This window comes from Pinus tabuliformis, chromosome X (genome assembly GCF_031772625.1).
Source record: "Pinus tabuliformis cultivar Carrire ecotype Pingquan chromosome X, CPIR1, whole genome shotgun sequence".
In the NCBI taxonomy this organism is placed as follows: domain Eukaryota; kingdom Viridiplantae; phylum Streptophyta; class Pinopsida; order Pinales; family Pinaceae; genus Pinus; species Pinus tabuliformis.
In genome coordinates this window covers 1091670776-1091742864 of record NC_142308.1, presented here as the reverse complement: position 1 = coordinate 1091742864, position 72089 = coordinate 1091670776, and the positions used below count along the sequence as shown (strand labels likewise).

The 72089-nt window shown below is 38.2% G+C and overlaps 1 protein-coding gene across 1 annotated transcript; it reads right to left on the bottom strand.

The window, feature by feature from the left end:
• Positions 1-35890: 35890 nt before the first annotated feature.
• LOC149143627 (pentatricopeptide repeat-containing protein At5g27110-like) lies at positions 35891-58491 on the bottom strand. The gene is made up of 12 exons (XM_089451896.1): positions 58201-58491; positions 58036-58042; positions 57892-57954; positions 57342-57758; positions 40626-40991; positions 40337-40399; positions 39786-40103; positions 37932-37994; positions 37397-37498; positions 36813-37103; positions 36591-36723; positions 35891-35975 (listed from the first exon to the last, which is right to left on the bottom strand). Exons 1-12 carry the CDS (start codon positions 58489-58491, stop codon positions 35891-35893), a joined length of 2199 nt encoding a protein of 732 aa, XP_089308022.1.
• Between the last annotated feature and the right edge of the window lie 13598 nt (positions 58492-72089).

Here is a 72089-nt window from a genome sequence, read left to right as displayed (position 1 = left end):
ATCTTGTCCATTTTATCCATTTGAAGAATAAGGTTTAAATATTCCATCAACCCTGTTCCCAAGGCCATCTTCGATGTCATAGTTTTCGGCATATAATTCAACAAGAAGATTTTGTTTTAGTAGTATTTCCACTGGTAGTATCATTGTTTTCATAAGCCACAATTTTTTTTTAATACTTTCAACTTTGTTAAAATGCTTCAAGAACTATTAAATCTGTATTCACATGTGACAATTTTTTTCTGATTGTGTCTCTGGACATCTTTATTTCTATAAAGTAGATATGGAAATAGTGGATCAATTAGTGGTGGTCTATAACAATGATGATTGATGAATTCTATGTTAGCATTCAACCAAACATTCAATCTCATTCCATTCAAAACTTAAACGAAAGCTATATCATTTTGATGCATTGGAATATGAAAAACATAGGACTTTACTTTTTCTTGACAGAATCTATATGGCACTCTCTACTCGTTCAACATTCTATGTTCAAATATCAAAGAGTCTTTGACAAGTTGTTCTTGATATAAGTTACCACACATTATCAAATCAACATTTCCAAAGTATTTAGTAAGGGTATTTTTTATTTCATGCAATCATTTATCAATATGGTACAAAAGTGTAGAACCGATAAGAGAAATTTGAAAGATAAGCACAACACGAATATGTTCAATTTTTTTGGACAATGTATCAATCTTTTCATTGTTCAAAGGCAAGTACTCATATTTTTTAAAAGGCATGGAAAAGGTAGAATGCAATGTGGCACCACCAACATTGGAGGTTGTTTTTCCTGTATAAGCTACTATGACTCCTTTTATTGTAAGTGGATCATATTCAACCTTTCTATTGTACATGCACACAACAGTTTCGAAGATTGTGTTTGAAACATGTGTCTTTATTGTGCCTGCATCTCTAGTCAAAAAAATATATATCAGTTTCGAGGGATTTTGTTTCTTCTTAATCAAGATATATTTTAATATTTTTTCTTGTTCTTTGTTTAGTTGTCTTTTTATGCTATAGAATTATTTTTCTTCTAGCATATGTGGTTGTTTTATTATATGGTAAGGTCTATTAGCTGATGTTTAATGGGTTTCATTCTATGAAAATAGTGGAGGTCAATATCAATATTGTACTTTTCATATTCTTTACTTGTGTCCAAGAAGAGACCATTGGAAATTGAATTTACTTCTTCCATCACATCTCTATTGAAATCTCCACAATAATTTAGTGCAATAATGTTTGATGCATCATCAAGGTCACCCCATGCTTTAGGAATTGTATAAGTGAATTCTTGTTCATTTCTCCTTATTATTTCTTTTAGCATCAGATAGGCATTCATCCAACTAGAGTACATATCTTTAAAAATAGACTCATCAATCCTATATGGCACATATAACATCAACTTTTCTCAATAAAATTTGTTTGGGTCCTTATGTTCACTATATCTCACAAATATTATGACAAATGACACATCACCATGTTTTCGTTTCTTTCCCTTTTTTGTATAAATTGATACAAAATCTGCTAAACAAATGTGTTCAATAGTTGAAGGAGGTTGCAAATAAAAATTAATAATTGAAGCACATAATACATCCTCTGAATCATCTGGTTCAGTTGCTGCAATTTTTTTTTATCATTTAAGGATAGACCCCCTTTGATATTTGGGAGAAGTATTAATGAATATAAATTTTCTTGAACTTGTACACAAAGGAAGGGATAAAAAAACATACACAACTTGGTGTGCAAAATTTGTTGCAATTTTAGCAAATATTTTCCAAGTTGGACGATTGTTTCCACGACATCAATGTTTATTTTCTAACATTCTTCTCGAATATGTTTAAAAATTGTTGTCATGGTTCCATCAATTTTTTTCATGTAGGACCTACAATATTTGGCTGTTGAATAAGAATCAAGCACAAATCAAGCATTTTTGTTTGCATTACACATTTTTGGAGTATGACAACAATAATTATTTGTCCATATGTCAGCTAGTCTTCTTTTCAGTAAAATTGTTGTTTGTTTTAAGCTACATTTTATGGAGTAAATGTATTCACAATCGAACAAACCCAAATATGTCAAGAAGTTATCAAACATATATGTTTCATTTTATGTGGCATGTTCTATCATTTCAAAAATAAGTTTGGAATTTTTCTTTGCTTTTTCATCTGTGGACTTAGTTGGTTCAAGTATAGTTGTTTTCCTCATTGAAGGAATGGGAAAATTGAACCTATAATGAATGTTTTTTTTCCTACAAGACTTTGTATGGTGATGATGTTGAATTTTTTTAAGATCATTTGCAAGAACCCATGAATCACAAGACAAATATATATCTACAAACTGCTCTATCTCAACACTCATACTTCTTCCATAGGCTGGTGCATTCTTTTTCCATAATAATGCATGGTCATGTCGACTTCCTATATTTTGGAATTTTGTTACAAAAAAGTAGTCTTGCAATTCGCCAAAATTCTTCTTATCATGGGAAACAATTTTCATAGGGAACTTATCATATTGTTGTAGTAACATACACATGTTACTAGATCATTTCTTAATAAACTATGAATTTTGTTTTCTATTATCTCATCATTATGGTTTCTTTTGTCCTTGATAAATTGTACCACATTAACCAATGGTTTCCAACGACGGTCACCACAGTTGAAGGAAACAAAAAAAGTTGGTGGACCCAATTGTCGTATCATTGAATAAACATTCCTATGTAAACTAAGAAAGTAATATGGAGATGTGCAGATTGTTCTTAGATCCATGTAACCAATTTCTTATTTAAGAATACGATCTAAATTTGGCCTTGACTTAACATCCTTTGCTAGTAGCTTTCTTCCCTTTACTTGTCCCTTTCTTATTCTTACCCAAATACAGTTGAGAACTTGTCTAAATATAATACATATTATCATGTAATTTTTTTTTTTTTGATGTGGAATCCAAAGTCATGGTCCTTATGGAATATTTCCCATTGGGAAATTTTTGTTATATGTAAATTTGTTTGTAATATCATCTGCAAATTTTTCTCCATATAAAAGTGTAGGGAATCTCATTTCTTCATAATATTTGTCCCAGAAAATTCCCAATGGCATATAGCCTTCATTAGGGACAATGTTCAACTGATTATTTTGAAGATCATAAATACTATGTGATTATGTGAAACCATGCAACATTGTTTTTGTAAGTGGATATTCATTTTTGTCATTGGTATCAATGTTTACTTCAATATCTATGTCAACTGCTATTGTACTTGTGGCTTCTAGAGAAGTCTTCTTCGAATTGTCATTTCTAAAAATCCTCTCCTATCAATAAAGCATGTTTTCCCATAAGAGATACAAAGGTTTCATGACCACATGTGACCAAACATGACCATAAGCATAAGCACTTGTAGCAGATTCTACTTTTTATCACCATAGCAATTGAACCAATTTATTTTATGTCATGGAGAAGTGCACATTGAATCTGAGATGTGTCAATGGAAACATGGATTATATTTCTAGTTAGGCCCATTTGGTGACCTCTATATTTCTTACCCAATTTTACATGAATGCTAAGCACATTGATATTAGTAATTCTTCAAACTCAGTTAGTTTGCATATAATGCAGATATGTTTATTGTGTTTAATTTATTGAGGGCATGAAAATATGTGAATATCATAATGATCCAAGGATTTTTGACAATGCCTGTAAATGTATTCATGTTTCAGTTCCATGCCCCTAGCATTCAACATTTTTTTTAAATCAAATTTTTTATTTGTTACAACATCCTTTCCAAGGAAAGTCCAACAACAACATGAACAATCGTAGACATGCATGTTAGGAATTGTTTTTTTAAACATTTGTTTGGCAGGGGTGATGATGGTCTTTGATCTATACTTTCTCTTCCTATCATGAAATAAATTTTTCGTTATTTTCTATTCATGTTTTTATCGTTTGCCTCAATCTTGTTTCTAAGAAAAAAATTTATTGTTCGAAGGGAATTGTTTTTGCATTCCATAAGGTTGTAATTTTTTGAAAGCATTGACACACTATTGATAAATATATTGTATCTATGTTACAATGGTTCAAAATAACATCGTGTCAGAGATTTTTATACTGGATTACATTAAACGTGACTCATTTTGATTCGTCCAAATTGAATCGAGTCAAATTATCTCCGTTGTTTTCATTCCACATACAAATTTATAACCTCAAAACATAAGCCACCCAAGAAAAAATAAAAAGAGCATCATCTATGTCTCTTTTTAAATATGGGAGTTCCAAAAGAAAAATGTAACAATCATAATCCAAATTTCATGTTTGATTTTTTTTCTATATTAACTTTGACATAGTAATCTAGGCATTTTAATGTAAAAAATGACCTTGTCAAATTGTGCTTGAGAAAGTCTAGGCCATAATGCGACACAAGAAAGCCACATCATATTCATGTTGTGTAAGATGACAAAAGAATTGAAATGAGCTTTCACCCTAGGCACCCTTGAAATTTTTCATCCATTGAAGTGCTTGCGAAATCTTTTTGGCTTCTATTTGTTTCTGTTGTTGTTCAATCAATGCATACATCGAAGAATATAAATTGCCTCTAAGGCTATCGATATATGCATTTTATTTTTTGCATGAGAGTGGCTCAAAATGTCCAACAAGGGGATCATTATCATGAAATAATATGCCATATGTGTGTATGCCTACAAATGAATTTAAATGTAAGTATGGCCTCTTTTGCATCTTAAACCAAATTCTAATTAGTATGTTAAGCCACTTTGACAACCAATGTATGCAAAAAAAAGTCTCCCCAAAGCCCCCTCTCATTTGGTGCATGCTTAGGTCAGCAGATAGTGACATACATTGAAGATAAACCTTACAATTATTAATGATTATGAATTTCCATTAATGAATATGTATTTAACTCATTTCTATAAGACAACAATGCTTCATTGCAATTATTTTGCAAACAAAGTATGAAATGTTATATTGTTCCTTGTCTCAACTATATAGAAGTATATATATTATGCAAAAGCAATCACAGAGAATCAAACAAGCAATCTCCTATGGTAAAATTTAAGTTCTTTATACAAGTCAAATGGTGCTTTACCAAAACAACATTAATATCAATTTATTCATGCACATCAAATTTGTTTAGTTCTTCCATATTCTTATTTGCATCTTTTAGTTTCTTTTGTGCCTCAACCACAAACATTTGTTGTCTTTTTCTTTCTTCCATCTATGAACCATGGTTTTAATAAAAAGAGACACAAAAAAAACAACAACAATTTTATCTTTTTCTTTTATTCTTTTCTCTCTTTCAATATATTGGGAAAAACAATTCTATTACTTGCATTTATATGTTTCTAAAATGTGCATACCTTAAATCAAATGTAAATTGTATAGATATGAAATGGCTCCAAAAAATTTGGACAAGTTCCACCTTAGATTGACATGATTTGTTCCCTTGCAAATCAATAGAGAAACAAATCAAAAGAAGAAAATATCTCAACAAAACAACATTTGTTAATATGAATATTATTCTTCTTTGCAGTTTACAAAAAAAAATTGTTGAAAAAAAATGATACAATATAAACATACAAACCAATAGTGACACTATAAAATTGTACATTTTTTAAGGAACACTCATATTTAAACTCAGATATATTAATCCATTATAGAAAGGGGATCAATCAAACAAACTAGTACATGCATTTTTTAGAAAATTTACATTTTGTCAATTTCAACACTTAGGCATGTTTATCATAAAAAAAAAAAAAAAAAAAACAAACAAACAAACAAACAAATTTTATAATGAATACATATTTGAAAATGATTTACATTGAGCTATTCAAAATAAAATAAAAAACACCTCCTACAAATTTTCCAATGAAACAATCTATGTATTCTATTTCGAATTCCATCGAGAGAAATGTGTTCCTTGATCTCCACTTGCATTTTCTCCACACACATAGTTATTGGCAACAAAGACATAGGAAATTGCATATGGTTTTCTCCCAGAAGCCCTCAACAGATGGGAGGCGATAGGAAAAATCCTTAAGGGATAATGAAGGAATTATGAGGCATCCAATCTCAGTTTTGTTTTGTGATCTCGGCACCGGTTTAGGTGAAATCACAACATGGTGAGAGTGGAGGTGGTTTAACCTCTAGATTCCCTTGGTTGTTTGTGGATGGTTTTATCCCATGAGATCTTACATTCATTCATGGAATATGGCATGGGGGTGATTGGCTGAAAGAAAGATTTTGTTCAACCCAATCTATGGTCGAGTGGTACATGGAAGTCCTTGACTTGGTTGGATTTTGCATATGGTTAATAAGAGCAAATTTTCTCTTGTCTTTGATGAGTAGTTTTACTTGTATTATGTGGCTTTAATGGTTGTTCTATCATTTTTATCTACCTGGTTATATGCTAGTTATAAGCATGGTTATATGGCAGATCTAAGTATGTCTCTTATCACATTTTAATTAATAAATGTCTAGTTAATGAATGCATGAACTAATTGGTTTTATGAAAACTATTGTGAGAAGGAATTAGTCCTTCTTGGTAAGCCTCAGATAAGTTCCAGATCCCTTTGTTCAGATATTCATTCATGACCTATAGGTTGCATGTTTACCATGTGTTTGACAAAATGCATGTCCTGGTTGGGAGGGGTTAGGTCAAGTCCTCGCTCAAGTGCTTGGTTTAGAAGCTTTGGTTCTATGTTATTCATCATTTTTGGAAGTTTCATTGAGTTCTAGCATAGGCCTGAGTCCTAGCCTTGAAAAATTGGCTCAGAATTCAAGGTCGTTGGCACAAAACTGACTGGAAAAGTCCATAGTCACTGGCCCAGAAGTAGGCCTATGAGAGAAATTATAGGCTTACAGTCACTTTGGAGGCCTTGTCAAGGGCGCGACTGAGAGCCCAAGTCAGTGAAAAAAAGAATTAGGTCAAGGGTTGGACACCTGGAGGGGTTGGGTAGCTCTTGGAGGTCTTGTAACACCTTAGGGAGGTCAGTATGGTCTTAAGTTGTCGACCCCATTTCCTTAAGGTCATATAGGAGGTTGAGTCTTATCATAGTGTCTCTCAGCTCATGTTTACCCTAGGAAAACTGGTGAAAGTGGGTACATGTGGAAGGAGGTGGTTACAAGGCATCAATGGATATGGATTTAATATTAATATTGATACTGATATTAATAAACATATAAATGTAATAATAATAAAATAGTAATTTCTATATTATAAATAAATATTATTACCATTATATTATATATATGATAATAATTATAACAATTATAATGGAAATTTATAAAAATAATAATTATATTATAATAATATGGTAATATTCCTCATATTATCAATAATATAGTAAATATTGATATTATTAACCAAAGGGATTATTAATATTATAAACCCAAGGCATTATAAACCCCAAGAAATAATGTTAAACACAAAGGATTAATATTATAAATGTTAGAAAATTATATATTACGGAGCAATGGAACACATAAAATATTGCAGAAATATAAACACAGAAAACGCATAAAATAAGAGAGACACAGATATACGTGGTTCACCCAGTTTGGGCTACATCCATGGAGAAACAACCAGTCCTTCCTTTTATATTATCCAGCAAACTGAAGAGATATAACCTACAGCAGATCCGTTGTAACACCCTCTTCACTCTCAATCTCCTCTCTCTTTCTCACTCAAAATACAGATCTACATAGACACAATACAATTCCCTCATATATAGTGAGGGGTTGCCTTCTAGGGCAAAAAACCCTAAATTAAACATAACTTCTACCGTCAGATCTCTGCCTAATGAACGGCCCAGATTGACTAGAAATTACTATACTTTTACAAGGCAATTTTAGATCTATTCTTAGCTTCGGGGGCGCTGCCCCCAAAACCCCTCGCCGGGGGGGGCTCCCCAAAGGTCGCAGCCACCCCCCCTAGACCCCCCCTTAGCGAATATTTTTCGAGCGGCAACGAATTGGGGTCCAATATGGCAATACCTTTGAATACAGAAGATAATCAAGCTCCACACCCAACAATCTCCCACTTGGAGACTGATTATAGCAACTCCACCGCTGCTTCATTTGCTGGAAAATGACTCCTCTTTGGACCTGGCTGTTTCTCATCTTCTTCATCATACTTGAAGACCAATTGAAACTGAGTATATTCTCAGTTTCTCCCTGGTTACAACTTTTGTTAGCATATTTGCAGGATTCTGGCTAGTGTGTATCTTTCCCAGCTTTAACTCTCCATATTCCAACACTGATCATATGAAATGGTACTTGAGCTGTATGTGTTTAGTCCTAGAATGAAATGCTGAGTTCTTTGCAAGATGAATGGCACTTTGGATATCACTGTATAACGTGCCCATATCATGCTCCTTACCCAATTCACCCATAAACCTTTGTAACCAAATCATTTCTTTACTAGCCTCTGTAGTAGCAACATACTCTGCTTCTGTTGTTGAAAGTGCAACAACACTTTGGATTTTTGAAACCCAACTGACATTTGTTCCACCTACAGTAAATAGATATCCTGTAGTGCTCCTCTTGTTATCTCTATCACCTGCCATATCTGCATCAACATATCCTTGTAGAGAAATGTTTGAACCACCAAAGCATAATGTTTGATTTGTGGTACCTTTCAAATATCTGAGAATCCATTTCACTGCCATCCAATGTTCCTTTCCTAGATTGTTCATGTACCTGCTTACAACTCCCACTGCATGTGCAATATCAGGCCTTGTGCAGACCATTGCATACATTAAGCTTCCAACTGCTGATGCATATGGAACTTTAGACATATAATCCATGTCTTCTTGGGTCTTTGGGCACATTTCCTTACTAAGTTTAAAATGGCTAGCAAAAGGTGTGCTAACTGGTTTTGCATTGTGCATATTAAATCTTTTCAACACCTTTTGTATGCACTCATTCTAAGACAATGTTAGTTTGTGATTTTTCTTGTCTCTAGTTATTCTCATACCGAGGATTTGTTTTGTAGCTCCCAAATCCTTCATTGCAAATGAATTTGCAAATTTTCTTTTGAACACATTTATTTCCTGCATGTTAGACCCTGCAACAAGCATGTCATCTACATACAATAATAATATAATATAGCTACCATCATTTTTCTTTTTCAGATAAACACAATGATCAGAGTGAAATCTAGTATAACCTTGTTCAGACATAAACTTGTCAAATTTTAGATACCACTGCCTTAGAGCCCGTTTTAAGCCATACAAGCTCTTCTTCAACTTGCACACTAGTTTCTCCTTCCCTTTTACCTCATATCCTTGTGGCTGCTGCATATATATCTCTTCCTCCAAATACCCATGGAGAAAGGTTGTCTTTACATCTAACTGCTCAAGATGCAAATCTTCAGCTGCTACTAGACTTAGAATAGTTCTGACTCAAGTCATTTTAACAACAGGAGAAAATATTTCGTCAAAATCAATACCTTTCTTCTGTGCAAACCCCTTCACCACAAGTCTAACTTTGTACCTCTATTTTCCTCCATCGTCTTCCTTCAGCCTATAAACCCATTTATTCTGCAATGTAGTTTTACCTGCAGGCAACCTGACTAAGTCCCAAGTCTGGTTATGCATTAAGGAGTCCATCTCTTCTTCCATGGCTAGCTCCCACTTCTTCCTGCTTTCAACCTGCATTTCTTCTTCATAACATTCGGGTTCACCAGAATCAGCCAACAATAAATAATATAATGAAGGAGAGTATCGTTCAGGGGGTCTACTTATCCTGGTAGATCTTCTAACACCACTTTCAGGTGTTTGGGGTGCTTGTTGCTGTTGTGGTGGTTGTTGTTGTTGATTATTATTATTTTCAGGCACCTTTACTTTTTCAGTGATCTCATCAAGAACTGTGTATTCCTTGTTTTCTTTTTCCTATTTCTTTTCCTACAACTAATTCTTATACAAGACCTTTTCATTGAATATTACATCTCTGCTCCTAATGATTTTGTGATTTTCATAATCATATAAGCAATAACCAAAATCATTAACACCATATCCAATAAAGGTACATTTCTTTGATTTTACCTCAAGCTTTGTTCTATTTTCTTTATTAATATGGACAAAGGCCTCACAACCAAAACGCTTTAAAAAAGAGTAGTTTACCTTTTTACATGTCCATGCTTCCTCTGGAACACCACCATTCATGGAACTTGAAGGCCCTTTGTTTATTAGATAAACAGCAGTATCTACAACATCTGCCCAAAATTGTAAAGGCAATCCTACATGCAATCTCATGCACCTTGCACGCTCCATGATTGTTCTGTTCATCCTTTCTGACACGCCATTTTCTTGTGGTGTTCTTGGAACTGTCTTCTCTCTGTGAATTCCATGCTTTGAACAGTACCTATCAAACTCGTTGCTGCAATATTCACCTCCATTGTCTGATCTGAGACACTTCAATTTCTTTCTTGTCTCAATCTCAACCAAAGCTTTCCATTTCTTGAAAGTATCAAATACATCAGATATATTCTTAATACAATAAATCCAAGTTTTTCTAGTTGCATCATCAATAAAAGTAACATAATAACGAGGGCCACCAAGAGATGATACCTAAGTAGGTCCCCATACATCTATATGCACAAGCTCTAATTTTTTGCTCTTCTTTTCTTTCCCAACTCTGAGAAATTTGACTCTCTTATGTTTTCCATAAATGCAATTCTCACAGAAGTCCAAATCAACATTCTTCAAACCTGGCAACAAATTCCTTGAGTGAAGGATCTTCATCCCCTTCTCACTCATGTGTCTGAGCCTATGATGCCATAATGTTGCATCTGCTCCTTTGGAAGTTAAAGCATTAACAAAGTTAGAAATACCATTGCATAAATACAATGTACCAACCTTTTCACCTTTTGCTATTACCAGGGCTCCTTTGGTGACCTTCCAAGCTTTATCTGTGAAAGTTGTCACACAACCTTCACCACCTAACTGCCCTGTTGAAATCAGATTTCTCTTCAGATCTGGAACATGCCTTACCTCCTTTAGTAACCATTGGTTTCCATTCTGCTGTTTTACAAGAACCATACCCATTCCAACAATTTTACAGGGTTTATCGTCACCCAAACGGACTTGTCCAAAATCTCCTTGAACATAGTGATGAAAGTATTTCTTATCAGGTGTGGCATGGAATGAGGCCCCTGAATCTACCACCCTGGAATCATCAATATTTTCAAAAGAAATAATCAAAGCATCTTGTAACACCTCACCTGTCACATTTGCTTCATGATTGTTTTCTTGTTGTGCATCTCCTTCTTTTCCCTTCCGAGATCTACAGTCTTTCTTTAGGTGTCCTTTCTTTCCACATTTCCAGCAGACTATCCCTGATATGTACTTGGATCTGCCTTTCCTTGATTTATTGCGATATCCTAAGCTTTTTCCTCTTTCCATTTTTCTTCCCCTAGACTCTGCACTCAAAGCATTACCCGATGTCTCACCAGAGCTTTTCTGTCGCATTTCCTTGCTAAGGATAGCACCGACAACATCATCAAACTTTAAAGTACTAGATCCAAAAACAGAGTTACTAATGGCCATTACTAAACCATTCCAACTTTCTGGCAATGAGCACAAGAATAACATAGCTCTAACTTCATCATCAAAGTTTACCCCTACAGAACTTAACTGACTTGTAACAGTATTAAAATCATTTAAATGGTCTACAACAGATCCACCTTCCAACATCTTCATATTAAATAAACGCTTCATAAGAAATACCTTATTTGAGGCCGAGGGTTTTTCATATAGTTTCGCCAACGCCTTAATCAAACCCTTCGTCATTGTTTCCTTCGAAATGTTGAAGGCGACCGACGCTGTGAGGCACAACCGTACTGTTCCGAGTGCCTTTCTATCGAGAAGGTTCCATTCTTCATCTGTCATACCTGTTGGCATATTTATTTTTCCGCCCAATGGTAGGTACAGATCTTTCTGATACAGATAATCTTCCATCTGCATCTTCCACAATGAGAATTTTTGGCTGTTAAATTTCTCGACCCTAAACTTACCATCTTCCACCATTGCTCCCACTCAAACCAGGAATCCTTCTCTCCTGCGAGTTTCTCAGCCAAAAAAGACCTTCGGCTCTGATACCAGTTGTTAGAAAGTTATATATTATAGAGAAATGGAACACATAAAATATTGCAGAAATATAAACACAGAAAATGCATAAAACAAGAGAGACACAGATATACGTGGTTCACCCAATTTGAGCTACGTCCACGGAGAAACAACTAGTCCTTCCTTTTATATTATCCAGCAAACTGAAGAGATACAACCTACAACAGATCCGCTGTAACACCCTCTTCGCTCTCAATCTCCTCTCTCTTTCTCACTCAGAATATAGATCTACATAGACGTAATAAAATTCCCTCATATCTAGTGAGGGGTTTCCTTCTAGGGCAAAAAACCCTAAATTAAATATAACTTCTACTGTCAGATCTCCGCCTAATGAACGGCCCAGATTGACTAGAAATTACTATACTTTTACAAGGCAATTTTACATCTATTCTTAGCTTTGGGGACGCTGCCCCCGAAACCCCCTGCCAGGGGGGGGGCTCCCCAAAGGTTGCAGCCACCCCCCCGGACCCCCCCTGCAGCGAATATTTTTCGCGCAGCGTTGCTGCCCCATTTCGAACTGGGGTCCAATGTGGTGATACCTTTGAATACAGAAGATAATCAGGCTCCACAGCCAACAATAAACCCAAGGGATTATTATTATAAACCCAAGGGATTATTATTATAAACCCAAGGGATTATTATTATAAACCCAAGGGATTAATATTATAAACTCAAGGCATTATAAACCCCAAGAAATAATGTTAAACACAAAGGATTAATATTATAAACCCAAGGGATTATTATTATAAACCCAATGGATTAATATTAAAAACCTAAGGGATTAATATTGAGAACCGAAGATATTAATATTATAAACCCTTGGGTTTAGTATTCTAAACATAAGCGATTACTAATATTATAAACCCAAGGAATTTATATTATAAACCTAATGGATTATAAACCCAAGGGATTTATATTAAACCTTAGGATTAATATTATAAACCCTATCAACAATATTATACCCTATGCATATGAGCTCTTAGATTAATAAACCCAAGGGATTGATATTATAAACCCATGACACTAATAGACCCAAGGGATTAATATTGTAGACCTAAGGTATATAAACACTCAGATAAATATTATAAACCCTAAAATAAAAAAGGTTGACCATGGTTGAGCAACGTTGATTTTCATATTGAGACAATCTTTGTCACAATGTGATGTTGGACCATGGTCGACCATGATTGATTTTCATAATAAGATAATATTTGTCACAATGCAATGTTGGACCATGGTTGACCATGGTTTATTTTAATATTGAGACAATCTTTGTCACGATATGGCATTGGACCATGGTTGACCATGGATGAACATGGTTGTCACAATGCGACATTAGACCATGAGACAATCTTTGTAACAATGTGACCATGGTTATTGACCATGGTTGATTTTTCATATTGAGACAATCTTTGTCACAATGTGACGTTGGACCATGGCTGACGATGTTTGAATGTGGTTGACCATGATTGACCATGGTTGACGATGGTTGACCACAATTGGTTTTCATATTGAAATAATCTTAATGACTATGGCTAAGCATGATTAACCATGGTTGATTTTCATATTCACCATGATTGACCATGGTTGACCATGATTTATTTTCATATTGAGAAAATCTTTGTCACAATGCGATGTTGGAACATGGTTGACCAATATTGAACATGGTTGACCATGGTTGATCATGGTTTATTTTCATATAGATACAATATTTACCACAATGTGACGTTGGACCATGGTTGACCATGATTGATTTTCATATTGAGAAAATCCTATGATAAACCCTAAGATAAATATTATAAACCAAGGTATATAAACCCTCTCATAAATATTATAAATAGTAAAATAAACATCGTTGACAATGGTTTATTTTCATATTGAGGCAATATTTGTCACAATGCAATGTTAGACCATGGTTGAACATGATTGATTTTCATATTGAGACAATCTTTGTCACAATGCGACATTGGACCATGGTTGACCATGGTTAATTTTCATATTGAGACAATATATGTCACAATGTGACATTGGGCCATGGTTGACCATGATTGACCATGGTTGACGATGGTTGACAATGGTAGAGCATAGTTTATTTTCATATTGAGACAGTCTTTGTCACAACATGATGTTGGACCATGGTTGACCATGATTATATACCCGAGGGATTTACATTAAACCCTAGGATTAATATCATAAACCCTATGAATAATATTATACCCTAGGAATATGACCCATTAGATTAATTAACCTAAGGGATTGATATTATAAAACCAAGGGAATAATAAACCCAACGGATTAATACTAAAACCCCAAGGGAATAATATTAAACCCAAGGTATATAAAACCTAAGATAAATATAATAAACCCTAAAATAAAGATGGCTGACCATGGCTTAAGCTTCAGCGAATTATGATCCTGACACCTTTGCAGAAGCTTCAGGCCATCCAGATTGGGACGCAACTATGAATGAAGAATATAACTCATTATTGGAAAATGATACATCAGACCTTCTTCCTCTTCCAAAGGGACGAAAACTTGTTAGATGCAAATGGGTTTATAGAACCAAGTTTGGACTAGATGGAAAAGCTGATAAAAATAAAGCTCGGCTTATTGCTAAGGGTTTTTCACAAGTTGAAGGCATTGACAATATTGAAACCTTCTCCCCTGTTGCCAAAATGAACTCTATCCACCTTGTTCTTTCCCTTGTTACCTCTTTCAAATGGGAAGTCCATCAGATGGATGTTAAATCCACCTTCTTGCATGGGGACTTGAATGAAGAAATCTATATGGAACAACCTCCTGGATTTATACAAACAGACTCCAACCTTGTATGTTAGCTTAAGAAATCCCTTTATGGTCTCAAGCAAGCCCCTCCGGCTTGGTATGCCAAAATGGATAGCTTTCTCTTAGATATTGGCTTTTTTAGGTGTCATTATGAAAATACTGTCTACACCAAGAAAGTGGGTAAGTCTCTTATCATTATTGTTCTTTATGTTGATGATATTATCCTTACTGGTAGTGATCCAAATCTTATAAAACATGTGAAGTCCAACCATAAAAAGCAGTTTGAAATTATAGACTTAGGACACTTGCATTATTTTCTTGGTCTTCAATTCTTGCAATCCAAAGAAGATATTTCCCTTTCCCAGTCCAAGTATGTCTGTGATCTTCTATGCCACTTTCACATGGAAGACTATAAGCCAACCCCTTCTCCCTTTTAGTTTGGAGCCAAACTTTCAGTAACTTGTACTTCCCCTAAAGTTCATGCTACCTTATACAGTCATCTTGTTGGAAAAATTTTGTATTTGACCCATACCCACCCTGACCTTTCCTTTTTTGTTGGCCTTGTTGCTTAGTTTATGAAAAACCCACATGAAAGTCATTGGAAAGTAACTAAAAAGAATACTTTGTTATGTTCGAGGTATAGTTCAGTTTGGGATTCATTACAGTGAAGAAGCATCTCCTTTATTGGTTGGTTTCACTGATTCTGATTGGGTTGGTGACCCTTATGATCGGAAGTCTACTGCAAGTTATGCCTTCACTCCTGTTTCTGGACCTATTACATGGGCTTTCAAGAAACAAAGTGTCATTTCTCTTTCTTCTGCAGAAGTAGAGTATCGTGGCGTCGTTGAAGCTAGTAAGGAATCCCTATGGCTTCGTTAGATCCTGTCAGAGTTTGGTTTTCAGCAACAGCATCTGAGTACACTTTGGTGTGATAATCAAAGTGCCATTCAACTATGCAAAGATCCAGTCCAACATCAATGCAAAAAAACACATTGAACTACACATGCACTTCATCAGAAAGCTCATTCATGATCATGTTCTTGAAGTGAAATATTGTTCAAGGATGATCAATTTGCAAACATATTTACAAAGGCTCTCACAGAGGCGAAGTTTACTAAATTTCAATTTATGGTTGGATCTTAGGAAGTTGTCACTAAGGGGGGATATGCTTTAATGCCTCCTTCCTTATCCTATTGTGTCATCTTTGTACATCCTTCAATCCTATCCCAAGTTGTTATTAAGGGGGGATGTTAGGATATTCCTACACATAGGAAATAATTAAGTATAACTTAGTCTAGTGTATAGTTAGGTAAAGTGTGTTTCTTTAGTATGTATTTTTTGTAACTTATAATCTAACGGTCATGATATGTTCTAGACATGAAGTGATCTGACTGTTCATTCTCTCCTTGATATTATTGACACTTGATCCATGGCTTAACACCCGATTGGTCCATGATATCTATTTAAAGATCATGGAGGGTCATTTTTTAGGTGACCGTTCAAGAGGGAATCTTATGTAAATGTTCTTACTTTTACATTAAAAAATTTCCTGAAGTGGCCACATTAGCTCAGGTTGTGGATTGTTTCCCTCTTTGATGGTTTTAACCATGTCAAGAATATTGGTGTACTGATCTGTGATCTGTTTGTGAACGATGTCCTTTGGTGTTCTATTTAAGGAACTTACCCTATAAATTCCTACAAAATATTGAAGAAGGCTCAGGTTGAGCTTTCTCTTGGAAACACCAAGAACCCATGGGCATTGAGTCATGGTGTTTGTTGAGAGTCTTGTGCTTTTGGTACCTTGTCATTTTCTTGCGCTTGATTTGCAGTTTTTTAATGTCTAGTGCATGATCATGCCACTTTGTTTGTGGTGTTGTATTGTTATTAGTTTTCATGATTTTCTTCTTGTTTGTTTTTTGTTCTTGCCTCTTTTGTTTTAGGGGTCTTGGGAATTGGTTGGGAAAGAAGAAAGTTGATGGATCTTTGGGAGATCTATGTGGTACCAACTAGGGAATGAAAGACTTGGATGAAGCTGGTGAATGTATAAGGGCAACTGAAGGCAAGAGTATGACAGTCAATTGGACTGGTTGGGTCCATTGTGATAAATTGACAGTGGTAGTACATACATGAGAAAGATAACCGGAAAGGCAAAGTAAATGGATTTGAAGTGTCAGATGCCTTGGCTAGTTGGGATCTATTGTTATCAATGTTGTGCATGTTGTGCATGGATAAAGGAAGTTCTCTTAACCTTGACCTTATGATATATAGTAATTATGTTGTGATCATGATTATTTTATGCTAATGTTTATATGCATATATGTATGTATATTGTACATTGTTATCTGATGGGGTCATCAGGGATCATGACTTTTTTATGTTGATGTTTATATGTATACATGTATTGTATGTATGTTGTTGTCTAACAGGGTGACCAGGAATCATTCTTGTGGAGGAATGATTGTTTATGCAGATGAATGGCATGAAGAGGTTCATGGTTTATGAGGAGTCAAGTGGGAAGAGTAGCCTCACAAATCCCTTAGGTCAGTATCATGTGGATATGAATTGATATTATGTGATTAGACTACGTCTATTTTTATGTTATGGACATTCTATTGTTGAGAGATACATCAATGGAATGAAAACATCGTGATTTACAACATGCAAGGATAAGAATGGATAACGAAGAGACACTGGAAGCAAGGTTTCTTGGTAGAGGTAGTATGGGTTTGGATGTGTAGTGTTATTGTTATATATATGTTGTGCATGTTGTATATTCAGTGATTGTACCTATGGTGATGTGTAATGTTTGATATGTAGTATTGTGTGCATATGATGTTGTGTGTTTGTGGTATATATGGTGTTGTGTGTATATTGCATATGCAATGCTAGGTATAGATGATGCTATGTACATGTTGGATATGTGGTGTCATGTATATATCGTACTGTGCGCATGATGGATATGCGATGTTGTGTGTATATGGCATTATGTGCATGTTGGATATGTAGTGTTGTGTACATATGATGTTATGTACATGTTGTATATGCAGTGATATGCACATATGGTGTTGTGTGCATGTTGTACAAGTGGTACTATGTACATATGGTGTTGTGTGCATGATTGTACATGTGGTGTTGTGTACATGTTGTACATGTGGTGCTATGTGTGGGGGGTGTTGTGTACATGTCGTTAATGTGATGTTGTGTACATGTGGTGTCGTGTACATGTCATGCATGTGGTACTATGTACATGTGCTATTGTATACACATTGTACAAGTGGTGCAGTGTAAATGTGGCATTGTGTACGCATTGTGTAGGTGGTTCCATGTACATGTGATGTTGTGCACATGTTGTGTAGGTGGTGATGTGTACAAGTGGTATTGTGTACATGTTTTACATATGGTATTGTTGTACATGTGGTATTGTGTGCATGTCGTACATGTTATTTTGTGGGCATCCGATACTATGTATGTGCATTGTGTAGTCGTCGTATCGTGACATATGTATTCATTGTGTTGTACTTTGTGTACGTATTTGTGTTGTGTTGTACACCGGGTGTAGATATGTGTATTTTGTTATGGTGTACATCGGATGTAGGAGTATGTATTGTGTTGTGTTTTACACTAGTTGTCACTGTATGTGTGGTATGTTATGTGTAGGTTCATGTATTGCATAGTGTTGTATGTCGCGTGTGGTTTTATGTGTGTGATGCACACTATGTGTATGTGCACGTGGTTGAGGAGAAGGCATTGGGTGTTTGTCGGGTGTGGAAACCAATCCGGTGTGTGTACAGAATAAGACAAAGGTATAAGCTAAGGATTGATTAAAGGATAAGTATCAGTATTTTATTTTAGTTGTATTATGCACGTGATTTATGATTCTGGTTTATGATGGTTACATGTGAGTTATGATTTTGATCTATGATGGTTGTGTTTTGAGTTAACCTGATGTGATATGTTTATACATGATGATTTGGTCAAATATGCTAGTTTGACTTCATGTGATAGGGTGCAAACAAAATTGTGAGTATACCTTATTGACGAGCCACCAATGAGGTATGATTTGAAGTTATTTCAATTTATTTTGAATCTAATGGAAATTATGTGCTTGGTATAGGAAATCGTGAACTTCTTGGTTGGATGGTCGAAACTAACGACAAGCATTAGCAGAACAACAAAAGGAATTAGAACATGCAACAATATGCTGGTAAAGAATTCAGGAGCAGGGCCATTGTGGAACACTATTATCCAATAATGTCCATTGATTTCCATGAGCGTGCTATAACCGGTATAATTGTTTTAAGGCAGGGATATGCCTTGGTTTTTGGACCTTCTGATGCAAGGAAACCTTGCTGAGGGATGGACTACCCGGGATGGGGGTGCCATTGGAAATTGGAAGGTGTGTGACTACTCGGAAGGGGGTGACCAGATTGCCCGAGGGACTGTGTAATAGAGAAGGGAAGGTTGGCGATATATCTGTTTTTGTCATTAGCATTTCCAGATGGAATCAAATGCACATTGGGAGTGTGCCTTGGAAAAATGAGCCGGTAATTGTTCACTGAGAGGAATAGTGGTGCAGGATTATAGTGTTGGATATTGGATGAAAATTTGACCTTGTAGTGGATTTTGAACTTCCTAGGAAGGAGGTGAATCCTGGTATTATTTTGAGGGTGGAGGTGTGAGCCTCTGGATTCCCTTGTTGCAGATCCAGGCATTATATCCTTTTATTTGATGGTTGAGAAAATGTGCATAAGTGTATATGTTTGTATTATTGTAAATATTGTATCGAGCCGGATTTATAAATCTCCATACATAGTATGATTAATTGTTTGGTGAAGAAAGTTTGTATGTGTGTATATTTGGTTGTTATTGTAAATATCGTAATGAGTTGTGTTATAAAGCTCCAGTAAATGGTATGTTTTTCATGCTTTCAGCAGGTGGTCATTGTAAATACTGCAACAAACTATGTTATAAAGCTCCATAGGCAGTATGTTTTGTTTTCAATATTTTCTTGGTTATAGGTGTCATTGAACACTGAGGATGGTGTTCCCCCAAGGGGGAGGGTTTTGTAATAGCCATGGTTAAAATAATCCATGTAAATATAAAAATATAAGACCATGGTCATGGGACACGTATTCCAAGCTAAATGGTGGGCAAAAACATCCTAGTGGGGTGTCACTTCAGTTTATTATGGCTAAGGAAATTGTTAAAGGAAATGGAAAATGCTTTGGAAAGGCATGAGACATTTATTGGCATTTTATTTATGAAAATAAAGGAAATTAGGAGAAAAGGAAGGTGAAAGGTCACAGGTTGCATGTGAAGAGGAAATTGAAGGAAAATAATGGAAAATGAAGAAAATAGAGGCCTCATTGATAAAAAGGCTTATGAGGATCAGTTATCAAGCTTTTGGCTCAGGTTTGGTCAGTGTAATCTTTTTCTCAAGCTTTTGCTCAGGACTTGGTCAGTGTAATCTTTTTGGTCAGTTCAGTTTTGGAGTTGTCATTCTATTATCTTTCTCTCTCCTACTCTTGGACACTTAGATTTTTCTTGGAGGACTCTTGGAGAGTGTGGCACACTTAGATGCTTGGAGGAAGAAGGAAAAGGAATGGCAGGAAAGCACAAGAAGAAATCAGGATTAGCAGCTACAACGGGATTTTCTTGCAGGTACTGAGTTGCATGTATGTTTTCCTCACTAGTTTTGGCATGCATGGCATATGCATGTGGTTTATTCATCATGATTTGTCATTGCCATGGAGGATTGCCTAGATTGACAGTGGATTTGCCTAGCCTTGCAATTTCCTGGATAGCCATGGTGTTGTGGGTTCATTTCCTTTTGTTTTCTGGTTGGTTCTCATGCTCCTTTAACTATGGGTTGAGTTACTAGTCCCTGTAGCCTTGGTTGGACAAGTGTTATGGAGCCCTATAACAACTTAGGTTGAGTTACTAGTCGTGGAGCCTTGGTTGGAAAAACGCTCTGGAGCCCTTCGTGGGTTCAGTTACTAGTCCTGGAGCCTTGGTTAGACAAACACTCTGGAGCCCTTGGTGTGTTCAATTATTGGTCCTAGAGCCTTGGTCAGAGAAACACTCTAGAGCTCGACAACAGTTGTGGGTTGAGTTACTAGTCCTGGAAGCCTTTGTTGGAGAAAATGCTTTGGAGCCCTAGAAGGCTTGGGCAAAGAACAATCTTGTGATGGTTTGTGATGTATTGTTCTATGAGATCCCACATTCATGCTTGGAATATGGCATGGGGGTGCTGACTGAAGTGAGATTTTGCTCAGTCATGTCTATGGTTGGGTGGTTCGTGGAAGGCCCAAACCTAGTTTTCCTTTGCATCATCAATATGAGGTTATTTCTTCTTGTTACTTCATGAGTATTATACTGGTTTTTATGTGGATTATATGGTTGTTGTTTCCTTATTATTTTCATTGTTATTATGTTGGTTATGAACATGTATTATGGCAGTGGCTATGTATGGCTCTCATCATGTTTCTACTTGTAAATGAATGAACAATGTATCTATGGCCTAATAGTTGAAATTGTTGCTAATGTGATAAGGAAACAATGCCTCATAGAGAATCTCAGATAAGTATGAGACCCCTATGCTCAGCTCTACTGTTAAGACCTATAGATTTCATATTTGTGACACGTTTGACGAAATTCCTTTCATCGCTAATGGGGTCCAGTCTAGTCCTTGTCAGTTTTTTTGCAAATGTATCATTTTTCTGTTGTGTAAATTCATTTATGAAGGTATCATTGATTTTTGGGTAGTGACCTAAGCTAAGGGCCTGAAAAAGCGGCACAAATCCCAGAGTCCCAGGCACAACAATGGGGAAAAAAGCCCCCGAAAACTCCCTTTGCCTTGTCGTGGGAGCTTTTGGAGCCTTGTAAACACATCCTTGTCCATATCAAGGGAGCGTCTAGGGGTTTGATGCACTAAAACTTCTATTGGTCTCAGGGACTAGTTACATGAGTGGTTGGAATGGCTCTTAGGAGTTCTGTTGTTGATGTGGAAGGTTTGTGTGGTGTGTTTCCATTGATTCCACTTCTTTAAGGTGACTTAGGAGGTTGAATCCCATCATAGTGGCCTCCCATCACATGTTTACCCCAGTTGGCAGTTTACTTGGGTAGATGTGTTGAAAAGTGTGCAACAAGAAATGTAAATTTAGAAATTGCTAAAAATAGAACTACTAAAAATAGCACTTCCAAAAATAGCAGTTTGGCCAATGAGCATTTTGGCCACCTTGGGTGAGGGGTGAAACTGCTAAAAATAGCATCTTCTAAAAATAGCATTTCTGGGTCCCTTCCTATTTATAGCAGTCCCTGGTCTATCTATAGGAAGTAAATTCGAATTTGGTCTTACTAGCAGTTTGAATATTAATTAATTAATTTTCCATGAGTTAATTAAGGAAAATTAAACTTGAAGTCTTTGTGAGAACATGCAATAATTTCTCCACTGTTTAGGGAATGTGTCCTTGATTTGCTCCACTGATTGAGGAATTAAGGACGAGTTCTATATTGAGAGGATTAGTTGACTTAGTTTAACTTAGTCAAGTTCAGTTAAATTAATTTAACAAGTTGTTAAATTAATGAGATATAGTTTGTTGATGCTTGCATGCATGTGACAACTATTATTTTCAGATAACTGAGTATTCCCTCATGGATAACTGATGCATGTCAGTTTAGACAGAGACCCAGTTGAGATCAGAGAAGGGACAATGTACTATCAGTTGGATGAATATCTTTTCCTATAAAGGAAGCTCATCCATGATGAGGATTTATCTCCTTCAAGTTTGTGCAGTTATTTCAGAGGTCAGTGTTGTGTGTGAGGTGAGAATCACATAGGTTGCAGCTGGAGGACCCAGGAAAAAATTTGCATAGAAATAGGAGGCTTGGAGGGCAGAGGAGAAGGTTTGTGAGAAGCCTTTGACTGTCTATGAGCAGCAAAGGGATTGTACTAAGATCTGGATAGCTTCCGAGCTAAGGCTTTGTGTAATCCGGACTATATTTCCACTTGTATGATAATACAGAGATGGGGTTTTAGGCAGGTGCTTTCCCTGGGTAAATTCTTCTGTGTTATGTGTGATTGATTCCTTCTTATCAGTTATATGTGTTCTTATTGATGTTGCTCATAGTTGATTAAGCTTCCGCTAAATTGTTTGTAGAAGTAGATAAAGTGTTTTTCTTTAGTACATTGCATTACCAGGTTGATCTACAGGTGGGAAATTTCTACATGGTATTAGAGCTAACTGATTTGTAGAAAAAGTTCTACATGGTATCAGAGCTAGCTGATTTGTAGAAAAATTCTACAAGATGTAGGAGGAGGGTGTTACAACATCATTGCGAAATAGGTGTTGAAAGACATTGTGAAGGGTGACACAAATGTTAAACTTACACTTCTATCTGTTAAAGGCATCATTAAACTTACACTTGTAACTAATGTTGGCCTCATATTCTTTGCATCCGCTACATTTGTAGGTCATAAGGCCCTGCAACCGCAACAACTCATGGGATGACATGATTTGAAATGTACCACATATGTTGAGAATGTTAACAGGAACACGTTGAATATTGTAATGCACAAATGTTAACATGCAACCATGTTTCAATGTAGTTTTCATAATATTTATTTTTAATTCCATTTTCTCTAGTCTTCATATGTGGTGATAAATAATAGGTACAATAAATCCTTAACCGTTATTTGGTAAAAAAATATTTTAAACAAGGTTTAAAAAAGGATTTAGATATAAGGAAGATATCATTGAGAACTCCATTCGTTGATTGGGAAGTGATGACGAGAATATCAGTTAGCATCTTTCATTCTCAACCCTAGGATTGGAATTTGTAATTAGGAAAATGAGTAATTTGCCAAATTCCAATAGGGGGACACCCATCGACATAAATATAAATACCGTTTATCATCTAGTTGGTCTTACATGAATAATGGTAAACTTTCTAGAATTTTGACATTTTTCAGTTTGTCAATATTGTAATCAAAGTAGTCTAATCTTCATTGAAATTGTCATTTTAGATTGTCTAATCATTTCTTTGGATAAAAAATACTATTCAACACTTTCAAATATCACTAATACAACCTAAATTTTATAATGTTAATAATTAGTTTATATAATTCCTTAAAGATTAGATGAAAAAACACCAATTTCACTTTTAATTATTTTTAAATACCCAATTTTTTTATTTATTAAATTTAATCAGGACATGCCCTCTAAAAGAAAGTGTGCATAGTAGATTTAACTAATATTAATAATTAATTTATATAATTCCTTTCTTAAAAATAACATGAAAAAACACTAATTTTATTTTTAGTTATCTTAAAATACCAAAAAAAAAATATTTCTTAAAATTTTGATAAGAGCACACCGTCTACTCAACTAAACTATTGGAACCTAACATTGATGTGGACGCAAAGAGAATTAAAACTACACAAGACCCAAAGCTTTGGCAAAATTGAAGAAGAATTAAAACCACAAAGAACCAAAGATTTCGCAAGAAGGGCTACCCATGAGGCTCTATCCATTCAATCTTTTCCATATTTCATAAATTTTCCAAAACAAAAATTGTACGGACGAGACTCTGTCCCTCAACAAAAAGATGTCTTTAAACACAAGAGTTCGTCTATATTACTCCATAGAGAATCTCAGTGGCAAAATGGATACTTTGGATGGTATTTAATATACCTAGTAAGTGTTTGAGTAAAAGCTTATGTTTCTTAACCTTATATAAATTATAAGTCTCCGTGTTTTTAATAATTTATTAAAATTTTAATATAAAAATAATTATTTGTGTTGCCGGGCTTCTAACCCAACAAGATTTGGAAACGAGATTTTCTGAACTATTTTAGCCATTCTCTGTATTGAAATTAAGCGAAGTTAAGCAAGTAAAAGGATGAGCAGCTGAATTGGTGAATTTTTATTTTTTTTAAATGTAATATTTTTTTTCTTGATCCAGTTAAAATGGATGGAATTTGTTCATAGTATTTATTGTGGTATTTTTTCATGGTATTTATTTTTGGTTTTTTAGAGAAAATAATAAAATGGGGTTTTTAGAGAGTCTATCAAGGAATAGAAGCTAAGTATTTAGATCATTGGGGTTTATCTATCTGGTTATGTTTTTCTTGAGAATTTAACATGGCCATTTCTATTTTTTTGTCCAATAAATCCATCCCGGGTCCACGATTATGTTTCAATACGTTTATTTTCTCTTTTGATATACAACAATGTATTCCATTGCCGAGACTTCAAATTTATTGTTATCACTATAAATAAAAGTTATATTTCCGGATCCCATTATATTCAGAGTTTTGATTGTAATTATTTTTAACTAAAACACCTAGATGTACTAGATCAGTTAATTATTTCACTGTTCGGAATATTATATTGAATACCTTTTAGGATATTTTCTCGAAATCCTCTGGCAAGAAATACTGTATTTCCACTTAGATTTAGGAGAAATATATTAAAGAAAGTTCATCTTAAACGATTTCGTTGCAATGTTTTCAACGCTGAGTTCCTGCTATTCTCATCACCCTGCGATCCACGGTCGACTTTGTTGCACTTTCTTTACTCTAAGAGCCTCACCTCTTTTCTCTCCTAGCAAACTACGGGCGAAAATAGTGGCCGCTAGAATGACAAAGATGCTATTGGAGTTGAAATACCAATTCCACCAATATATATATATCATTTTCCCTGTTAGCGTTTCTTCGCTTTTTATTTATATCCAAAGAATCTGCGCAGTTTCAACCAGGAATAAGCGATAAATGCTAATATGCTTTCCCATGCTTTGATTTGAAAAGCCGAAGAAACTTGGGATTCTGCAAAATTGTTTATTTTAAACTATTTTTAAATCTTAAATTTATTTATAAATTAAAAATATATCTTAAACAATTACTCAAAATTGTTTTACATGATTTAAAAAAATTATATTAAAAACATTAAAAAAAAGGTTAGATTATTCTATCTTACAAGTCTAGCCTAGTCAACAGTTTTAATATAACTTTTACGGAGGCCATGGCTGCTTTAACAGATATTTAGTAAAATTATAAACTAGCATTTACACCAGATGTTGCAAAGGAAACGCCGTAAGGCATAAATTCGAGAAGAATAGTGAGATATAGAAGATCATTGAATATAAAAATTAGTAAACAAAATGTCGTTCAAAGCTAGCAGATAAAGAGAAATCACTTCCATTATTCCAAATTTACAAATTCTATAATCTTTCCAACATAGATTTCCTCTCAATCTTAAAAGATTCTCTTTCAAGTTCCAATAACAAATATTTGATAAAAAAGGTGCTCTTTTTCAATATTGAACTATGTCACTTGATCAAAAGCTCATTGTTACCTTTATATACTATGACTAAGAGAAGATTTGAAAATATATTTTAGTAACTTAGGTGAATTACAAGTTCATATGATTGACCAAGCTTAATGTCAATAGGTTGGGTTTTGATTAAAAGAAATGAAATGAAAATAAAATAAAGTACTCTTTCTTAGACACAAGACTGAAAGAAAAAATTTAAAGATATTTTGAATCATCATTATGAATTTGTGGGATAATTTCCAGAAAATATTGGCGACATAATTTAATACTTGTCGAGTATAAATTGTGCATCGATCCATATTGTAATAGTATAGGGCTAAAATTTTGCATATCGATGCCTAAAAAAATAAATTTCACCACACTATGAACAAACCATGTCTACTGAGAAGTTCCAATTAAATGTGATTAATTATCTAACAAATCCTGTTAAACTGCAAAAAAATTATCTGACCATTCCTATACACTGCAAAAAATTCCCAAAAATGGAAACACTTTTCAACAAAAATGGAGAAGTGGATCCACTGAAAAGATAAAAGCTCTCTCATGGTCTTGTTGTTCATCCCTCATGCCAATTAGTATGCTTGACGCTGTTTAGACTGATCTTGAGAAAGAATAACTGAAATTATAACATTTTGTTAAGAGTTTCTAATGAATCCATCAAAATACACACCACCAAAAAAAATGAATTTTGAATGACCTAAAAGGGAAATGTTCATTTTATTTCAATTATTCATTACATATTTTAATGTTGTTAGCTTACTTGTGGAAAATTCCTTCACAGAAGGGAAAAATGTTGGCAAAATTCTGTTTCACACCAATGTTGATATTGGGTAATATTAAAGAGTGTTGCAGCTTCACCTTTAACACTGCTAATTGAAAAAGTAATTGTTGCCCACTCTTCCTACCCTCTTCACATTTTACTTTAAGATCTCCCTTCCCCAGATGGCCTGAATTTCAGTGTTGCCCAAGAAGATTACTGTGTAACATATCTCAGGATACCCTAAAACTAGATTCCTCATAACTGAAAGCACTGCAATAATGACAATCACGTCTGTAATTTCTATAAAAAAGGAAACTTGTAATATGCAATGTTGTTTTCCCTAACAAATTCGTTATTATATTACAGTAGAGCATGAATCCCTAAAATCCTTTCAACCATTTTTATTGCCACCACAATTATTAACACGATATCAAGATTTCCATAGATTAGAGATAAAATGTAAATAGAATTGATGTGTCTTAAGTATTGAATGGATCCATCAAAGGCCATTGTTGAATGGCCCACACCTCGTAATGTGTCCAAAGTTTAGAGTTTTACAGGGGTTGTTGGCATCACAGGTATTCTCTCAGGCAATAAGACTAACCTATGTATTGAGAATATACAATATTGCATTGATACGCCAAAAAAGAAATAATCAGAAATAGTCCCCAGCGCGTTGAAATTGAAAATGTTTTGAATTGATAACAAACCCGCTATAGTAGAGAGAATGAGATTTAGTCTTTGATGAAATGAATTAGGTAGATTCTTTATCAACTAAATTGTATTCATTTAATAATAGTTAAACTCCCCTTTTAAATTGATAGCTTTAGAAAGACTTCCTTTTTAAAAAAATGTGAATTTTGGAAGATTGATCTTGATTGGGCTAAACACAAAGGTTCCCTAAATTCTCTTGCTATGGAGATTTGGAAATCTCGAATCAGAGATCTTACAGTGGGTTTTTTTCATCTCCCCATTTTTCACATCTACCGATCTCAAAATAGTGAAGTAGATAGTTGTTGCTCTGTTTTGGATTGCATCATCTTCCAGCTGTTCTGCTCTAGCTCAATGACAAGGGAAGGTTCCATCCCATTATAACATGGGTCTTTGACTGTAGGGTTCTCTGTCAGGGCTCTTTGTCTAGAGCGAAATCTATTTTTAGACTGTGTTGGACTTAAGGCAGTTTTTCTGACTGTGTCCTCTGATTCACAAATGTTATGGTCCAACTAAATGTATTTTCTCTGTTTTTTCTATGTAGCTATTTATGTTAGAAGATACATGATATCTGGTCTTAACACATCTATGGCTATTGAAATTTATTCTCACTGAAATCTGTACTTTATTTTCCATAATAGAAAAAAGTTTTTTTCTAGATAACTTTGTGGGAGAGTTAGAAACTCCGGTGAGGTTAAAGAAAGAAAAAAATATAGACTACTCGGACCTTAGATTTGAAGGAATCAAAAGAATTTGTTTTTTATTGCCTATTCTATTCCAGTTTTTTTTTGTGGATTAATTTGCAATAGGGAGATAATGCTTCCTTGATTAGCAAAAGTGAGTGTTGGCTTTGAAATGAGATTGACTGTGTCTAAATTTGTCTCTGTGATCCCGATTCCTATTCGGACTAATTTTTCCTCAAGGAAAGGGCACATCGAGTTAGCTAAATTTCTCCGACTTCAAAATAATAGTCAAATTATGCTATGCCCTTTTTCCACTACGACTGAAATCTTCTGGAAAGAAATTATTGGGAAAAAATTTAGGGCATTGCACACACAAGATTGGATTTCCTAAAGAACAGGTCTTATATATAGTGCTACGAAGTTCACATCCCTCGCGCAGCTGCATTATGTCCCGCCCATACAAAGTCCAAATATCTTAAAATCTTCTTAAACACAACAATAATATGATTAAAAAAATATGAAAATAGATAAGTTTGATCTTCTGGATATATGCTATATTTGAATATTCAATACAAGCCCCATATTTGAGAGACTCGATATGGTTATTTAATACAATTGGTTTAGTTGAAGCTTTCTCTTGTTAGCGAGCTTTAGGTTTTTCATTTATCGGTAAATAACACACTCTAATTTGTTATTTTTATATAATGTTGAACTCTTTGGGTCTCCGAGTTACTTGTTGGTTGCTAGGCATCAAAGGAGGCCGACCTCTGACCGACAAGTTGGGCTGACCCCCGACCTGCATGGTTATGCGATTGGTTGAAAAGAGTGTAGGTGATACTTGTCGAGTAAACTCGATCATGTGAGCCAAAAATAATTAGAATTTGGGTTGACGGTATGGTATTCAATTTTGACAACAAAAAAATAAATCAAGAAAAGTCTTTAAGTGGAAATTACATAAGAGAAATTTTTGGCCAATCAATTTCAAACCAACCGTTGTGATTCATCACTACCAAACCAGATGAAGAGGCAGACCATAGCAAAAGCTAAATAGAAAGCAATGTAGAGACCATAATTTCAAGTAATGGTTATTTTTGAAATTATGGTCTCTATATTGCTCTTTATTTATGTCTTTGCCATGGTCTTCCTCTTCATCTGGCCTTGATGATGAACCAAACTTGTTGAAATTTCTCTTATGTGATTTCTACCGAAAGACTTTTCTTAATTTATTGTGAATAATAGAAACTTGAATTCAAAAAATACATCGTCAATCTTAACCTCTGACGAAAGACTACTAATAAATGTGGTTTGCTATTGTCATTTCAATACAAATTTGTTTTGTTACTTACATAAAATGTAGTGATTGTTTCTACAGAGTACCCAGGCACCAACTTTATGTTCATGTTGATGTTGCCAAACAAATAATTGTGTTTCAACCCAAATCCAGAACCTGAAAAATCCCCAAAACAGTCATTACAATAACTTGTTCTCATAAAATACTAGAGGGAGTAGTGGGGGCATTCTTAAGTCAAATTGAGCCCTCTTCCTTCGAACACAAACATAGGTGGGGTAGTCTAGTTGGATTTATTGTCAATTTTCAAACGGACTACTGAAGCCCAACCTCCGACTCCAAGTCCCCATGGTAAAACAAACGAGGTTTAGATGTCTCAAAACACACATATGGTTAAGCTTTTTGGAATCCTCCACCCAAAATACGAAACAAGCAGATCCAAGCAATTTTGTCATTTTAGGCTTAAGCTCTTTATCAACTTAGAGCATGTCAGGTTATTTCTCCATCCAACTATGTCTCTGACTGAAGTTCCGGCTACAGATAATATTTATGAGGCAGCAGTTCAATGGGTCCCACACCCACTGAGTATTCCTGGCTTAAGCCCACCATCTTCTAGGGTGAGAAGGTAATAAGTATGAGGTATGATACACGTTACTGAACAAGCTGCTATAAATCTTGGTGGTTGGGTAAACAAGCTACTCTAAATCTAATTGATCCCTCAAATTTTTACCAAAGACCTACCCACCCCTTACAGTCTAAGCTATATCTTGTTTGCAAACACCAACCATTCCTGTATAAATTCCTAAAGGAGCTCCTCCCTCTCACCACGAAGCGGGTTGTTAGTAAGGTGACGCAGTAGGGTAGACACATGACCTATCTAAATCTCATGGGTGGTGGTAGGAAAATGTACAATGAAATATCATAAGGATCCGAGTTCACTGCTATAGGATCTGAGTTCACTGCTGCTCCTACGGGCTAATCTAGTATTGGTTAATTCCCTTGTATACATATGGTGGTGCGTAAAAAGTGAGATCCTACCTGATCATGGTCATCTGTTGGGCCAAGTGGATTGGTCCCGCATAACATGATGGATGGAGAGGTCGAAGTCGTAACATGTAATTTCCACCACTACTGAGTTAATAATCTGATTTAACTTACAAAGGAAAATTTTGTTTATTGAAAAGTTGACACTGGATTTATGACAGTGAAATTGTTTGAAGTATGGAAGTGTGAATTCGGCTAAACCATGAATAGATATATATATATGTTATGTCCGTTGAAATGGTTATTATACAACAAATAAAAAGAGACTGTTTATATTGCATTGAAAACTCACGGCATAATCCAAACAATTCGGTATGTCAACCATAGTAAGGGAAACCGAAAAGAGTAATAATACATTGCAGTAAACAGTAAGCAGGAATGAGTACATGCCGTTTTTTGACGGGTTTGTACTATGGTGAACCTGTAACCCTTGACTGGTTCGAAGGTGACCTTAGAACAAGGAGCAGAAACAACAATGCATGCATACCATGTTCTTATGAAATCACCATTCCAAAACAAGAACTTACATTTAATAACAGGGCCTGTTGTGCTATATAAACAACCGTTGGAAAAGTAATATTTGGGGAACACCTAAATATAAAAAAGATAGCTTAAAACAATTACAGTGTGTTCAAACAACTAAAAATCCAGGGATTACATTACATTCCTGTAATACTGATATGGGCATTTTGCCGAATTAAAACGATACTACTAATGACGATTACTCTCAATAGTTTGTAACTCGAGGTTGAGAAATTCTGCAACCAACAAAAAAGGAACAACTCCAACACTCTGTGAACAAACTGCATGAGGAGACACTGTAAAAATTTAAGTTGGCACCTCGAGCATAGAGAGCAGAGAGAAACACCGCATTAGAGGTACCCTTGACTTAACTGAAACTTTTGGAGCACAGATGGAGTTGGAAGCAGAAAACTCATCTGTATTACCCAACAAACGAAACGTTGTTAGAGGAATCTTTCTAGAGGAGAAGCAATCCCAGAATTTGCCACACAAGAGGAAAATTAATCTGTGAACCAAACCCTAGGGTAAAAAAAGAGAAGATATCTGGCTAATTGTAACTTACAATACATGTCCTCTTTAATCCAATGGAAAATGTTAATATCAAAAAGATATCTTAAAACAATTACAGTTTGTTCGAAGAGCTAAAAATCCGGAGATTACATTACATTCTTGTAATGCTGATATGGGCATTTTTCCAAATTAAAGCAATACTACTAATAACGATTACTCTCAAGGGTTTAAAACCCAAGGTTGATAAATTGTGCAATGAGCAGAAAAGGAACAACCCTAACACTTTGTGAACAAACTACAAGAGGAGACGAGGTAAAAATTTAAGCTGGCACCTAGAGCATAGAGAGCAGAGAGAAACACCGCATTAGAGGTACCCTTGACTTAACCGGAACTTTTGGAGCACGTGGTGGTAGGAAAATGTACAATGAAATATCATTAGTATATGAGTTCACTGTTATAGGATCTGAGTTCACCGTTGCTCCTACGGGCTAATCTAGTATTGGTTAATTCCCTTGCATACATATGGTGGTGCATAAGAAGTGAGATCCTGCCTGATCATGGACATTCATTGGGCCGAGTGGATTGGTCCCCTGTAACATGATGGATGGAGAGGTATTACTCTCAAGGGTTTAAAACCCAAGGTTGAGAAATTGTGCAATGAGCAGAAAAGGAACAACCCTAACACTCTGTGAACAAACTGCAAGAGGAGACGGGGTAAAAATTTAAGATGGCACCTAGAGCGTAAAGAGCAGAGAGAAACACCGCATTAGAGGTACCCTTGACTTAACCGGAACTTTTGGAGCACGTGGTGGTAGGAAAATGTACAATGAAATATCATTAGTATCTGAGTTCACTGCTATAGGATCTGAGTTCACCGCTGCTCCTACGGGCTAATCTAGTATTGGTTAATTCCCTTGCATACATATGGTGGTGCGTAAGAAGTGAGATCCTGCCTGATCATGGGCATTTGTTGGGCCGAGTGGATTGGTCCCGCGTAACATGATGCATGGAGAGGTCGAAGTCGTAACATGTAATTTCCACCTCTACTGAGTTAATAATCTGGTTTAACTTAGAGAGGAAAAATTTGTTTATTGAAAAGTTGATACTGGATATTGAAGTATGGAAGTGTGAATAGAAAATTTAATTTAGTCATTTCTGAAACTCATGACAAGGACACCTTAAAACATTTGAACGTTGATTTCGGCAAATGACTATGTTTGAATCCGTAGTAGGATGGCCAATTAGGACGTAGTATCCAATCAGAATAGCAAACAAATTAAAAATAAAGGGGTTACTGAAACACTGTAGAAGCTAGATATATATATATATATATATATATATATATATATATATATATATATATATTGTTAAAAAGGTTATTATACAACAAATAAAAAGAGACTGTTTATATTGCATTGAAAACTCATGACATAATCCAAACAATTCGATATGTTAACCATAGTAACTGAAACCCAAAATATTAATAATACATTGCAGTAAACAATAAGCAAGAACGAGTACGTGCTGTTTTTGGACGGGTTTGTACTATGGTGAACCTGTAACTCTTGACTGGTTCGAAGGTGACCTTAGAACAAGGATCAGAAACAACAATGCATGCATACCATGTTCTTATGAAGTCACCATTCCAAAACAAGAACTTACATTCAATAACAGGGCCTGCTGTGCTATATAAAAAACTGTTGGAAAAGTAATATTTGGGGAAAACCAAATATAAAAAAGATAGCTTAAAACAATTACAATTTGTTCGAACAACTAAAAATCTAGAGATTACATTACATTCCTGTAATATTAATATGGGCATTTTGCTGAATTAAAACAATACTACTAAGGATGATTACTCTCAATGGTTTGTAACCCGAGGTTGAGAAATTTTGCAACCAGCAAAAAAGGAACAACTCTAACACTCTGTGAACAAACTGCATGAGGAGACACGCTAAAAATTTAAGTTGGCATTTCGAGCATAGAGAGCAGAGAGAAACACCACATTAGAGGTATGCTTGACTTAATTGAAACTTTTGGAGCATAGCTGAAGTTGGAAGCAGAAAACTCATCTGTATTACCCAACAAAAGAAATGTTGTTAGAGGAAATTTTTTGTTGCCATAAGTTTTTTTTTTTTTTAAGACTCTGCGTTAGTAAAAGAAAAAGAAAGGAACACCATTTCGTGTACAATCTTTCTAGAGGAGAAGCAATCCCAGAATTTGTCTCACAAGAGGAAAATTAATCCGTAAACCAAACCCTAGGGTAAAAAAAGAGAAGATATATGCCTAATTGCAACTGACAATACCTGTCCCCTTCAATCCGATGGAAAAGGTTAATATCAAAAAGGTATCTTAAAACAATTACAATTTATTCAAAGAGCTAAAAATCTAGCAATTGCATTACATTCCTGTAATACTGATATGGGCATTTTTCGGAATTAAAACAATACTACTAAAAACAATTACTCTCCAGGGTTTAAAACCCAAGGTTGAGAAATTGTGCAACGAGCAGAAAAAGAACAACCCTAACACTCTGTGAACAAAGTGCATGAGGAGACAGGGTAAAAATTTAAGCTGGCATCTAGAGCGTAGAGAGTAGAGAGAAACACCGCATTAGATGTATCCTTGACTTAACCAAAACTTTTGGAGCACGACTGGAGTTGGAAGCAGAAAACTCGTTTGTATTAGCCAACAAACGAAAAATGTTGTTTGAGGAATTTTTCTGTTGCCATAAGTTTTTTTTTTTTTTTAAATACGGTGCGGCAGTAAAAGAAAAAGAAAGGAACACCATTACCTGTAGAATTTTTCCAGAGGAGAAGCAATCCCAGAATTTGTCTCATAGGAGGAAAATTAATCTGTGAACCAAACCTTAGGGTAAAGAAAGGAGAACATACCTGCCTAATTGTGACCAACAATAACTGCCTTATTCAATCCGATGGTAGAGGTTATTTTAATCGTCTAACAAGTAAATCAACGTCTCACAACAACACAGGCGTCATGTGAGGGCCTTCTTCTCAGAGGGAGCACCACATGTTGCAAAGGAAACACCGCAAGGCAATGGGATAAGAAACATTAGCAATTTTGTTTCTTTATTGGTGTTTCTTTTTTATCATATGTTATTCTTTAAGAAAGGTATACAATAAAATTCTCATATTGTTCCATTCTGTCACAGATATAGACATTAATTAGAGGAAATCAACTATCTATTTCAAATTATTTTCTTAGCACTAGATTCTTCCTTCCCCCTCCATTCTTGATTCTAAAGGAACCAGAAATACAAATGATCAATTTTACGGGAAAAAGGTTGGACTGACTAGATTTCCATCCTTTACAGCAGCAGTGGATGGCAACGCTGGCTTTTGCAATTTTCCCTTTCCTTATTCTTTCGAGAAGCACCAAGTTTTCCATCTACAGCCTTTAGAGCACAGAAGTGAAAGGATGCATTTTCCCTGAAACCAACGTCTTTGTTGAGTTTACTATTAGTCAAAGCAATCAGACAATTAACACAATCTGTAAATGTCGTTTTCTTTTCTCAGTTATGTCAGAAAAATAATCCCACACCTTTTTTAATGATTTTAAATGATAAAAGTTCAGAGTATTCTTGTGATCATCAAAGGTTGTTGTCCTGAACTCCATTAACATGATTCTCCAACCTGAGTTGACATTATTTACATGAGCACCCAACTCATGTCATTCCCACAAGTTTAGCATTCCCAATTGGTAATGTGGACTCATATACAGTTACAAACATCCCATCTAATGAAGTTTCAAATCCAAATGAATGGGAGGTGAGGCACCTACAGACCTTGAGAGAGCATAAAATGCACCAATGTGTTCAGCAAGTGACATTAAGGTTGCGACTATTAGTGAAACAGTTTGTGCTGCATCAAAAACTAGTCAAAAGTAAGCTTCTTATCAGACATGATATGTGAAGCATACTGCAAAAGGAAACCAGATCAATAGGTTTTGGGAGTACTACTTTTGCGCATTTACCCACCTGCTTTCTTCACAGACTTCCCTGGCCAAAAGAACTATTGCAACTGAGGTTCAAGGGAGAATTAGAATCTATTCTTGTTTTATATTCAAGACTTTGTCAAGAGCACCCCACATATGAACGGCCAAAGCATTTATGACTCTTGACTAGATATAACGATAACATCCACTGCAATGCTTTGCACATCCTTTAGCAAATACAGCTCAACATCTCTTAAACTGTCTCATTACAAATTCCCAAACTTCAGAAACTCCAAGTGAACAATATCCCATAATGAAATGCGACACCCAATCATGTGCTACTAAGGCAAAGCTCTAGAATGTGAAAGGAGTTTTTCCAAACTATTATGTTAAGATCATTTCAATCTGATTACCAATAATCCCCACAAGAAAAGATCCCAGCATTAAAATGGTGGAAACGGTTTGCATCCCTGACAATTATTTTCGCCCAACAATCTTGGAGATAAACTTTGTGGCATTATGGCAGTCACCACAAACACGAAGGTTTTTGGTGATCCAGATAGGTGTCCGAGGGCAGGTACTAATAATTCCAAAAGCAACGGCCAACTTTTCACTGTGGCCACACAGGATGTATTCCTTTTCCACCTCCTCTACAACATGCATTACAAAGCTTGTGCCTCACATATACCCTGCCTCTTCCATATGCAAACGCAAACTCATCAATGTGGCATAAATTTTTTGAGATTGTGTATCTGATTTGTCTCCAGCAAGAAATGCATGAACCTTGTTGTTTAGTTTGATCCAACTGCATCCTGGCATCACTTTCAAGCTAATGTCTTTCATTGTTATTCTCATCTTTACTGTGTCACCCACCTGCCATCTGTAGCATAGACATTTGACAATAGAACATAATTTATAGCATCTCTGGGCTCTACCTCAAGGAGTCGTGCTGCCACATACTCTCCTAGCTCCAAGTTGTCATGGATTAAACATGCATTAAGCAAGGCTGCCCATATACCAGCACCAGGTTTTAAATGCATTTTTTTAATGAAATTTTGCACTTCATACCTACCTCTTCCATATGCAGACACAAACTCGTCAATGTGGCATAAATTTTTTGAGATTGTGTATCTGATCTGTCTCCAGCAAGAAATGCATGAACCTTGTTGTTGAGTTCGATCCAACTGCATCCTGGCATCCTTTTCAAGCCAATGTCTTTCATCCTCATTCTCATCTTTACTGCATCATCCCACCTGCCAGCTACAGCATAGACATTTGACAATAGAACATAATTTCCAGCATCTCTGGACTCTACTTCAAGGAGTCGCATTGCCACATACTCTCCTAGCTCCAAGTTGTCATGGATTAAACATGCATTAAGCAACGCTGCCCATATACAAGCATCAGGTTCTAAATGCACTTTTTAATGACATTTTGCACTTCAATATATAATTTCCCGATGCATCAAAGAATGTAAAACATGCATCCGTAGTGTTCCATCTGAGGTGTGATATGGTAAACTTGTTTCATGTATTCAAAGTATTGTAAGCCTTCATCCACTAAGCATGCATGACTCCAAGAAAATAGTACTGCAACATAAGTGGCATGGTCTGGCTTCATGCCTTCCTCTTGCATTTGGTTAAAAAGTTGGAGTGCATCCTCACCATACCCATGCATACCGTAGCCTGCAGTCATTGCAGTCCATGAGACCACATTAGCTTGAGACATCTTATCAAAGACTTGACATGCTAACACTTTGCATACATGTCTATGACAGCAGTCTGAACAGAAATGTCGGAATCAAATCCATTTCTAAGTAAGTAATTTTGGATCTCTTTACCCTTTTGTAGAGCTGCCAAGTAGAAAATGTGGGGAGAATGCTCAAGATGGTAGTTGAGTTGGGTTTTACACCTACCAATTGCATCTTATGGAAATGTTTCAGGGCATCATTAGTGTACCCATTATGAAAACATGTTCTGATCATTGCATTCCACACATCCACATTTCTCTCAGGCATTTGCTCAAATATCCGGTATGCAATCTCTGTTTTTCCACAGTTGGAATACAAATTTACTAGAGCACTCCTTACATAAACATCCCACTAGAAGGCATGCCTTATTAAATAACCATGGGCTTCCTTACCCATTTGCAGAGCTCCTAAGTGGGAACATACGAGAAGAATGGTTACCACCATGTATAAGACAATTTTCAAACCTTGTTGTTGCGATTTCCGAAACAGCTCCAAGGCCTCATTGGCTTGTCCATTCTGCTCATAACCTGAAACCATGGATGTATATAATACAAAGTTTCATTCATACATTCTGTCAAACACATGCTGGGCATATTCTATGTTCCCACATTTTGAATACATGTCTATGAGAGCACTACCCAAAAAAACATCCACCTCGTAACCCTTTCTAATAATGTAATTATGGATCTCCTTGCTGGTGCCATCAATAAATTTCAATTTTCAAAATAGGGTTTCCTTGTTTTGATAAAACAATGTCTTAGATGTAATACCTGTCTATTGGATTTCTCTAGCTTTTATTCCCAAGAAATTCTATTAAAGGTTCAAAATCATTTTTTAAATTTCTATGGCACAAGAATAAATGTTTGAGCTAAAAAAAATATCGCACTGAGCACAGAGCTCTTCTTTTTGTAAAAATGATAAACCCACAAAGTAAATAGATCATCCCATGTCATCAAACAATTGGCAAATTCTCTAAATGTTGTTTTCTTTTATGTCAAAAAAATAATCTCACACCTTTTTTAATGATTTTAAATTATAAAAGTTCAGAGTATTCTTGTGATCATCAAAGGTTGTTGTCCTGAACTCCATTAACATGATTCTCCAACCTGAGTTGACATTATTTACATGAGCATCCAACTCATGTCACTCCCATAAGTTTAGCATTCCCAACTGGTAATGTGGACTCATATACAGTTACAAACAACCCATCCAATAAAGTTTCAAATTCAAATGTATGGGAGGTGAGGCACCTACATACCTTGAGAGAGCATAAAATGCTCAAATGTGTTCAGCAAGTGACATTAAGGTTGCAGCTATCAGTGAAAAATTTTGTGTAGCATCCAAAACCAGTCAAACATAAGCTTCCTATCAGACATGATATGTGAAGCATACTGCAAAAAGAAAACAAGATCAATAGGTTTTGGAAGTACTACTTCTACACATTTACCCACCTGATTTCTTCATAGACTTTGCTGGCCAAAAGAACTATTGCAACTGAGGTTCAAGAGAGAATGAGAGTCTATTCTTGTTTTATATTCAAGACTTTGTCAAGAGCACCCCACATATGAACAGCCAAAGCATTTATGATTCTTGACTAGATATAACGATAACATCCACTGCAATGCTTTGCACATCCTTTAGCAAATACAACTCAACATCTCTTAAACTGTCCCCACAAGAACAGATCCCAGCATTAAAATGGTGGAAACGGTTTGCATCCCTGACAATTATTTTCGCCCAACAATCTTGGAGATAAACTTTGTGGCATTATGGCAGTCACCACAAACACGAAGGTTTTTGGTGATCCAGATAGGTGTCCGAGGGCAGGTACTAATAATTCCAAAAGCAACGGCCAACTTTTCACTGTGGCCACACAGGATGTATTCCTTTTCCTCCTCCTCTACAACATGCATTACAAAGCTTGTGCCTCGTATATACCCTGCCTCTTCCATATGCAAACGCAAACTCATCAATGTGGCATAAATTTTTTGAGATTGTGTATCTGATCTGTCTCTGGCAAGAAATGCATGAACCTTGTTGTTGAGTTCGATCCAACTGCATCCTGGCATCGTTTTCAAGCTAATGTCTTTCATTGTTATTCTCATCCTTACTGCGTCATCCACCTACCAGCTGTAGCATAAACCTTTGACAATAGAACATAATTTCTAGCATCTCTGGGCTCTACTTCAAGGAGTCGTGCTGCCACATACTCTCCTAGCTCCATGTTGTCATGGATTAAACATGCATTAAGCAAGGTTGCCCATATACCAGCACCAGGTTTTAAATGCATTTTTTTAATGAAATTTTGCGCTTCATACCTGCCTCTTCCATATGCAGACGCAAACTCATCAATGTGACATAAAATTTTTGAGATTGTGTATCTGATCTGTCTCCAGCAAGAAATGCATGAACCTTGTTGTTGAGTTCGATCCAACTACATCCTGGCATCCTTTTCAAGCCAATGTCTTTCATCATCATTCTCATCTTTACTGCATCATCCCACCTTCCAGCTGCAGCATAGACATTTGACAATAGAACATAATTTCCAGCATCTCTGGGCTCTACTTCAAGGAGTTGCACTGCCACATACTCTCTTAGCTCCAAGTTGTCATGGATTAAACGTGCATTAAGCAAGGCTGCTCATATACCAACATCAGGTTCTAAATGCACTTTTTAATGAAATTTTGCACTTCATATAATTTCCCGGTGCCTCAAAGAATGAAAACCATGCATCCGTAGTGTTCCATCTGAGGTGTGATATGGTAAACTTGTTTCATGTATTCAAAGTATTGCAAGCCTTCATCCACTAAGCATGCATGACTACAAGAAAATAGTACTACAACATAAGTGGCATGGTCTGGCTTCATGCCTTCCTCTTGCATTCGGTTAAAAAGTTGGAGAGCATCCTCACCATACCCATGCATACCATAGCCTGCAATCATTACAGTCCATGAGACCACATTAGCTTGAGACATCTTATCAAAGATTTGACATGGTAACACTTTGCATACATGTCTATGACAGCAGTCTGAATAGAAATGTCGGAATCAAATCCATTTCTAAGTATGTAATTTTGGATCTCTTTACCCTTTTGTAGAGCTGCCAAGTAGCAAATGCGGGGAGAACGCTCAAGATGGTAGTTGAGTTGGGTTTTACACCTGCCAATTGCATCTTATGGAGATGTTTCAGGGCATCATTAGTGTACCCATTATGAAAACATGCTCTGATCATTGCATTCCACAAATCCACATTTCTCTCAGGCATTTGCTCAAATATCCGGTATGCAATCTCTGTTTTTCCACAGTTGGAATACATATTTACTAGAGCACTCCCTGCATAAACATCCCACTGGAAGGCGTGCCTTATTAAATAACCATGGGCTTCCTTACCCATTTGCAGAGCTGCTAAGATGGAGCATACGAGAAGAATGGTTACCACCATGTATAACACAATTTTCAAACCTCGTTGTTGCGGTTTCCGAAACAGCTCCAAGGCCTCATTGGCTTGTCCATTTTGCTCATAACCTGAAACCATGGATGTATATAATACAGAGTTTCCTTCATACATTCTGTCAACACATGTTGGGCATATTATATGTTCCCACATTTTGAATACATGTCTATGAGAGCACTACCCAAAAAAAACATCCACCTCATAACCCTTTCTAATAATGTAATTATGGATTTCCTTGCTGGTGCCATCAATAAATTTCAATTTTCAAAATAGGGTTTCCTTGTTTTGATAAAACAATGTCTTAGATGTAATACCTATCTATTGGATTTCTCTAGCTTTTATTCTCAAGAAATTCTATTAAAGGTTCAAAATCATTTTTTAATTTCTATGGTACAAAAATAAATGTTTGAACTAAAAAAAAATATCGCACTCAGTGATGAGCCCCAATTTTGGTACAATTTGGGTTCATTTTGGCCTATTCTACTTGCTCAAACCATTCATTTTTTACTGCTTATGCAAGCATTTCTTAGTTTATTCATGTTGTTTGTAGGAAGAAGGGTAGGCACTCTATCTACGTGACTAATGCATTGTGATTCCAGGTTTTGGCATTAAAAGGGAGCAAAAGACAACGAAAAGGAGACAAGGAGACAATGAGGTGGCACTGCTGACTTTTAGGAGAGGATGTCCACGGTCTTGGGGACATTCCTCGTGATTCCCACCAAGAACCCCGAGCTCCAATCCATCTCCCCTCCGAGCTTAGAAGCAGCCAGCTGTTCTACAGGAACAGCAGTTATAAACTGCTCTACAGGAACAGCAGTTATGACCGTCCTACAGGATCAGCAGTTAAACTCTAGTTGGACAGCCGAGCTCCTAAAATCAAGGACACTTGTTGGATCATCGTTTTTGTATAAGTGTAGGGGCCTTAGCCTTGGATAGGTTGTTGAAACTCTCGTCTTGCTATTGTAATTTTGGAGCACAACTCAGTTTTTGTTCCTTTTTGTAAGCCAATTTGGCATGATATCAGATTATGAATAAAGAAGGCAGATTCTGATCTAGTTCTGAGTTTTCTTAAGGAGACTATAGCTCTCAGGTTAGGGCCCAACCTGAGAGCCATAGATCCCCTCTGCTGTAGTGTTGTTTCCATTTCATTTCAGCACTTTGAGCTTTTCATTTGCACATGCAATTCGAATTACAGGTTGTTAAGTTGGTCTTTTTCATGAGTTAGATAGGAGTTGCTTATGATGACTTTGTTTCCACTTGCTTAGTGTAGCAGAGGATAGATATAATCGATTGGAGCTCCAACAAAAAGGTTGTTAAGGCTCACTGCCGTCTCATCTGGGATTGGAGTGCAGTCCATGACTAGCCACCAAAAATACGCATTTCTTTGTTCCATGATTGCTGCAAACACAGTCACGTTATGTTAGATGCTTCCACATGATTCACACCTGCACCACACTCCTTTACCACAGCTTCATGCACATTCTCCTTCGCGTTTAGATTGCTGTTCATTGAATTTATAAGCACAGGTAGTCTAAGTTAATGCATTTTTGGTTTGGTGATAGTCACAAGCATTTGTTCCATTTACATTGCTTTCTCTCATTCCATTACTTCGTCCTCCATCTTGATCACACATGCAAACACATCTTTGACCTCTGCTCCGCTCTGTCATCTCCCAAAGTCTTTCACTCCTCACGTACTTCCATTCTCTAGCCCTTTCATTGACCTAGCCCTCTATCTTCCAACCTACTCCCTACATTCACTCCCTATCCTATTCCTCCACTTCTACAGCCATCACCAGCCTCATTCCTACCTTACACATCTCCCCCTACCATTTCATCACTCCTCCATCACGCCAAACACTCACGGTAGGTCATCCTGTAGCCGTTTGTAGACATCCTGTAGAAACCAGAGTATCCTGTAGGATCCCCTGCAGACTTCCTATAGGAGGCCACTCACTCGGTTGCCGAGCTTCTGAATGCGAGGAACCTCTGTGGATGGATGCTAAGGATCCCTAGGGACCTCTCCTAGCCTCCCCAACCTGTCCCACGCTTTCCTTCCTTCTCCATCCCATCTGCACAATCAAACCCTAGTTAGCACAAAATCACAATCATTCCACACACTTAAGGGAAAAATACAAAAACATATCTTTCATGATGCAAGTAGTTTAGATCCATGCATTTGCACTTATTAGAGGTAACAGCAGCATTGGTAGAAGTTTCATTCACATTTCTTGCATTGTAGAGGTTAGACCAGTTAAATTAGGGTTTCCTAGGTTTACATGCTTTGATTTGCTTTCAGTCCATTTTGTCAAGTAGAGTAGTTTTCCTTTGAGAATAGCTTTCGTCCATCAATTAGCAAGCTTCTTCTGAGAGCCTATAGAAGTTGGCTTGAGCCCTAGCGGACTTGTGCCAGCTGACCAAGTGACAGCTGCGACAAGAGCTAGTACTTGTGCATATAGCACCGTCGCTTCCAAGTTTGTACGAACTACCGGGTTGATAAAATGAGAGACAGGAAGCCCCAGGAGTTGTAGCATTATTGCTACAATACTGGAGCTCACCATCTTTTTGGCGCCGTTGCCGGGGAAGCGTCAGAGTATTAGTAATTGTTGCTTTTCTTCTACTTTCGTACTCTTACTTCTACTCAGTAGTTTATTTCATTTCCATTCTGCAAAAGTAGCTTAGCATTTCCTGCTTTCCTAGAATAGCATTTCCTGCTTTCCTAGAATAGCATTTCCTGCTTTCCTAGATTAGCATTTCCTGCTTTCCTAGATTAATATTTCTTGCTTTCCTAGACTAATATTTCTTGCTTTCCTAGATTAGCTTTCCAATTCTGCAATTTCATTTGAGCAATATAGTTAGTTGTAGATCACTTTGTTTCAGTTTTGAAGGTACCAAAGAAAAAGCAAAAGCACTCAAAAAAAGAAAAGTCCTTTCCATTTCATGCCTCGTAGGAACCGAGATAGATCAGGCAAATTCCTATCGAACACCCCCACCACATCACTGAGTCACCCTTCTCTCTTCTTTGGTGACAGTGACCCAGAGGAACCTATAGGTGAACGTCCTGAGATATACCAAGACCCTATAGAAGAAGAAGAGTTAGAGACCACTCCATCTGAAGCCATGGCTGATAATAGGAGAGAAGATGAGAGAATAGAAGGAGCTTTCCCCATCCGAGAGACCAATGGAGATATGAAAATGAAAAACATTAGCCCCTCCGCCTTGCCTCACTTCCATGGACTGACCACTGAGGATCCTGATACCTTCTTGTTTGAGTTTGTTGTCCTTTGTAGAACCTATGACTATACTGAAGATGAGCAAAAGCTGAAGCTTTTCCCTTCCACTCTTAAGGATGCAGCACTACGCTGGTTCATGGGATTACCTGGGAATAGCATCGCTACTTGGGCTCAGATGCAGCAAGCCTTCAATACCAAGTATATGGATTATTGTAGGTCCAAGGAAACCAAGGGAGAGATCTTTCGAATGACCATGGGGAATGATGAGTCTTTAGAGGATTATGAGGAGAGGTTCCAACTTAGCTATAAACGGGCCAGGTGCACACTTGACCCTGAATCCCTCAAGTTGGTTCTACTCCGAGGAGTCCCTGAAGATCTCTTAGACACCCTTCACATGTTAGCTGGGGGGGACATTTACCAACTGCCTTATGAGGACATCAAGACTGTGTTTCGAAATCATTCCAGGGCAGCTAGAAAACGAGGTAGAGGAAATTTCCTCTCCACCGGTGTCCCTTTCTCCAAACATGAGTTTACAAACCAATTAGAAGATCTTAAGAGTGAGGTGAGACAGACCATTGTCATGCAGCTGGACACATTCAGGATCCAGCAGAAGAAAGAAGAAGCTGAGAGAGCCTTGGCTGTCTTCTGTCCTAGGTGCACCAGAAGACACCCTAAGAACGAATGTCCATTGCATTCGGTTGAAGTGTGTTTCGTTTGTGAGGAGGACCACCCAACAAATCAGTGTCCAACCTTACCTGGGTTTAAAGCCATGTACCAAGGAACCGAAGCCCCCACTGAACCTCTCTACTTCATCAACCAAAGGAGGCCTCAAGGATCTAGACCTTATCAACAGGGGATGCAAGGGGCATCTCAAGCTTATTACAACCCCAACCACTCGACTCCCATGCCTTCCTGGGGTCCCCCTGCTCATCCTTCTTGGTCCATGCCTCCTCCATGGTCTTATCCACCTCAGTACCCTACTCAACCTACTTCTCATCCATATCACTCACATACCCAGTCGCAGCCTCAATGGAGTGCTCCTCAGTCGGGGTGGAGGCCCCAATACAACACTCCTCCTGCCATTTTGCCTCCACCACCAGTTCAACCTCAGCCTTTACCTCCTGCTCCTCCAAGGCAACCTCAGATGCCTGCTCAACCGAACCCGAACCCCAACAATAGACAGGCTCAGCAGGTATATACTGGGGAGACCTCATGCCCTACCTATGCTGTGGAGATCCAGGAGATCAATCTTAGATCTGGAAAGACTCTTCCAGATCGCCAACCTCCTCCCCCAGAGGATGAGGAAAACCATCAGGAGAGTGAACCAAAGCCTATTCCACCCTTTCCTGAGAGACTAACAGCCACCACACAACCTAACCCAGAAGAAGATGAGCTTTTGGGTGAGCTCAAGCAGTTGTGTGTAAAAATCCCACTTCTCCAAGCCATCAAGGATGTGCCAATATATAACAAGCTGGTTAAGGAGAAGTGTTTCAAACACCCAAGCAGACGGAAGAAAGATGCCTCAACTATCAATGTCATAGGACAGCTGTCTGACCTTATGCTAGGACAAGTCATCTACCCAAAGTACCTAGATCCTGGAAGTCCTGTAGTAGATGTTCACATCAATGGCACCATTATCCCCCACACCTTGATTGATCTAGGGGCGGCCATCAATGTGATGACCAGGGATACCATGCTTAAACTCAATCTTCAGGATTCCTTGAGGAAGACCTCGACAGTACTGCAATTAGCAGATCGCTCCACCGTGACTCCCGAAGGGATTGTGGAGGATGTCTTGGTCTCTATCGATTCTTGGGAATACCCTGCAGACTTCCTGGTTCTGCAACCAAAGGCCAAGCTTACTGGATATCCTCTCATCTTGGGAAGGCCTTGGTTAGCTACTGCAGCTGCTTACATAAGTTGTCGGGCAGGAAACATGACCATCAAAAATGGTCCCATGTCCAAGCAACTAGTCCTATACCCTCCTGCCCAACCTTCTTTAGAGCATGATTTACCACTCTGGTTGGAGGAAGGAGAAGAAGACGAGGTGTATTCAGCACCTCTGTGTACCCTAGATACCACTAGAAGAAATCCCCCAACCGAGGATGATTTGATTGAGACCCTGATCCAGAATCCACCTTCCAGTGCACTATCTTTAGAGAAGTTGGTGGAGGATGCCCAAGCTAGCACCTTAGTGGACCTTTGTACAACCAGCCCTGTCACTCCCAGAGTCAAAAGTGTGGAGTTCGGCCCTGAGAGAGCATTAAAGATCAGCTCCTCCCTATCTCCTTCCCAGGAGAAGGAGTTGGGTAGCCTATTGGCCAGCCACTTAGATGCTTTTGCTTGGAGCTATAAGGAGATGAAAGGAGTCCATCCCTCGGTCTGTACCCATCATATATACATCAAAGAGGATTGTAAACCAGTTAGGCAACCCCAGAGGAGAATGAATCCAGCCCTTAAGGACATTGTCAAGGAAGAATTGCAGAAACTGTTGGATGCCGGATTCATCTACCCCATCTCAGATAGTGAATGGGTGTCCCCTCTAGTGTTGGTTCCCAAGAAGAATGGGAAGTGGAGGATCTGTGTAGATTACCATGAGCTGAACAAAGCTACCAAAAAAGACCATTTCCCTCTACCTTTCATAGATCAAGTGTTGGATGGACTGGCAGGAAAGAAGTTCTTCTCTTTCCTGGATGGGTTTAGCGGGTACAATCAAATCCAAATCAGCCCGGAAGACCAAGATAAGACCACCTTCACTTGTCCTTGGGGTACCTTTGCCTACCGAGTCCTTCCCTTTGGGCTATGCAATGCTCCTGCTACTTTTCAGAGAGCTGTCTTGAGCATCTTCTCGGAGTTGGTCCATGATGCAGTGGAAATATACATGGATGACTTTACTCCTTATGGGGCCAACTTCCAGGAAGCATTGTCCAACCTGGGGAAAGTCCTAACCAAATGCACCGAGATGAACTTGTCCCTCAGCCCTGAAAAATGTGAATTCCTAATGACTGAAGGGACCGTGCTAGGCCATACCATTTCTTCCCAAGGATTGCAGGTGGATCCTAACAAAATTGCTCTCATCAAGAGGGTTCCACCTCCTCAAAAAGTAAGGGATGTCCGAAGTTTCTTGGGATTAGCAGGATACTACCGGAGATTCATTAAGGACTTCAGCAAGTTAGCCTCACCATTGTTTGGTCTGTTGGCAAAAGATGTGGAGTTTAAGTGGACTGACGATTGTCAGAGGAGTTTGAATGAGTTAAAGGACAAGTTGGTGTCAGCACCAATCTTGAGAGGTCCAAACTGGGCCCTACCTTTCCACATCCACACTGATGCCTCAAACAAAGCCATAAGTGCAGCCTTAGGACAAGTTGAGAAAAAACTTCCATATGCCATTTACTTCGTTAGCAAAAACTTGTCCAAAGCAGAGCTGAATTACACTGTAACCGAGAAGGAATTCTTAGCTGTGGTCCATGCACTGAACAAGTTCCGACATTATATTACTGGTTACCAGACTTTTGTACATACTGACCATGCTGCTATTAGATATTTGATGAATAAACCCGATGTGAATGCTCGTATTATTAGATGGTTACTTTTATTGCAGCAGTTTGATCTAACCATTGTTGATAAACCAGGAAGAGAAAATGTTGTTGCTGACTTCTTGTCTAGATTGGATTTGTCTGCAGATGAAGATGGGACGGTGGATGACCAGATGCCTGATGAGCATCTGTTTGCTATCTCAGTACTCTCTCCATGGTTTGTTGATATAGCAAACTACCTTGTTTCAGCTCAGTTCCCTCCGCACCTCTCTTCAAAAGAGAAGAGCAAAATCATCAGAAAGAGTGCCTCATTTACTTGGATCGGGGGCAACCTGTTCAAGCTTGGCCCCGATCAGATATTAAGGCATTGTGTAAGGGAGGAGGAAGTCTTCGACATCCTCCTCACCTGTCATGACGGGCCTTGTGGAGGACATTTTGCAGCAAAGAGAACTGCCTTCAAGATCCTGCAGGCAGGCTACTATTGGCCCACACTTCATCAAGATGTCAGAAGATATGTCAGCCAGTGTGACCAATGCCAAAGAATGGGGAAACCGACCCAAAGGGATGAGATGCCTCTCCAACCTCAAGTGACTCTTGAGCCATTTGAGAAGTGGGGCATGGACTTTGTGGGTCCAATCAATCCCTCTTCGAGGCAGAGATCCTACATCATTGTGTGTACTGACTACTTGACAAAGTGGGCAGAGACTAAAGCAATCAAAGCAGCAACAGAAGAGAAGGTGGTCGAGTTCTTAAGAGAGAACATCTTCTACAAGTTTGGCTACCCAAGAGAGCTGGTGACCGATCAAGGGAGCCAGTTCACATCCAACTTGGTTGAAGATCTACTAGCTCATCACAAGATCAAGCATAGGACTTCCACCCCCTATCATCCTCAAGCAAATGGGCAGGTGGAAGTCACCAATAGAGCATTAGAAGGGATCTTGACTAAAGTGGTGAGCAGCAGCAGAAAGGACTGGGCAGATCGCTTGGTTGAAGCCACATGGGCTTACAACACCACTTGGAAGACCACCACCGGCTTCACACCTTATGAGCTGGTCTATGGGAAGAAAGCTTTGCTGTCCATTGAGTTTGAGTATAACACTTTGAGGATGGCAGCTCAGCTGGACCTAGATCTCAGCCATGCACAGCAAGAAAGGTTATTGCAGCTGAATGGACTGGATGAGCACCGCATGCAGGCCCTCCTTCACTCAGAAGTGGTTCAACTTCAGAGGAAGGTGTGGCATGACCAACATCTCCATGACAAGCAATTTCAGCTGGGAGATTGGGCTTTGTTGTATGATTCCAGATACAAAGATTTCAAGGGGAAGTTGAGAACCAGATGGCTAGGACCATATTCAGTAGAAAAGTGTCATGACAATGGATCTGTCCTCATTCGAACCATTGATGAGGAAGCCATTCCCATGCTTGTCAATGGGCATCGATTGAAGATCTACAGGAAGCCTCCCTCAAGACAAGAGTTCATCAAAACTATGGAGAAAGCAGTATTGGTCATAGAGAAGGGTCCTGCCCCTGCTTTGGGCACACCCCGAAGAATCTAAAAAAAAAAAAAATAATAAAGATCCTTGGGTGAAAATCTTCCTGAGGCGCCCAAGGCAGGTGGTAGGGGTGAAAACCTCATCTGAGGCGCCCCTGCTATCTTTCAAAAAAGAAGAAGAAAAGAAATAAAGATCCTTGAGTGAAAACCTCTCTGAGGCGCTTAAGGCAGGTGGTAAGGGTGAAAACCTCATTGAGGCGCCCCTGCTATCTTTCAAAAAAAAAGAAGAAAAAAAAACAAAAAGAAAAAAACAAGATCAATAAGTCATTATGTGAAATTTGCATGCAGATTGCAGGTGTTCTATGGAGGAGAGGAAGCCTCTCAAGTCAAAGTCAAAGGTCCTTCTCATGCAGCCAGGACACCTCACAAGCTCCTCCTCCAAGAACGCTTATGTTTTTCAAGGAATGTGCAATTTTATCATGGTTTGAATCTTCTACAGGAAACTGCTGTCTTTCTACAGGAAGGCACAGTTTTTCTACAGGAAGGTGCAAATTTCTACAGGAAGAGCTGCCTGTCTACAGGAAGCTCTGTACCTCTACAGGAAACTTCCTGTAGAAGCTCAGAACGAGCCAGAATGCGTTTCATGAGCAGATCTGATGACTACGGGTTGGTGTGGACGCATGCAAGCCTCTTTTGGGCCCATGCACGACGCTGATACCTTGCTCCACCATCCTCGTCACCATGCAACTAAGATCCCTGCACCAGCAAACCAGATCAATGAGTTCTCGTGGAAAAATCAGTTGTCAGAGAAAAATGAACACCGAGAGCTCATACCACGTCCATGTCGAGCATTAGAAGCTTCGGGAGCACGATTAGCAGGTCATCTCCATTGTCAAGTAGCATGCACCCAAGGAGGTGAGACTGTTACAAGGCACCCCGCGGGAATCCTGTAGCAGTCAAACCTGCAGGAGTGGATACCATTCATCGCCCAGCCATCTGCAACCAACACACGGGCGCATGCAACCAGAGCGTCCACTACAGCGCCAGCATCCTGTAACCACGAGCCTCCGGGACTGTGTAAGCCACAGGCAGCAGGTAGATCCGTCGTCCAAAAACTGGAAATCATGTGCAGACGCGCGCAGGTAAGTGTTCTAATCCTTCCTTCCATCAAATCACATGGGTATTACTTTGATTTGTTTGCATGGCGTAGAAATGAATGGTTGAGCGGCCGTAAGGCCAGTTGACTGGCCACGTTGGCTAGTGAAGGGATAGTCAGATGATGGGTGGCAGCCACGACAAAGGGAACACACAGCACGCACATGAAGATCAGTCCCGTCAACCGAGAAACGAGTTTAACCGAAAAGGGCGGTGGCAGATCTATGGGAATGAATGCAGCAACAAGTGAATGTGCAGGCGGATGATGGGTGACGTCACCCAACGGTCCGGCGGGGACAGCTCACCCTCCGCGCCACGAGCTGTGCCGATTCAAAATCTAGTCGGCTAGATCGTGCACGTATATCCATCCACCTCCACTTCAAAACTTGAGTAACTCTTCTGAATACCTCTGCATGTTGATACGCCAAGCTTTCGGCCGACTGAACACCAGTGAAGCGCACCTCAACCGCAGTCCAATTGCAGTCCTCCCCGAGGTTTGCACACTGCTCCTACAGGAACAGTTTCTACAGGAACGCAGTCCTACAGGAAGCAGTTTCTACAGGAACGCAGCTCTACAGGAAGGTGAAGTCTTCACGTAAGAAAAGGTGGCAGAAAAGAGGTAACCCTGAAACTCCTTCCGCAATTGGCTTTCAAAGGTGGCAAGGTCATTATTCACAGTCTGGTCATAAAAAAATATTGGATTGCCGTGCCTATACTATCGCTTCTACAGGATAGCAGTATAATTAGACTGTGGTCTGTGAATTCATTGCATGCTCTGTCTATAAGACCGAATTTCGTTTGTATCTACCGCCTTTGGTCAAAACCACTGTGTTCATCATGCCTGGTGGGTTTATCAGGCGAGAGCCCACTGATTCAAATACATTAAGGAGAAACTCGGCAGTGGTTGAGCTCTTCACTAGAGCACAATGGATGCCTTTTTGTGATAAGCTACAGGGCTACGATGATGAAGTAGCTGAGGAATTCTTGCAGGCTCTGCAGCCTAAGTCCCAGACACTGGCCACAGTAACCTTCAGAGGTCTAAGCCTCAAACTCACCCCAGAGCATATAAGTCGAATCACAGAACTGCCCATGGGTCTGCCGTGGGATAAAGAAGAGCGGAAGCAGAGCCACCAAGCAAAGAAGGAGTTCTTCCCACCTGAAGAATCATTCACAGAGGATAAAAACGGGGTGAGGAGGACCAGCCTGTCACCACCATGGAACGAAGTCAGTTTGTACATTATGAAATATATTACTTGTGAAGGCCGGTTCAGTATCGTGTATGCATATCACTTCCGGCTCCTCACTGAGTTAAGACACGGAATTGACCTTCCTGTAGAGCAAAAACTAAGCATCCCTTATTATCTCCTGCAGTCCCTAATGGAGTGTGCTACAAAGCTAAGACAGGGCATCCCTGATCAGATAGCCCATCATGGGTTAATAAAATTGCTTGTGGAGGATGCACTGCACTCATATAAAGTTCCCCTCTCCTGGGAGTCGTTTAGGAATCTAACACGAGATGGGGACATTAAAATGTTGATCGAAGATAGTGGCTCCTCCGGCACTGAAGACGAGGAAGCGGTGGCTGAGGAAAAGAAGGCTAAAGAAAAAGCTGACTCCCCCATCCTGTCAGCACGAGAAAGAAGGTCAAAAAGCAGAAGAGACAAAGTTGGGGCAGGCCATGTCAGCCCAATTACCTCTTCAGCACTCACAAGCAAACAAAAGGATCAAACCCCTGCAGCAAAGCAAGTAAAAGTAAAGACACCTACCACTGCAGGAAAGGAGAAGCGAGCTTCTACAGGAGGCACGAAGATCAGTGAGAAGCAGGCTTCTACAGGAAGCCCAAAAGCAAAAACCAAGGCTTCTACAGGAAGCCCGATAACAGCTTCTACAGGAAGCACAAAAGTGCAAAAACAGGCTTCTACAGGAAGCCATGCAAAACCAAAATCTGAGAAGCAGAAGGTGGATGTTTTAGCCAGAGAGGCAGCGGCTGTATTAGCTGGCCTCAGTACACCACCTAAGCCAAAAGGAAAGAGGAAGAGGGACCCTCCTCTCTACTTCAAAGCACGGAGAAGTGTTCGGATAAAAACAGGGAAGCCACAGCAGCAGTCCAGCAGCCCAATTGTCATTGAGGACACCCCTGCTTCGCCCAAAGAAAAATCCCCCTCAAAGGTCACAGTTACCTACGAAAAGGGAAGCCCGAAGAAGAGCACATGGCAAGACTGAGTGGACCTGTTGGACGAGAAAACCAGGCTACAGGAAGCTGAAAATGTCCTACAGGATACCTTGGCTCGACTACAGGAAACCGAACAAAGAGAAGAAGGAGGACCCTCATCACCAAGGGCGGAGGAGGCAGAACTACCTGAAGAAACAGCAAGAGAACATATACCCGAACCTAGCCCTTCGCCCAATCTGAATTCATATTATACCTTCTTGGAGGCGGGCAAGGTCATCCCACAAAAATTTACTGTACCCCTATTCTTTGAATTAGAGAAAGAAAGAGTCCGCTCCCATACATGGATGCAAATTGCCAAATCAAAGGGGGTGGGGGACATAGGCCCTCTACAAGATCAGCTCAGGGAGGTCAGGAGCGAGTTCACCATGGCCAAACATGTGGCTAGTTGCCAGCAGGCACTTCTACAGGAAGAAAACCAGAAGTTAAGGTTGCAGCTACAAGAACTCAAGGCAGGGGCAGAAACATCCTCCAAGGGCATCACAAGTGAACAAGAAGGCAAGAAGGAGCTGACCACCAATCTTGAAGGGCCAAAGACACTTCTACAGGAAGAAGAACAGCAGATAAGAATTGAAGTGCAAGCCTTAAAGGAACAGCTGCAACAAAAGGAAACACAATTGGCTTGCATGGCCAGTTGGGCCATGGAGGCCCTGTAGTGCAGACATCCTGCAAAGTCTTATGGGTTGTACTTAAAGGATCAGTGGCTACAGTTCCAGATAAATACACTAGCACAAAGAGGTATTGAGCAAATCCATAACCCACAGCAATTTGCTGAAATATGCAATACTAGCTCAGCAGAGGACAAAGCCAAGCTAGCAGAATTCTACATCCACAATCTAGTTTTGCCCAATGAAGTCTCTTGGGATCCCAATATCGCCTTGGGCGATCTGCAGTTGATGGCTTTTGCTTCGTGGCTGAATCATGAGGATCAGAGAGCCACTGAAGAAAAATCGGTCATGAGCCGAGAAGTGAGTGAGCCACTGTACATTCGGGCAGAACCAGAGGATCCGGTTGCCCTCATCTCAGCCCGCCAATAGTTATCCAATGATCCCACAACTTCCTTGAAATTTATGGACCAGCAAGCCCAAGCAATAGCCCACTTTGAAGACATGGACAGATTATTGGGAGAAACTGCTGCCCAGGCTTGTGCACGTAGGTGGCATGCCTTGGCACATAGTTTGAAGATCCGGGAATACCATACCCCGACCAGAATGAGGGAAGCATTGGCAAGAGTGGACCTTTACAATAAATCCGTGCAAAGACTTCAGGCCAGCTAGATTGGCCTTAAACTCAGCCCTCCATTGCTGCTAGGATTGGTTGAAGGAAGTACAGGAAAGGATGACCAGGCACAATGGGAAAAAGTGGAAAACACAGCAGGGTTTCATATCGACCAAGAAGACATCACCACAGAAGCTTGGGATGTAAGGGGAGCAGTGAAAGCCATGAAGGATGAGGATCTTGACTAAGTTGCTCAAGGATGAGCAAATGGTTCAGCTGGGGGGTGATGATGAGCCCCAATTTTGGTACAATTTGGGCTCATTTTGGCCTATTCTACTTGCTCAAACCATTCATTTTTTACTGCTTATGCATGCATTTCTTAGTTTATTCATGTTGTTTGTAGGAAGAAGGGTAGGCACTCTATCTACGTGACTAATGCATTGTGATTCCAGGTTTTGGCATTAAAAGGGAGCAAAAGACAACGAAAAGGAGACAAGGAGACAATGAGGTGGCACTGCTGACTTTTAGGAGAGGATGTCCACGGTCTTGGGGACATTCCTCGTGATTCCCACCAAGAACTCCGAGCTCCAATCCATCTCCCCTCCGAGCTTAGAAGCAGCCAGCTGTTCTACAGGAACAGCAGTTATAAACTGCTCTACAGGAACAGCAGTTATGACCGTCCTACAGGATCAGCAGTTAAACTCTAGTTGGACAGCCGAGCTCCTAAAATCAAGGACACTTGTTGGATCATCGTTTTTGTATAAGTGTAGGGGCCTTAGCCTTGGATAGGTTGTTGAAACTCTCGTCTTGCTATTGTAATTTTGGAGCACAGCTCAGTTTTTGTTCCTTTTTGTAAGCCAATTTGGCATGATATCAGATTATGAATAAAGAAGGCAGATTCTGATCTAGTTCTGAGTTTTCTTAAGGAGACTATAGCTCTCAGGTTAGGGCCCAACCTGAGAGCCATAGATCCCCTCTGCTGTAGTGTTGTTTCCATTTCATTTCAGCACTTTGAGCTTTTCATTTGCACATGCAATTCGAATTACAGGTTGTTAAGTTGGTCTTTTTCATGAGTTAGATAGGAGTTGCTTATGATGACTTTGTTTCCACTTGCTTAGTGTAGCAGAAGATAGATATAATCGATTGGAGCTCCAACAAAAAGGTTGTTAAGGCTCACTACCGTCTCATCTGGGATTGGAGTGCAGTCCATGACTAGCCACCAAAAATACGCATTTCTTTGTTCCATGATTGCTGCAAACACAGTCACGTTATGTTAGATGCTTCCACATGATTCACACCTACACCACACTCCTTTACCACAGCTTCATGCACATTCTCCTTCGCGTTTAGATTGTTGTTCATTGAATTTATAAGCACAGGTAGTCTAAGTTAATGCATTTTTGGTTTGGTGATAGTCACAAGCATTTGTTCCATTTACACTGCTTTCTCTCATTCCATTACTTCGTCCTCCATCTTGATCACACATGCAAACACATCTTTGACCTTTGCTCCGCTCTGTCATCTCCCAAAGTCTTTCACTCCTCACGTACTTCCATTCTCTAGCCCTTTCATTGACCTAGCCCTCTATCTTCCAACCTACTCCCTACATTCACTCCCTATCCTATTCCTCCACTTCTACAGCCATCACCAGCCTCATTCCTACCTTACACATCTCCCCCTACCATTTCATCACTCCTCCATCGCGCCAAACACTCACGGTAGGTCATCCTGTAGCCGTTTGTAGACATCCTGTAGAAACCAGAGTATCCTGTAGGATCCCCTGCAGACTTCCTGTAGGAGGCCACTCACTCGGTTGCCGAGCTTCTGAATGCGAGGAACCTCTGTGGATGGATGCTAAGGATCCCTAGGGACCTCTCCTAGCCTCCCCAACCTGTCCCACGCTTTCCTTCCTTCTCCATCCCATCTGCACAATCAAACCCTAGTTAGCACAAAATCACAATCATTCCACACACTTAAGGGAAAAATACAAAAACATATCTTTCATGATGCAAGTAGTTTAGATCCATGCATTTGCACTTATTAGAGGTAACAGCAGCATTGGTAGAAGTTTCATTCACATTTCTTGCATTGTAGAGGTTAGACCAGTTAAATTAGGGTTTCCTAAGTTTACATGCTTTGATTTGCTTTCAGTCCATTTTGTCAAGTAGAGTAGTTTTCCTTTGAGAATAGCTTTCGTCCATCAATTAGAAAGCTTCTTCTGAGAGCCTATAGAAGTTGGCTTGAGCCCTAGCGGACTTGTGCCAGCTGACCAAGTGACAGTTGCGACAAGAGCTAGTACTTGTGCATATAGCACCGTCGCTTCCAAGTTTGTACGAACTACCGGGTTGATAAAATGAGAGACAGGAAGCCCCAGGAGTTGTAGCATTATTGCTACAATACTGGAGCTCACCACTCAGCACAGAGCTCTTCTTTTTGTAAACATGATAAACCCACAAAGTAAATAGATCATCCCATGTCATGAAACAATTAGCAAAATCTGTAAATGCAGTTTTCTTTTCTCAGTTATGTCAAAAAAATAATCTCACACCTTTTTTAATGATTTTAAATGATAAAAATTCAGAGTATTCTTGTGATCATCAAAGGTTGTTGTCCTGAACTCCATTAACATGATTCTCCAACCTGAGTTGACATTATTTACATGAGCATCCAACTCATGTCACTCCCATAAGTTTAGCATTCTCAACTGATAATGTGGACTCGTATACAGTTACAAACAACCCATCCAATAAAGTTTCAAATCCAAATGTATGGGAGGTGAGGCACCTACATACCTTGAGAGAGCATAAAATGCTCCAATGTGTACAACAAGTGACATTAAGGTTGCAGCTATCAGTGAAAAAGTTTGTGTTGCATCCAAAACCAGTCAAACGTAATCTTCTTATCAGACATGATATGTGAAGCATACTGCAAAAAGAAAACAAGATCAATAGGTTTTGGAAGTACTACTTCTGCGCATTTACCCACTTGCTTTCTTCACAGACTTTGCTGGCCAAAAGAACTATTGCAACTGAGGTTCAAGAGAGAATGAGAATCTATTCTTGTTTTATATTCAAGACTTTTAAATTCAAGACTTTGTCAAGAGCACCCCACATATGAACAACCAAAGCATTTATGATTCTTGACTAGATATAACGAGAACATCCACTGCAATGCTTTGCACATCCTTTAGCAAATACAGCTCAACATCTCTTAAACTGTCTCATTACAAATTCCCAAACTTTAGAAACTCCAAGTGAACACTACCCCATAATGAAATGTGACACCAAGTCATGTGCTACTAAGGAAAAGCTCTAGAATGTGAAAGGAGTTTTTCCAAACTAGTGTGTTAACATCATTTCAATCCGATTACCAATAATCCCCACAAGAACAGATCCCAACATTAAAATGGTGGAAACGGTTTGCATCCCTATTTCTCACCCAATAATCTTGGAGATAAACTTTGTGGCATTATGGTAGTCACGACAAACAAAAAGGTTTTTGGTGATCCGGATAGGTGTCCCAGTGCAGGTACTAATAATTCCAAAATCAACAGCCAACAGTGAACAACAACCAACTTTTCACTGTGGCCGCACAGGATGTAATCCTTTTCCTCCTCCTCTACATCATGCATTACAAAGCTTGTGCCTGGTATATACCCTGCCTCTTCCATATGCACACACAGACTCATCAATGTGGCATAAATTTTTTGAGATTGTGTATCTGATTTGTCTCCAGCAAGAAATGCATGAACCTTGTTGTTGAGTTCGATCCAGCTGCATCCTGGCATCCTTTTCAAGCCAATGTCTTTCATCATCATTATCATCTTTACTGCATCATCCCACCTGCCAGCTGCAGCATAGACATTTGACAATAGAACATAATTTCCAGCATCTCTGGGCTCTACTTCAAGGAGTCGCACTGCCACATACTCTCCTAGCTCCAAGTTGTCATGGATAAAACGTGCATTAAGCAAGGCTGCCCATATACCAGCATCAGGTTCTAAATGCACTTATTAAATAACCATGGGCTTCCTTACCCATTTGCAGAGTTGCTAAGTGGGAGCATACGAGAAGAATGGTTACCACCATGTATAAGACAATTTTCAAACCTCGTTGTTGCGATTTCCGAAACAGCTCCAAGGCCTCATTGGCTTGTCCATTCTGCTCATAACCTGAAATGATGGATGTATATAATACAGAGTTTCATTCATACATTCTGTCAAACAAATGTTGGGCATATTCTATCATCCCACCTCCCAGCTACAGCATAGACATTGACAATAGAACATAATTTCCAGCATCTCTTGGCTCTACTTCACGGAGTTGCGCTGCCACATACTCTCCTAGCTCCAAGCTGTCATGGATTAAACATGCATTAAGCAAATACAACTCAACAATCTCTTAAATTGCCTCATTACAAATTCCCAAACTTCACAAACTCCATCCTGAGCTTCACATCGCAGCCCTCGCCCTGAAAGAGGGATTCTAGCCTCGAAGCGTTGTACTTCCAGCAGAAGGGAGCAGAATGGCACCACCTCCACAGGCATTGTCAGGCCGCTGCCACCGAGGCCACTGATGAGCTTCAATGAATCAACGATGACCACGACCTTAGCGGAGGCATCCTCCACCACTCCACCATTTCTCGCGGAGCAACGCGCCACCGCGGCGCTGGGCGATATTGAGCTCTGGGTTGACTTCGTCAGGGCCATCGATGGCAAGATCAATGTGGGGGTGATCATCAAACTCCTAGATTGGGATGCCCAGAGACTCGACCTGCTCAGCAAGACTTGAAACAACACGAAAAACGGTGGGGGAAGAACCCAAGAAACTAACCTAAACTAATTACGCCGTAAGGCGTTCCCCTCTGAAATCAACTCCCCTAATTGCCACCGTGTACTTCTGTTAGACGATTGAAAAGTTCTGGACCGTTAGATGATGAATAACTTCAGAAACTCCATCCTGAGCTTCACATCGCAGCCCTCGGCCTGAAAGAGGGATTCTAGCCTCGAAGCGTTGTACTTCCAGCAGAAGGGAGCAGAATGGCACCACCTCCACAGGCATTGCCAGGCCGCTGCCACCGAGGCCACTGATGAGCTTCAATGAATCAACGATGACCACGACCTTAGCGGAGGCATCCTCCACCATTTCTCGCGGAGCAACGCGCCACCGCGGCCCTGGGCGATATTGAGCTCTGGGTCGACTTCGTCAGGGCCATCGATGGCAAGATCAATGTGGGGGTGATCATCAAACTCCTAGATTGGGATGCCCAGAGACTCGACCTGCTCAGCAAGACTTGAAGCAGCAGGAAAAACGGTGGGGGAAGAACCCAAGAAACTAACCTAAACTAATTATTCATCATCCAACGGTCCAGAACTTTTCAATCGTCTAACAGAAGTACATGGTGGTAATTAGGGGGTGGTAATTAGGGGAGTTGATTTCAGAGAGGAACGCTTTACGATGTAGTGATAAATCATACTCATTAGTTTGAAAAGTGTTGATAAAAATTTTTCTTAAATTTTTACTTAAATTTAAAATAATTAGCTGAAAAACTGTCAAAACTTAGTTCTCTATGCTTTGAATCTGTTTAACTGTGAAAATGGCAAGAATGAAAAGATGAAAATGTCGATTTTACACGCGTAGAGTTTAGAAACAATTTAATAAAAATCAAATTGCAAATCTAGATGAAGATAATTAAATTTTAAAATGAATATAATAAAAGCCAAAATTAAATACAGTTCGAGCAAAGTTAATCATTCATGACTATACAATCCACGATAACGTGCTTAATAAATATAAAAATATGAAAACCTTATTGTTATAGTTCCCATTTAGATCGAAAAGATATAAATATTATCATTAAAGTTCCCCGTCAGATCGAACTCAATTGGGATAAATGCAAACATGTTTTTTAACTTGAGTGGTAAACAAGAAACTTCCCTACAGCACTTGAAGTTATTAAAAGTCCCAATTAGATCTAACTCCAGCGAGAATAGCATTGAGCCAGAATGAAGAAGCGAAAATGTAGAGTCCACAAAGACGATACCACCAGTCCCTTAGTCCACGTTTCGGTACATAATCAATTTGATAATGGACGAGGAACCCAATGCTGACCTTGATCCAAACTAGGCATTGTAACATACTATATACCCATCCCCCAAACGCCTTTATACCCATAACTCCACCTATTGCGCTACATGCTACAAGGTAAAGTATTTCTAAACCCATGGTTACACAAATCAGACCAGTAATTACCGCGTCATTGTTTAGCGTAAAACGGGGCATTCTTCTAATTTGTGAATACAATTTCAAATCAAAGGCATCCATGACCAGAGCAACACAAACACCTAAGAAAATCACTACAATCCTAGGTTTAGAGGGCGGCATAGAGTGAATTTGATACCATTTCTGAGGGCCTCCGTCCGATGCAACACGCAGGATCCAAATAATAGAGCAAATGGAGGTTACAAAAACCTCTAATATGAGGAAGAGTGCCAGTCTTTGAAGATCACCTCTGAAGAACAACACTTGGCATGCATTGGTGTTATCGCCATTAGATTTGACGTGGGCCTTGGTTAGAAATCGATGGGGATGAATCCGATCGCCTGGAAGATAAATCTGCAGTGTTCTTTCTGCGAGCACAAAGCTGGAGAACCCGTCTACTTTGAAACAGAAAGTTAATACAATCTGGATTAATACGACTGTCAACCTTGGCAGTATGAATAAGGAAGCAAGCTTGTATTCTTCGACTGCATCGCATTCTCCGCTCCCATTCTTGTAGCGTTCCAGGGCAAACGAAGCGCAGGTACTTTGCCCTTTCCTGATTATGCCTCCTCTGAACTCTTTACGGTCAGGCTTGAAAAGTGCGATCAGCTGATTTGTCCACTCATCATCTTCGGCTGAGCGCAATGGAATGCAGATGCAAGCACGCTCTTCATGGATGGATTTAAGATCAAGATCAAGTATTTCACAGACTGCAGCAGGAGATTCTACCTGGGCGTCACCCTCTCGCAATCTCTCTCTTCCATGTTCGTCAATGTCCTCCACATGCAAAAGGCCCTCGTTGCAGCCATGGCAGCCATTTCTCAAGCAGTGCAGAGACGGGAGTAAGTACAGGGAATCAGACAGTCTTTTCACTGTTCCAGGAATCCGACGAGAAATCATTCTTGCCATTTCTTCCACCATCTTGAATACAATGCATCCACAGTGATTCCCTGGGCAGGGATCTACACTGACTTCTTCCATAGATTGTAGAGGGTGGTATTGGAGAAAGGTGGAGTGCACCTGAAAAACATGAGAGCTGTACTTCATTAAACTCTGCATTGTATAACTGGGCGTCTGCTTTGACAACATCACGACATGACATGCCCGTAGTTCTTCACTCTGAGTGGTTTGTCCTTCCACCCCTATAACTATGTTCTTCAATTTCTCATTTCCTCGACCCTCCATATCAAAACGGGGACGACAGATTATCCAAATCTCGCCTCGTAAAAGAACTCTCACAAAAGCTGCTAAGTTGCCTATACATGTGATTCCGATGTCCGGGAAATTAACAGAACTTGTAAAAGCTTCATCCAACTGTGCAAATGCGAGACCACACAGCCATCCGAAGCAGCAAACTAATATTACAAGGAACAAGTGCATAACATACCGGCTTTTCCTGAATAAATCCATGATTAAATGAGATTCAAATCACGGGAAAGTGGTCTGCCTAAACTAAATAAAGTCTTAGTACTCAACTCTAACTTGTCACTGTTCCTGCAGATTCCCTTGGATACAGAGTCCAGACTACCAATACATTTCCCTAGCAGTCGGGGGGAATGGTCGAACCTGTATATAGAACATCATCCAAATGGTATAAATAAAGTGGGAGCGGTGTAGCAAAGTCATATAGCGAGTTTTGAATTGCAGTAAACCCTAACGCGTGTTGAACTACAAGTTGTGGAGGTCTTCTAAGAAAGGAATGGTTTGGGAAACCCGTTTCCTTTTCACCTGCACCAGTTCACTTCAAGACAGGGGGGTGGAGGTGCTTTCCGGGAATCCCGTTGGCCCAAGATTTTCATACAGACGACGGGTATGGCTATTCGTCACGTTGTTCTTTGACAGTGCGTTCCCCTTCAAAATTCCACTACATTTTTATTTCATTCTCGTTTTGGAAGCATTCAAGTTTTCCACTTTGCTTTATTATGAAATATTAAAATAAGGGCACTCCATTTTACTGTTTCATTATATTTTGATTTTGTTGTAAACATAATCCATTGTAAAGTGTCTTATTCTTATTGATTCGAATAGAAAAAGGTTACAAGTAGATTTGAATAGTCATCTAGACTCTAAAAGTCTTCCTAGAAAATGATATTAAATTGTCTTTTTCAAATGCATGAGAAGAGGAAAAGTTAAAAGTGGATTCCAATAGCCATCTATAATCTAAAACTCTTATTGGAAAATGTAATTAAAATTCATACTATCATATTTATGTGTATTTTAGCGATGAAATGCAACACAAACCTATCATCAAATTTCATGTTTTCTAACAATAGTATGAGAGTCTTGCTATGTGACCTTCCTCGATCACAAGTTTTGTGGTTCCCTTCTCTATATTAGTATTAGAAAAACTATTGTAAGCTCTCTTTGTGAACGTTATTGTTTGGCGTAACTCTCTTCTCCCTCATACCTAAAACTCCATGAACTCTCTCTATTATGCTTGCCACTCTCACCATTATCGTGTCCTATATGTAGAAATCCAAGTAATGGTACCAACACCATCATTGTTCTACTACATCACAACATTTTCATGCACACTGAGTTTCAAATTGAACACATTGTAAGTTTATAATGCTCGAAGCACATATTGTTGCATTCCTCTTATAACAATTCCACTCATGGCACATCACATGGTTGTGAGGTGTAGAGAGAAGGGGAAGAAAGAGAGTTTGAGGGAATGAGGGGGAGATAAGGAGAAAGGAAAGGAGATAGAGACGAGATGGAGGTGGGAGAGAGAGGGAGAGAGATAAAGACAAAAGCTAAATAAGAGAAAGGTTATATGTGGCATGGAGGAAAGGGATGTTGCATCAAAGATTAAAGGTGGACTGTGGGCCCATAACCCACAATTCTAGGATTGAAACCAAAACAAGATTGAAAGTGACAAACCCCCAAAATATTTTTCATCAAGAAGTATCAGAGCATAGAAGATTCCAGCATGTAATTTGGAGGAGAAGCGGCAGAAGAAGGTACACGTGATTGAAGATTTAAGTAGAGATTTGTTTTCTCTGTGCAGGTGACCATAGAGGAAGCTGTGAAGATTTGCAACAACCTAGAGTAAGGGGTGCTTGTAGGGTTCTAGAGAAGAGAACCAGGAAAATGCCAAAAGGCCAAACTCAAGAGATTCAAGTTTGGTGAGGTATCGTGTAGCAAGAAGAGATACTTGTGACTACAAAGGCTTGTTAACACTCATGAGTTAAAGTTGTTACGAGAATACTAGAAAGCATATGACCAGGTGGTCATATGCTTTTGTACCTTGGGAGTCTGATGCAGGAGCATCGACCCACCTTCAGAAAATCAATAAAAAAGACAAACTTCTAGAAAGCAAATGTGGCCATGAGGATAAAGTTTCCTTAAGTGCATTGATTTTCCCAATTTCTAGGGATCATGAATGCTTTTAGAGATTAGATGGGATCCTTTCAATGATCTGATCATCATTGTTGTTATTGTTATAAATGTAACGTTCGAGGATTGAAAGAGGTACCATTAGAATTGAGATCAAGCCCACTAGGCCAAAGCGGCTGTGGAATGTAATTGAGTTTTTTTCAATAAAATTATCCATGATAGTTTTGATCCTGAGTTATGTAATTCCATGTGATTGGGTTTTAATTTCATATATTATTGTGTGAAGAAACCGTGAGCATGAGAAAATTGTTATGCATGGCAAAGTGAGAGAGACCTACATGACCTCTGTAACAATGTGGATAATCGTAGCAATAATTGTAAGGTTGTAGCATCATAGTTTTGAGTGTGGAGACGGTGAGTAATTGAAGATGAAAGCAAATAGGTGTGATCCCAATGTGATTATTTAACATTGCATGCAGAGGGCATGAGGAATTAATGTTGCATGCACCCATGGGACAGAGTGCATAGTAGGAGGAGAGTGCTATGGTCTTTCAGCCTATAAATTTGTAAAAACATGCAACAATTTGTGGGATGTTCGAATCCCATAACCTCCATTTAGCCTTTTTTTTTGGTTATCCATGGCATGGAGGAAAGGGATGTTGTGTCAAAGACTAAAGGTGGATTATGGGCCCATAAACCACGAGTCTAGGATCGAAACCAAAAAAATATTGAAAACAATAGACCCCCAAAATAGTTTTCATCACAACTTGTCATTAATCCGTGGTTCGATGCGAGTGGTCTACGATCATAAGAAATTCATTTGATTTGAAGCTATTATTGTTTGATATGGTTTAGTTCCTCCAACTTGGTTTGTATGTGGGACACATTCGTTTTAATTCTGGTGAATGGTGGCCAAGTCATAAACATTTTACTTACATAAGATTACAAATATTTTAAATTATTAAGTCTGGTGAATGGTGGCCAAGTCATAAACATTTTACTTACATAAGATTACAAATATTTTAAATTATTTTAAGGCATTGTTTATTTCATGATAATGGGATGTTTTTTTATTTTATTTTACAAAACTTTGATTTAGAAGTGTTCTAATCTCAATTTTGAAGGTAGAAATAGATTCAATGCCATAAAAACCTCAAAGCAGCAAAATTTTTTATAGTTTGATCGTTGTAATTTAAATTTCCAAAAATTGCATAGAAATAGATTCAATGCCCTAAAAACCCCAAAGATCCAAAAATTATGTAGATTGGTCGCTGCAACTGAAATTTCCAAAAATTCCAACGAGATTTTTCCAAAGACATACTATAAAAATCTATATTTTCAAAGCCTATTCAATAACCATAATAATTTATCTCATGACATTTTGTCATGATTTTAGAGGTTTCTTTCATTTTATCATAAACATTTCCTGTATATAGCTATGAGTTATTGATTCATAGTGACTTAATGGAAAGGAAAAACATCACTATTGATTTTAAAGTAAGCTCGAATTTCTTGTTAGGTATGGCTCGCTAACTGTTACACGTAATCTAGAATTATAGCAGTGATAACAATATAATAGGATTGTAAACAAATTATATTAAGAGTAAGATGGTAAACCAGTATACCAATATAGTAAGACTGCAAATGGTAACTCTTGATAATACCATACCTACATTCCAAAATTATATGCCATACTCAAACATAGTGAAAACTAAATGTAATATTTAAACCATAATAATAATTACATTGTATTTATTTTATTTAATACACTCAACTCTCCACTCGCACAACACCCATATATCTTCACTCTGCAACCAACAACTGTAGAAGATGTTGAATATTTGTGTAATCACCCTCATCATCACCATATGTGAATGTGTTCATTTCTCTTCAAACTTCCAAGTCGAAAGTAGAAAAAAGAAGGGAACCTTAATCCCCCAGGATGCATTTTTCTTCCTTAATACTTGAAATCAAAGAAGAAAATAAGTAATCTCAAATTAAATAAACTTGTTAAATATTGTTTTAATGTATAGAATCGTTCTCTAGAATCGAACCCGAGCTCTTTCCATCTCTCTACAACAGGTTCATACTTGCTATGCAAGATCTTGGTCGAGGATTTAGATTTGGCATACAAAATCTTCTCAAATTCCTTAATATTTTCCACTGCCTAGACTTGTCGAACTTGGGTCATGATGGGCCTGACAACTTCCAGTCTCTTTTTTCTTGCCCCATAAATTTCACAAGTTCATAATTTAAGTGCTTGTAGCACATAACCATTAAGCTATTGATAGTATTACCTACTTTTTAAAAACCAAACACAATAAACAAAAAACCAAAAAAACAAACAAAACAAAACAAACAAACAAAAAACATTATAGGGAGACCTGATTGAACAACAGAACACAAATGAAACTATACCATCATCCTTTTAGACTAATGTAATGCAATGAACCTAAGCAAAACCCTCGACTTTTTTTATGGAAATAAAAACCTAGATATATATTTTTTTGGTAATTTAATGACCAAAAAAAACCCAAATATCACCGGAGGTATTTGTTCCCCTGGTTTAAAATTGTTTTCAAAGTGAATTTCATAAGTTGAAGTACATTCAAAAGAAAATCAATTGGGATTTGATAGTTGAAAGGAAAAGGCCACAACATACCTTTTTATCTGCAAATTGCAAAATCTCGAAAGACTTTCTCTCAAATTTTGTGTAGACTAGCACCAAAAAAAAAGAACATAACGACTTTCTCCATGGTATAAACACCTTGTTTTAGTGGCCCCGACTCCTCTCCGGCATACTAGTAGAAGCTAGAAAGATGAGTCATGGCCTTTTGAGCGACATCATGGAAAAACCTAGGTATCAAAGTCCCTCCTCCCTGTCATTTTTCACCAGAAAAAAATTCGTCGGCCATCACAATGAATGATACATGTATGCAATCGTATTTGATTGAAAAATTGCATGCAAAATATGTGCAAAAGGAAATTACAAAATCACAAAACCTGCCAGAATCTCGAAACAACAGAACTTAATATTTCTTGTAGTTTAAAATACCATTAACTAGAATCTTTGTTGTTTGAGTGTGATGTTATGAAAAGATGGAAGTGATGAATGTATGGAATGAATGCACAAGAAGGGCTTAAATAGCGGGGATGGCGTACACTAAAAAAATAAGAAAACCAAAAAATTATCCAAAATTCTTCAATGTTCTAAGCTAGAATGTCCTCAAATTTATTTGATCCATTGCTCAGGAGTCATGAGAGAATGCCAAAAAAAAGTGTTGAAATGGTATAATTTATAGAGAATTAAATCTGGTAGTCGTTGGGGAAATCAGGGAAGAAATGAGCTCGATTCATCAAGAAATGAAGTATTGAAACAACTCCTCTAAGGATTTTAGCCATTGTACAGTTGTGTTGGAAACGAGGCCTGGCTGAGGGGTTGAGCTAGTCCATGGCTGACGGGAATTGCAAAACGTTTCTCGTTTCACAACAACAAAGTACTTCTTGTATTGAAGCTTTATTCGTAATCATCTGCACTCCATTAAACATAATTTCAGGCCGGAGTACATGAGTATAGTGTGTTCGATTAATTTTCGCTTCTCATCGGCAATATTTGTCAGGTTTCAACTGAATTTTTATAGATCACAGTGTCATATATTTTTCAGCATTAACTATTGCATAGCAACACTATGCATTAAGCAATGGAGCCTTAGTGGTGGCGTTGGCCGACATCATCACCTTGGAAACTCCAAATCCAAAATTAAACTATGGAGTAGAGAAATATTTTTGAAAAAATTATTTAGTACGAAGAAATTAATACTTTGACTTGGTCCCCACATATCACTTCCTAACCACAATGACATAAATTTTGTTTGTAAAGACAAGACTCTGCCCCTTGCTCAACAAAAAGATGTTTTTACACACGAGTTTGTGTATTATTCCATAGAAAATCACAGTTATAGAGTAAGTTTTTGAGTAAAAACTTATCATTTTTTTACCCTATATAAATTATATGTCTCCATGTTTTTAATAATTTATTAAAATTTCATATAAAAAATAATTATTTAATCAATTTAAATTTATAATTTTACTAAATATTTGTTGAAGCAACCATGGCATCTATGAAGATTATGGCATGAGTGACAGTGACACATGGCTTGTTAGATATAATTGTCTAACTTTTTTATGTTTTTAGTATATTTTTTTTCAAATTATGTGATAATTTTTAGTGATGGTTTAAAATATATTTTTAATTTATAAATAAAAATTAGTATTTTAAAATTTTAAAATATATTTTAATATATAAATAAATTTAACATTTAAAAAAATTAGACATTTAAATTATACAAATTATATTGTTAAGATTTATAAAAATAAACATTTAAATTATACAAATTATATAGCTAAAATTTATAATTATTCTATCTCTCACAAAATCAAACAAAAATATATATAAGAAAAGCTAGAAAGTTAAAATTTCCATGTCCTTTTGAGTCTTATATCAAATAGGATGGACTCGGGATGACTTTGTCCACCACTTTGAGCGTCAAAATGGACGAGATACAAAACTTTCTTTGTTGATTTTTGCAGAAGCCTAAGTTTATTCAACTTTTCAAATCAAAGCATGTGAAAACATATTAGCATGTATCTCTTATTCCTGCTTGACACTGCACAAATTCTTTAGACATAAATAAAAAGCAAAGAAATGTTGGCAAGAACAATGATGTAGATATTGTTGGAATTGGTATTTCAACTCCAACGGTATATGAGGCTACTATCCTCACCCATAGTTTGTAAGGGAAAAGATCTAAGGCTCTTTGATGTTGGAAAGGCAAAGAAGGAACGACATAAATTGCACACACACAAAACAATACTTCTATTAAAAAATATTCTCACATACATAATTACTCAGTTGTTGCTCTTGGCTCTTCTAGCCTCATACCTTTGACACACATTACAATGACCCAATCACAGGTATATAAATTCCAAAATTACTAAATATGGAATCATTTTTTTTCTTGACTTGACTCAACTTCAGCTAACTACTCCATGAAAACTCACACTAAATGAGACTTTTCCAAATATGGACTAAACTTGAACTAACTCATACTAACTCTAATTAACTTACACTCTTAATATAGACTACTCTATATAAGGGAGTAATTATTATTTCTAACGCTCCCCATTAATTATGACTGTATGACTCAACATAACTCAAACATGACTCAACATGAATCAACTATGCCTGTTAGACTTACAATAAAAATTGACTCAATCGTTACTTAAACATGCCTGATGGTCTAAGTCTCAACTAGGCTTACAATGACTTAAAAAACTTTCACAATTGTGCATTTTCTTTTGTGTTTCTTTCAAATTTTATATCCTCAAAACTGTTTCATTCTCTATTGTGCTTTCTTGTTGTGAGCTCGATATTTCTTTACTTGTCGCTTCCACAATTTTTCTTTGACCTTTCTTGTATTTGTTCTGAATCTATCTTCTACAAATTCCTCTTCAAAGATTTGTTCAACCTTGGATTGCTGCCATAACTCTTCATCTTCAAACTATGTTCTTCCTTCTGCTTCTCGCACTTCATATTCTTGATCTTCTTTCTACCATATTTCTTGATAGCATAATTTAATCTCTTCTTGAATCCATTGCTAAAAGGTTGTTTCAATGATTTCTTCTTTGTCTTAACAAACTTTTGTGTCCTTTCCTGCATCTTTTTCTTCATATTCTCTTACAGTTGGATTACTATCAGTGTTTACCCGCACACTCAAAATCAATGTTAAAAACATATTCATTATGCTCTACAATGAGAATTTTCTTCTCATCCTCTTCTTTCTCTACCTCTTCAACTGCATTGAGGCTATCTTCCATTGTTATGTAATCAAGGGGTATTCTCATCAAAAAATGTTGAATAACTTCATTTTCATATTCTTTTAAATCACTAGCTACTACTAACATGTTGTCTTCCACTTGGATCCTAGACACAAGTGGGCTTATCTCATCAAATAACAACATATCAATAAGAGTTTTATGTTGCGTCATGTGCAACCACTCATCACTAGTTAATTGTTCTTCATCAAAGTTAACATCGACATAATTTTCATCCACTCTATGGTGAGAAATTTGAGCATGCATGTACTCATTAACAAATTCAATTTCACCAAATTCATTAGTTTTATTGGAAGTAATGCTTCCATGTGTTGTCATGAGTTGTCATTGAGAGTTCCCAAGTGTCAATCTAGAAGTTGTTGTTTCCTATGTATGAGTTGTAGTCATGATCTAGAAGTGTGGAAGTCAGAGATTTATGTCCTATATATGTATAACTATTTTTATCTATAAAGATATTACAGTGTGTGTTTTGTGTTGTGTGTAATTGCTATTTGATCTCTCTCTATTTTTCTAACATGGTATCAAAGCTAGTTCAACCCTGACTCTCTCATGAGAGGGGTAGAGATCATGAAATTTTAGTGATCTGGACTTAAAGAGGAATGCAGCAACTTACAGATATAATCATAAACACAAAGATGCAATAGAAAAACACTTCATTTCATTAATAGAAAAATATTGAAATATGCTTACAAAAATAATGGAAATAAGATAGCTTGGGCGATGATAGCTTATCTCTGAGAAGAGATGTGGCATCTACATGCCTTTGAAATGTGTTACAATGAGGATTAAGTGCCTATTTATTATTGGAAAACATGATAAAACCTAACCAAAACCCTAACCCTAGGAGATGTAACACCAAGAGTTTGTGGGCCCTGTTGGGGTTAGTTGGGCAACCAACTTCTTGGGTCGTAACTTGGTCATATTATCTCCATTTGGTGCATATGATACCTTGTTCGAAAGGTCTCTCTGAGTATTATAGGTTTTAGCCACAGGCCCCTACTTAAGGACACGAGCCTGTCGCGGACCCCAAAAAATGTCATTTAGGGGGTCAAACTGCTCCGAAAGTTCAAAACCCGAAAAACTGCTAAAAATAATAAATCCTTAAATGAACAAGGAAATAGATGAAACTGACTAAGGGGTCTAGTTGGAATAGGTGGGTGGCAACCAATATCCACCTAGATCATTCGTCCCCCCTAGGAAGCAATGGTCCCCATTACGTGCAGAGCCTCCATAAGGTGAGGAAATTTCTATTGAACCTGGTCCCTAGTGAACCACTTGCCCTGGTGAAGGAGTTGGCCTGCTTTAACAACTTGATATAGTTGTATCCTCTATTGGTGAGTGTTCTTGATATGTGTGTCCATGATTTGATCAGTTGTGGCCTATTCTATGTAGTATGGGTTGAGATTTGTTGGTTTGAAATGTTCTACAATGTCATATGTGTCCAACAATGGTAGAAAGTATGGCCGAAGGCGATCTACATTGGACACTAGGTGCAGACCAAGGAATGGTGGGATGCTGAGCTCGAACACATTGTCACCGAGGTCCTTGGTGATGGTGTATGACCCATATTGGAGTAGATGAAGCTTGCGGTGGGGTCCATCAAGGCGCTCCTTCTACAAATGTAGTCAAATTTTGTCGCCCACTTGGAAATTGTGCAACACTCGATGTTGATCATGGCATTGCTTGTACTTAGCATTGGCTTTATCAAATATATCATGGACCTGCTAGCAGATGTGTTGAATGTGCTCAATGAAGTTGTTAACCCTTTCAACTTCAGACTGAATGTGAGCCAAATCTACCTGAGTGGCTGCAAATGGTATGGCCACATCAATGGTACATAATGGCTAAAATCCCAGCCCTACCTAAAAGGGGTTGTGGGCTATTGAGCTGTGGAGAGCTCTGTTGTAGCTGTGTTTGACATAGGGGAGACTTTCATCCCACGTGATGCTTCGAGTTGTACAAGCGCAGAATGTGTACGATCATCCTGTTGACAACCTCTGTTTGGCCATCAGTTTGGGGATGGAAATTCATGTACTTAGTAAGTTTTGTATCGAGCATCGACCAGCGACTTAACCAAAATGCACTCAGGAATCTACTATCCCAATCTGAGACAATGGACTTTGGGATCTCAAAGTGTACCCATACTCGCTTAAAGAAGAGCTTAGCAGTGGCCTCTACTGTTATACTCTTCTTGCAGGTTGCCATGGTGGCCATCTTAGAGAATTTGTCGATGACCACAAAAATGCAATCGTTGTCGTGCTTAGTAGAAGGAAGGCCCAACATGTAAACCATGGATACAAATTCCCAAGGTCGGCTAGGAGTAGGTAGAGGAGTATATAGGCAATGGCGTAGGAATGCAGGATCTAATGTACTTCCCAACATCCTGACAAAGTTTTGCCAATAAAGATACTTCTGCAATATGGCCACTGTTTTCTCTAATCCAAAATTTTCAGTGACTCGACTATAGTGCGCCTCCAGAATCATCTTGGCACGCTCATTTGAAGGAACACATATGTGTCCTAGGTGGCATAACAGTGCATCATGAAGGTGAAAATTTGGAACTTTCTTCCCTTCGAGAAGTGTCTAGTATATTCTACCAAATTCTGGATCTCTCTTGTAAAGAGGCAGCCACCCCGATGTCTTGTGTTCATAGGAGTCGAGAAAAATGATTAGCGCCATGACTGGTGGTTGGCTAAGGCAATCAAAAACATTATTGGTGTTGCCCTTCTTATACTTAATGTTCAATTGGAATTGTTGCAAATAGGTGGACCATTTCTGATGGCATTTGTTCTACAACTTCCCTTGTGTCTGT

Coding starts and splice junctions, on each gene's coding strand:
- LOC149143627 (XM_089451896.1), bottom strand. CDS start 58,491: ATGGCCCTGACGAAGTCAACCCAGAGCTCAATATCGCCCAGCGCCGCG. Junction 40,104..40,336: donor TAACCGAATGCAAGAGGAAG/GCATGAAGCCAG, acceptor GTATATGAGCAG/CCTTGCTTAATGCACGTTTA. Junction 37,499..37,931: donor TCGGAAATCGCAACAACAAG/GTTTGAAAATTG, acceptor ATTTCTGTTCAG/ACTGCTGTCATAGACATGTA.